The sequence below is a fragment of the Pagrus major genome, chromosome 11 (assembly GCF_040436345.1).
Source record: "Pagrus major chromosome 11, Pma_NU_1.0".
Lineage (NCBI taxonomy): Eukaryota > Metazoa > Chordata > Actinopteri > Spariformes > Sparidae > Pagrus > Pagrus major.
In genome coordinates, this window is record NC_133225.1 from 4,434,664 (window position 1) to 4,506,752 (window position 72,089).

General features: G+C 41.8%; 3 protein-coding genes across 3 annotated transcripts in view; 1 reads left to right on the forward strand and 2 right to left on the reverse strand.

The window, feature by feature from the left end:
• The first annotated feature begins 7,084 nt into the window (after positions 1-7,084).
• slc1a7b (solute carrier family 1 member 7b) lies at positions 7,085-37,241 on the forward strand. The gene is made up of 11 exons (XM_073476596.1): positions 7,085-7,225; positions 21,366-21,445; positions 25,526-25,741; positions 29,278-29,320; positions 29,433-29,658; positions 29,762-29,861; positions 30,860-31,093; positions 31,771-31,965; positions 36,281-36,415; positions 36,588-36,687; positions 36,981-37,241. The coding sequence occupies exons 1-11, from the start codon at positions 7,085-7,087 to the stop codon at positions 37,239-37,241; spliced, it is 1,731 nt and encodes a 576-aa protein (XP_073332697.1).
• A 3,187-nt stretch (positions 37,242-40,428) lies between these two features.
• On the reverse strand, positions 40,429-57,979 carry podn (podocan). Its single transcript, XM_073477223.1, has 12 exons — positions 57,902-57,979; positions 56,131-56,203; positions 52,588-52,869; positions 52,381-52,474; positions 50,144-50,208; positions 47,683-47,792; positions 47,432-47,588; positions 47,213-47,328; positions 46,668-46,881; positions 46,130-46,573; positions 44,484-44,632; positions 40,429-42,423 (listed from the first exon to the last, which is right to left on the reverse strand). Exons 3-12 carry the CDS (start codon positions 52,849-52,851, stop codon positions 42,267-42,269), a joined length of 1,770 nt encoding a protein of 589 aa, XP_073333324.1. The 5' UTR covers positions 52,852-52,869; positions 56,131-56,203; positions 57,902-57,979; the 3' UTR covers positions 40,429-42,266.
• Positions 57,980-62,848: 4,869 nt separating this feature from the next.
• scp2b (sterol carrier protein 2b) overlaps positions 62,849-72,089 on the reverse strand; it is a 9,410-nt gene continuing 169 nt past the window's right edge. The window contains exons 2-5 of the mRNA XM_073477135.1: positions 70,818-70,908; positions 68,573-68,702; positions 68,071-68,150; positions 62,849-63,521 (exon numbers count right to left, since the gene is read on the reverse strand). Of these exons, the coding sequence (XP_073333236.1) occupies positions 63,426-63,521; positions 68,071-68,150; positions 68,573-68,702; positions 70,818-70,908 (397 nt within the window). The 3' untranslated portion in view covers positions 62,849-63,425. The remainder of the gene's footprint in view (positions 63,522-68,070; positions 68,151-68,572; positions 68,703-70,817; positions 70,909-72,089) is intronic.

A 72,089-nucleotide genomic window follows, 5' to 3' on the forward strand; every position in this document is an offset into this window, starting at 1 on the left:
ACTGTCTAACAACACTTCTAAATAACAAAGAGGTTATGAGCTGTAACTATTGCTGGGCCACTGGCACCAGAATAGGGGCGACAACGGGACTTTTTGTGCATCTGTTTTCAGTTCAGTAACGTCTGATGGCATAAGTGGAGAGTACTTCTGCCATTAGGGAAGTCAATGGAGATGCCAATGTTTTTTAATCAACTGATCTGCTGCTGTCGGGCAATTCAGAAGTATCTGCTGCCGTACCACCAGACTACAGAGCGGCTTCTCTCCTCCGGCTGTAAAACCTCAATTTATTCTCGGACTCCACATTATTCAGATTTTAAGACTCATTTTGCAGGGACTCCAACACAGCGACAGGCATTTAAAAACACTTGAGTGCAGTGCCTAGATATGAAAACTGTAGAAAATTAAAATGATGTAGAAACTGGCACTTTGTGCGATTTTGGCAAAACAAGATAACAGCATTTCAGTTGTAGTTTCCGAATAAAAAACAAAACTACAAAACTAACGAATGAATATATAATCAAGTCACAAAGATATGTGTTCATAGTGAGGTGTTGTGGATGAGTTCAGGAGTCTGACAGCCCAAGAAGTGAAGCTGCTCGGTGGTTTGATACGGCAGCGGATACTCGTGTATCTTTTGCCAGACGGCAGCAGGGTGAACAGACTGCGGTACGATGTCGGAGGTTTAATCTAAATCAACAACAATGCATCCTGCCAGGGACCAAAAGTGGATGACAGCTGTCTCAACAAACAAGAGAAATTGTCATGGATCTCATGTGACGAGCCAGATCTGCAGTAAACTTATAACCGCCACTGTACATATAAATAAAGGCCCAGTCAAATGCATTTGTGCTAATCCCCCTGGCTATTCTCAAAAGGCATTTATACATACATTACTGAATGAAATCCATCTGAACTGTAAAGACCTCATGCACGCCACTTCCCTACCACGCAGCAGAGGAAGGTGATCTTTTAAATACAGCTTGTCATTGGACGCAGTCAGTTATCCTCGTTGGACACAGCTGCAGCACCTTGTTGATGAAGGTTCTCAGTCATCCAGGTCCTGGTAGTTCTGTGCTGTATCGTAGGTAACTGGACCTCTCATCCAAGAGGCTTCTTCAGTTCAAACCAACTGGAGGGGGAGTCGCAGGCTTTTAAAGCCAACAGCCCGGTCGGACTTTATCGCCGTACACTTCGCCAGTACCGGAAAGACTTCGACTGCGGAAACTGCTACAACTATGGGAAAGTGTAAATTTAGTGTGTTGGCTTGAACAACCAGAATTCAGTTGGTTAAAAGCTGCATAATAATGACTCTGAAGCGCAGTGTACGCTCTGCAAGAGGACCCTCAAATTGGGCACATTTGGTGTGAAAGTGCTGGAGTCACACACAAAATCGGATAAACACCAGTTAGCTTCTAAAAGTCTCCAGCGAAGTCACGCTATCACACGCTTTTGTACGCCTTTGTCACCAGTTCCCGGTCCAAGTTCATCCAGTTCTGCTCGACCCGAACTCTGCGCCGCCTCTGCCGTCTCGCAGTCGAGCAACATTCAAACCATCTTCGTTTCAACTCCGACGTTGAAAGCGGAGGTGCTTTGGATTTTGAACACCGTGTGTGTGCGTGTGCAGTTTTTAAAAAAAGTGTGGGTTATTAGAGTGAACTAAATGAGGTTAAATTCCTAAACTAAAACTATTAATCACTTCTTAAATTAATTCAAAAACTCAACTGGAATAAAAAGCAAACTGAAAAACCAAATAAAATAAAAACTAATGAAATTTAAAAACTATAATAACCCTGACACACACTCACTCCATTCTTCATTGTTTGAGTTGCTCTGTGAATGGCAATACATTTAGTTATTTTTGAAAGTAATTCTGGGACTTTATTTTTCCTTACTGTTTCGTACTTCGCGTAGGTCTTAAATTTAGTTCAAAAAGGTCTTAAAAAGTCTTAAATTTGACTTGTTCAAACCTGCAGAAACTCTGGTTAAGGTGTGAGCTCTGAGTTTCAGAGTCGTTAGGGCCACTTGTGATTCGTTGACCCAACCGGCCTTCATGTGGGTTGCTAGGGCTAGGTGAGCCCAGGTGTGAACGGTTGTTGAGCTGTCTGATGAGGGGACTCGTAATGTCGTAGGCCACCTCCTCTGTTCAAAGACGGTCGCTCCAGCTACAGTACCTTCTCAATAAACAGTAAATATACAGGAGCATCAGAGTAACTTACAACTTCAACATGTCACGTCACTGAGTCGATGGAGAGCTCCTGTGCTTTGTGGAAAGTTCAAGTAAATTAATTGCTTTCACTTCAGATCAATACAAATCAGCATTAACAGATTAGCTGTTGCCAATTTGTTGGACACTTGATTACTGGGAAATAGATTTAGCGAGGACTGCAGAGATTTACTTATTTTGTCGAAGTAGGTTTCAATCCTTTTTTTCCTCCAGGATTCTCAGTCTTCCTTCCTGACGTGTGCACTCTCTGTTCAAAGGCAGGTTTTGTTGAGATAATTCGTGGTTAGATAACCTTTTGTAACAGCTCTCTCAGGCAGAGAAGGCTGAAGGGAGATGAATGGTTTGAATCTGATGAACATGGCACGATTGCTGGCCTTTAATCTGTTTTGTCCGACGTGCATCGGTGCTCTGTATGCACTGATTTTACTACACTCTTCAATGTAATTTCAGCCACAACAAAATAATTTAATGAAGTATCTATAATTTACCATTAGCTCTGGCAGGGGCGCCAGGATGGGAGCATATTATTTATATAGCACTCATTACTGAAAAGCAAATATATTATGCATCATTTTTCTAATAACCCACTCCCAAGGTGACCACTGTGCAACAATTGCATTAGGGGGGCCTCAAGAGGTTCCTGTTATTGTGAATCTGATTCATATTCCCATGATTCATGCAATCAAATGGTCTCTGTGAAGGCGAGAGGCCAAGAAACTGACCGTCGACACAACGTTTCAAGATTTGTAAGTGTGGATCTGGATATAGGCTGGATGTGTTTCAATGTTTGTGAGCGTGTCACCACTGGATATTTTTAAGTCGACGTCCTGACAATTTCCAAACATGTTTGTCACGATAAAAACAGGTGTTTTTTATGAGACCTCAGGAGACGTCTCCCGCTGTGTTTTCAGCTTCCAAAACAGGTATTTGAAGCCAAAACATGATGTTTCTCTAACCCGGACCGAGTTGTTTTTGTGCCTGAACCAAACCAGAGCATAAACACAGTGTCACAAGATAAAATGGAAAATTGAGCATAAAGAAACGTAAAGCTGCCTCATAAGGAATTGTTTCAACATGTGTGGTTTGCAGAAATGATCACTGCCAACATTTATTCTTGGGATTGGGTTAAAGTGTCAGATGTCCCTTCAGTTGGACGACTCTTTTTGGGAGGTTGATCTGCATCTATTAGATAACTAACAAAGATAACTCCGGTTATATATTTTGTATCATGATGACTGTTTTTCAGAATCATTTTTACCTGGAAGAAAACAATAAGCTTGCTCGGATGGTGCTGAGACATCTCCCTGAACATCTCAGAAAATGTCAAATTGATAGGACAGGTTTGCAAAAGCTCTCAAAAGCCTTTGCAAAGCCAGAAATTGAAAATGAACAATACCTTGGCCTTGTACTTTTTATAGTCAAAGTGCTTTACAACACTTCACCCATTCACCCGTGCAAGGTGCTGAGCAATTTGGGTTTCAGTACCTTGCTCAATTATTATTTTGAAGGCCAGCCAGGGGAGCCCGGGAATCAAACCAGCATTACTGGATTACTGGCCATCCAAGGGCGGACGGCTCTAGTGGGGTTCAAATAACAATAACAACAAAGTATGATGCAAACTGTGGACATTTTATTTCCTCACTTGGAGAAAAAGAGGTAAAGGAGCGGCGATACACCTGCGTATACATACAATAAACTGACTTTGAGTTGGAAAGTTTGACTTAGAGTAGCTTACAAGGTGGACTTGTGCTGTTTTTTTTGTAAGCTTATGTTAACCTGCCACAGACCTTCTTCCAGGCATCTAACCAAATACCCATGAAATTAGGGAATCAGAAGTACAAATAATGCTAACTTATTTCAGGGTTTCAGGACTCATTCATGCAGCGATCTGTAAATAAAACATGACTGAAGTAGTGAATTATTATTAATGTGCCAGGAGGAAGAAAGAGAGAAAACTCCATGAGCAAAGTTCACACAGCGTCTGTTTAGTAGAGCAGCTAATTGACGGACACATTTCGGAAGAGGTGATTTATTTTAAACCAAAACTAGATTTTATTTCTGGGCTGCTGGTGGACCCAGAAGCAGAGACACGAAGATTGGAGTCGAGTTAAAAGGTTGGGATTTGTCGAGGACGAGGGCAGGCGGGCGAACGAGGTTGAGCCGGGAGCCGGAGTGGCGTGATTGCACTTGGGTTTCCAGGGAGAGGCAGGAATCACAGGTGAGCAGGGGAAGGCAGATGAGCTGATTGCAGAGCAGAGAGACGGCTGAGGCATCTCCATGTACAAAGACGAGGAAAAAGGGCCACTAGAGATCAGATGAGCTGGAGAGTCGCCGGATGAGACGGAACAATCTGGCCCCCGAAGAGAGGCGAGGACCCGGGTTATGTAGAGGCAGATGATGAGCTGATGAAAGACAGGTGCGTCTCTCTGCAGCAGCGATGAGCACGCAGATGGATCAGGGGAGGGAGAAAAACAACAGCAGATACAGAAACAGAACAAGCTGCCACGGTTCACACTGTGAGACTACATCTGACTGACGTTCACTAAAGCCTTCAGCTACCTTGAATCGGCACAATAGGCCGGCCTGGCTTCAGATCTTTCAGAGTTTGGAGTGTGATACTCTAAACTCTGTAAATGAGAAGCTTCAGTGTCGTCGTCTGGAATCAAGGATCCTTTGTTTCAGAGAATACTAAGAATCATGAGCGGTAAACCCGACAATGAAAACTTAAAGATCTCCTTTAAACACACATTTTTAAGATGTATAAAAAACACTCTGCTTCAAAAGATGATTTGATTGGCAGTCTGAGTCAGTCTGCTGCAAAATGAGTTGAAATTGTCAACATTTCAGCTTTTCCCTCATTAAATCCAGCATCTATGAATATGCAAATATAGTTCATTTAAAAAGTTCAAAGGGTTTTGTCTTGTTACCTATGCAGGGAGCTTGTTTTGAATTAAAACATCTGTAAACATACCCAAAGTTAGACTTCGACTCAGGATGATGGGAGACAATCACACAGGAACAAATCTATACGTTCCTAATCTATACACAGTAAATGTATCTTACATCTGAGATACTGAATTAATACATTTTGGCCCTTATACATAAGACCCACGAGTTCTTGTTCTCTTCGTCCTTAATCATGTCTGAGTTAGTTTCATTAAAGCGGAGGGTGGGCAGGCGACTCACAGCTGTCAGCCTCTGGATCAGATTAAATGAACTGCGGCAAATTGTCTTTCTTTGTCCTCCGCTAAGAGCCCAGAGGAACAATCAGCGCTGCCTCTCACTCACAAAGTGAAATTGCATTAATTTGGCATTTAGGTTTCATCAGCCTCCGACAGATTAGAGTAGAAGCTATTTTTTATCAAGTGATTGGACTATTGTGAGCTATAATACGATAATAATATGATGATTATAATAATTATAGTATTGTTATTCTAATTAGAATTGAGATGATAATAATGAAATTATTCATAATTATGTAACTGAATAATGAGGCCGTTCATGTTTATCTTCTAGATGTGGTCTGAAGAGGTGAACGATCTGCTGCTGTCTGCTGGTCCTTGTTTGAGTCCGGCCTATTTTTTAGTGTCTATACTCGCTTTTCAAAATCCGCATATACACTCTTATTTTGTTGTAAAAGTGGTATTAGCCGGCTTGCTAATGTTAGCCACAGCTAAGCCTAGATTCAGGGATCAGCTGTTCAGTAAATACGTCCAAACCAGAACCTGGCTGCTTGTTCAACCATAACGTCTGTATTTTTCTATTTCTATTCATGTGTTAAGCACAAAATGCTCCATGTGTGGAGGATTTGATGTTTTCATGTAGATATTGCCAAACTGGTTGTAAATCAAATTAAATGTACATTCACATTCATACATTTCTATGGGAACGTGTTAGCTTGCAAGCCTTTGCATGTCAAACGTCTGCACAATATTCACAGAGGGAAACATCTGGATCTGTAGCTGTGAAACACTCTGTCGCTAACTTTGTCTGCCTGACAGATGTTAGCAGTGGAGCTCTCTCCCTGAAAACAGCTTCATGCTGCTGCTGCTGGAAAAAACGCTGATGAGACGGCTGCGACTGAACCGAAACAGTAAAAGTTTTGGGCCTTTATGATCAAAACGAGGGAGGAGGATCGCTAACTGCATGAACCAATCACCAGACGTGGCAGCAAACATGAGGATCCTGCTGTCTGCAAGTTCTCCTCCGTCCTGATTGGATAAAGTGGGCAGGGATTACAGAAAACGTCTTTTATATACATATAGTAATGATTGATAAATCTCTTTTGGTGGCTTATCGCAGTATAACGCAGCTCAATGATGGACGAACTGCTCTAATCCATCGACAACAGGAAGTGTTTGTGTTTATTCTCTTTGAGACGTCATGATATCTGTGCAGGAGGCAGGTGAGGTGGCTCCACTCTGCTAACCTTTGTCAAACTGTCCATGGACCTTTAATCCTGCTTCAGACCTGTTTAATACAGCAGCAGCAGCACTAACAGGATTGCTGATGTTAACTCCCCGGGGACGCGGTTGCCAGCTGTTCCATCCCCCCTGGCGGTGGGTCAGCACACACAGGGCCCGGCCCGCTGATGGGTGGAGCAGGGTGGGAGGGGATGCCTGGAAAGTGAGAGGATCTTCTTAGCTTAGTGCAGATTGCCGCAGCGAGAGGACGAGAGGGATGCTGAGCCCGAAGGTGCTTTAAAAAAACATCACGGAGGATTGGATATTGGAGTTTTTTCTTCATCCTCACTTTTTTTTTTTGTTCCTTGTGGTTTCACCCTCACACCTGGATCGTAGGTTTTGGGAGTTGGGGAACATTTATGGGTTGCTGGTAGGACGCAGGACCGGGTGACTCAAGATGGCCGTGGCTTTGGACGCAGTGTGGGTGAGGGTGAAGAACGTCTGCAAACAGAATGGGCTCCTCATCATGTCGGTGCTGGCCGTGGTCATCGGGTGTCTTTTGGGATTCTTCCTGAGGACGCGGCGCCTCACGGAGCAGGTCAGTCGGTCTCCTCCCCCTTGACCCGGTGTGACGTCACGTTGGCAGGAGAAGGGCTTTGGGAGACAATCTTTGCATTAACCTCCACAGAGCTTCTCCTGCTTCACTGTAGTTTTTCACACTGATACCAAGCTGCAGAGCAGTGCTGACCGCTGTGGGTTTTGGTCATTATTTGCATGTTTTAGCAATTTGTTAGATTTCAAATTGTTCATTTTCTAAAAACAAATAATTGTTTATTATATTTTTTGCAGTGATGCAAAATAATAAATTATATTTCCTTTAATTTAATTTGACTAAATATACATTTTTAGGTATTGTAGCCTGCCTTGCTTGAGTTTTTTTTTCTATCTATGCGACTTTAAACTTCTACCGGCTACATTTCAGATGGAAATACTTTTTTATGACCCTGCAACATTTTACATGAAAGATGTTTAAGCTTGTCAAAATTTTATCCAGTTGGTTCCTCAGCTTTTTGGAAAACAGTTGCTGAATGAAACAAGTAGAGACGTTTCATTTCACTCAGGATCTGAGACCCAAACAGGTCGTATTCAAAGAAAAGTCCCAAAAATTGATATAAATTTGTCTTGCAGAACTTGTTTTCTCCCCATTTCCTATCTGATTCATGTTGTGACCATTTGAAGGGGCCTGACCCATATTTTGGAAAGCAAACGACTAAACTAGCTAACTGAGTATATAAAGTGGCTCCGACTGGAGCAGCTACAACAGTTAAATGCTGCTTACACATGGATGTGGATTAGTTTGATAATGTCATCATGATGACACATCAGTCCCAGTGGTCATTGGTCTGCAGAAGTGCTGATAATACTTCTTAATGCAGTATTTTACATGGATGTTTTAAGTAAAGAGTTTGGGTTTGTCTTTCACCAGTTTCAGACAACTATTGATTTCCATTCATTACGTGTGAAAATATGAAATCTGTCCTTGATCTTTAAAAGATACCATTATATTATTGTTGCTTTGTAACAGTGCAAACTGCCAGCTGACTTTCATACCAGTGATAAATATTTTTTAAAAATGCTGTCTGGATGTTCAGAAAACACGGTTAAAGTCTGAAAGTCGACAGCCTTTTTCAAACAATCAGTAAGTCATCGCAAACTTTGCCGCCAACATCGTTTAGATGTATTTCAAACTCTAGTGACGAACCAAAAGATAATGTGGACAACGTGTGTGCACAACATTTTATATGTTTACATTTGACGCATTTGTACAACTATCATAAAAATGAAATCTTAGGATTTGAATATTGTTTCATTTTTAAACTTTAAAAAATTCTTTGGTTCGAAACTGTACTTCAATTTACTGACCTACAGAAGTTAGACAGAAAGTTGGAAATGAAAGAAAAGTCATGATCAGCAGAAGTTAAGCAGAGACCAGTTGAAAGTTTCCTGGAAATGTATCAAAGAAATTACCAGCTATTTATTAGCAGTTTGTTGGAAAATGGCAGAAATTTGCGGACCTGAAGTGTGAAGTGTTACCGAAGTAAGAAAACAAAACAAGAAATAACCGATAAAATGTGAAGACTTGTTAATCACGTATAACTTAAAGAATTACCTTAATGTTTAACCGCTTTACACAAACATAATCATTGTGCTGGTGGCGAACATCATCACCGACACCAAGCATTAGAGTCCAGAGAGAAACAAGGCCGCTTCCTCATCACTACATCATATAGGAACTATTTGTTGTACATCTTTTTTAACTGATTTATATTTTTCAGTTTTCCAGGAAGTAAAACTCTGTCTCACTCCTGCATTGTTTACTCTCCTCACGGCTCTTATGTGACACCTCTACAGAGTCCTTCAGATACACAGTGAACGACACAACCTTTCACTATGAGCTAATATGATTTACCAGAACTGCGACGCTCCTTGACGACTTTGCATGCGCATGTAATCTGAGATTCCCGGCAGATCTGAGGCCTGTTAACACATCCGGAAATACAGTGAGTGTCTTTTTAGTACGAAGTTCCCGTTTTGTGCCCGTGTCCTTCCACATGTGAACACTGTCGTTGGAGGACAGTTAATGTGAAAACCTCTGTCACAACGACAAAACAGAGCTGAAACATGGTCAACATTAACAATATTTCACAAAGTACAAAGGCTTCAAAAAAGAGCAAAACACATTTAAACTGGCTGCAGCCTTCACTCTCCATTCACTGTGATTTCTGAAGGTTTGTTAAATGAAAAAATGTGCGAAGGTGAAACATTTCCTCTTGTTGGTGGCCACATTCAGCGAGCGACCTGACTGTAAATACACAAGCTTGACTCAAAAAAGGGTTTTTTGTTGGTGGTTTTGTTTTATTGAAGAACAAAAACATCAATGCAACAAAATCCAGGCTAAAGAATAAGCTCACAGTAAATACACCGAGTCCATGCACGTCGCTCTAAACCCCCAGCAAGCAGCTTTATTATGGAGGAGCGCCGCGAACAAACTGCAGCCTGTTTCTTTCCCATCACCCCTTCTGACTAAAGCTCTGTCATATTCTCAAATAGGCCTAAAAATAGACCCAGGCTCCTTTTTACTCTCACAATAGGGGATTACAATCCAATCAGACAAATGCTTCCTCTAATTGTACATCAAATAAGAGTGCCTGTCAGTGGGACAAAGGTACGCAGGAGGTACGGACCTTTATGTTCTCAGACAGTTTATAGAGAGCACTGTGTCGTGTGTGTGTGTGTGTGTGTGTGTGTGTGTGTGTGTGTGCCTGGCTGCCATTAATAAAGTGAGAAAAGATGCAAAGTTGACTCATTTCTGAGGAGAAACCACTCAGCAGTGGAAGAACGTTGTGGGATCAGCCCAAATGAAAATAATGTTCATTAAAAAAAATGTGGTTTATGTGTCTAATTATAGTGTTAGGAGGTTCTGCAGAATCTCACCGTCAGCTGCAGAAGGAGACAGAGTGTGACAGATAAGACGACATGTGAGTGATATTAGTATGTTTGAATGCTGAACTGTGAACGTACACATATATATTTAGCTGCCTTTAGCTTGTTTGTGTTTCACAGCTGACGCCCAGTAAGACTGAACTGTATCAGTGGAGCTCTGGTTGTTGAAGCAGTTCGGCCCATTTGAGAGTGATTACTGAACGCGGTTGGAAACAGAACCAGCTAATATCAGCTGTCTTTATTTACCAGTCTTGCCGCTTAGTCAAAAAGAGGACAGGGATTGATTTAACAGGCTGCGAGAGGATAAAATGACACAATAAAGCAGCTCTGCCATAAATATACAACCTTCACCAAGTTTCTGATGTTCTGTTTTAACGTCGCTGAAATGGTACCAGTTCACCCGGGTCTGGTTTTTGTATGTTGGTTTACACAAAAACTACTGAACGGATCTCCATGAAACTTGGATGGAGGATGGGTCTCGGCCCAGAATATAAAGAACCCATTAACATTTGGTGCGATCCAATAATTTTTTTTTTTTTTTTACATTTTCATTAATTTCTAAGGGAATAATTTTTGGATCTTGATGAATAAAATCTGATGTATTTAGGTGGCTGGAGTGAGGTGAGCACAGTTTGATGAGCTTAAATTATGGTTAAGCAGCTATGATGAGATTTAAAATTGAGAGTGATACAGGGCTATCGAGTTTGATATGGGCTTGATTCAATTCACGTTTACTGTTGTGCCTTGGCGGAGGTATGCGCTCTACTGAGTGCCATTCATCCATTACGACATTATTTAGTATGTTGAGGAAAAGCGAGACAGTATCGTGAAATCAAAATTTTGGATAGAAAGACAGAATTGTGTTTGTCAGAGGTGGAAACTGCCAAAACATGAAGACAAAATCAAAGTTATTGATTTCACATATTTATAATTGTAACTGGCAGACAAAGAAAAAAATTAAAATACAAAATAACCACAAAAACAAGTTGACAAAAAAAAAGTTGCTGTCGTTGTCGCGCTTTTCAGCTGTAAAAAGTATATTAAAAACACTGGAAACAATAGAAACACTATCAGTATAATGCAGTCCAGTACAATACATCGTTAACAATCAACGCTGAGACATTACAGGCGTCATAAAAGTAGATTTTCTATCAGAGCAGGTGTGTTGGATTTCATTACATCTCCTCATGAAGTGGGCACTTTGTGTGCGTCTATAAAAAAACATACTTTGTTGTAAAGTGCTGAAGCCAAACCGCAGAAACTTTCTCCAACCACTTAAAGACAACTCAACATGTCTGTATTTCTTTACCTCGGCGGCTACTTCACAGGAACACTCAATCACAGTGTCTGAAGACAGGTGTGATAAGTACAACCTATAGCTATATGTCATACTGTAAAAATAAACCTACATATAAAATAATCTGTCACTAACTTGTTAGACAGCTACTTCCTGCAAAGTTGAACAAAACAAGTCCAAACCAAAAAAAAAAAACGCCACAAAAGATGTTTTCCATCCAAACTTGTATTAACTTTGTCCTTCAGCAGCCTCAATAGACTCGAACTGAGGCTGAATGAGATGAACAGGCATTATCAAACCAGTACAACCACCACCGCACTGCTGCTCTGAGAGCTAATTGTGCATAATTGTGCTTGAGATTCTCCTCGTCTGATGTTTTTAAATTTATTTTAGTTCGTGTCCCAACGTCAAGAGTCAAGAGTGTTTGGTTCTTAGGTTAATTGCGTGAGTACGTCAACTTACGTAACATAAGTGACGTACTTACGTTGTCATTTTAACCCCAAACTATGATCTTTTCCTAAACCTAACCAAACCTCAACCTCTCGCAATGTTACTAACAGCCGTAAAATCATAATATGTCAGCAAGCTTTATTTTGAAAGTCTAACTGGACGTTGCATATTAAATATTATTGCTAACTTGACCGTTGAGGGGAAGGTAGAGCGTCGTAGTTTGAAGCTTTGGGCCGCTAACTGCTGCAGTTTTTGTGGAGCTGGGAGTGAGAACGTGTTGGTTCATGAGCTGACATTAATCTGAGAGGTGACGGTGGTGAACGAGCAGGCGAGAAGCCAGTGACCACAGTTCGAGACTGCGTTTCAACATTTGTACACATGAAACCATTTGTGGCAACAAAAAAACAGATATTTTTGACGGGAAGTCCGAACATCTCCAGTCGTGTTCGTGGCCACAAAACCAGATGTTTTAAAGCAATGTATGTAACTTTTTTTGCCTTGAAATAACAGCTTTAAAATCATGTTGAGTGTACAGTCACTTCGGCATTCAGCATGTTTTGCAGAAACTTACTTTGCCAACACTTCTCTGCCGTTTTTCAGACATTTTTTTGAGTTTTCCAGTGTCGACTTTGAGCATTTTTAAATCATCAGATATTGTTTACTATATGTCCGTAAACCTATAATATCAATAATCTCTGTGGTTTCCTCAGTCCTGGAACTGAAGTGCCAATATTTTGTCAAGTTGTTGGAAATAAATAACAAATAAATATTCATGCAGGATGGAAGTTTTGTTGGTCGCTGCAATTGCTGTTTTTCTTGGTGGCAAAAAGCCTTTTGAGATCAGAGGAAACTGCAGCTGTGTGATTATTTCTGTGCACGTCAGAACAGCGAGTCTTTCTGGAAGTTGTTTTGACTTCAAAGTAAACTGTAACATTCATCTCTCCTTGTGCTGCCGTACGGGAAGTCTGTCAGAGATTTAAAACACCGATTACATAAGCAGCAGCAGCGTCAGTATTAGTGGGCTGACTTACCGGTAAGCTAACCCACCACTGTCTCACTACTGAAACAAAGCAGAGTGTGCAATGTTTGAAAGAAGGAACACAACCAGAAATAATCCATTACAAGCAAAAAAAATGCAAATACTCTTTAGATATATATTGTTTTGTGACTGACATTATAGTGTCAGTGTGAGGCTACATCGGCTGCTGTTCAACTAAACGTACAAGCTCACTGAGGCGGACGTTTGTCAAATCTTACCTCAAACAGAAAAGATCCCTAAATCTAGTCGATGTGTCAAATCAGCTGCGTCTTTATTTTTTTACAGAGAGAAGAAAAATGTCAGCCTTCCTGAAAAAAATATTTTTCTGTTAATATTTTCTTAAATGCTGCAACGTTTATGTAACTAAGTGGTCACTGTGACCAGGCGGACGATTAAAGGAAAATATAGTGCATCCAAGTGGAGAAGAGTATGACAAGCCCAGTCCCAACCCAGGCATGTAATGGACCTGCAGATCCGGGCCGAGCGAGGATGTTTTGCCTCACCTAGACATGAAAGGTAACCATGGCGATGCAAGAAGTCCTTGTAGGCAGGTGGTCGGGCTGGATCGATGGGTCAAACACAGAACTTTCACCCAGAAGACCAGAGTATTGTATGTTTTGTGTTGTTGCACTTGCAAAATGTCCGCCCATCTTGACAGAGGTTTAGCCGGTAGCATGTTATAGCCAGCAGACGTTTTGGTTCACGTTACGTTAGCTTGGCGTGCTGTTTGTGTTTCTGAGTTGTGTGCAGCTTTGACTGCTGCATGCATGTTTACCTCAAGACATAATATTGTTGTGTTCTGTTTGTAGTTAGCACGTGTGTTGCATTATAACCTGGGATTTATCCGTTGCACAACGGTGGGGGTGCCAAATAAAAAAAAATAAGAATTATAATGTTGCTTTAATGTACTTTATGATCTTTTCCTAAACCTAACCAAGTAGCTTTGTTCCTAAACAAAGAGTTTGTCCGGTAACTTTACCTTGAGCCTGAGAACGTGATGAGAGCTAATGTGACTAAACACGTGGAAAAAGCACTTTGAGAGGAAGAGTGATGCGCTAAATGTCAAGGTAGCCAGGCAGACAGGCTAACGTTAGCTCTGACAAGCACCTGCTGGACAGCTCTCACAAATGAAAGCTAACTTCATAACTCCTGTAACCTGCAGTCCAGTGTGCTCCTTTCTCCAGCGCTTATTACACAGTGACAAAAACAATTATTGAAATAAGTGTAATTAAGTTAGCAACCCGACTTATTATTGCCAACTACACAACAAACTATACATCAAGTGCATTAACATTAGCACCACACGGTTAATGGTCAAACCACACAAGTACGCTGCAGCACCAGTGTCTATTGAATTGAGCAAGGGTTTAAAAGTTAGATTTTTATCATATTATTTCATCATTTGTACGAGGACGGATGTGCTTTCTGTTCTTGTGCAGGTCACAGAGTCTAAATTTAAGATGAGTATCCTGTCACCAGTCTGCAGGATAATACGAACAGCAAAACAAACTGCCTCATGAAGTTTGTATTTCTGAGGACTAACAGTCGTTTTATTTTGGACCCACCCTGCTGTTCTGTGTCACTCTGGTGCTTCATTTTGTGTCACACTTGGCTGGCAAAAACCTGTTAAACTGCAGCTGCCCTGTTGACTGGTCCTTTGAAAACAGATGCACTTGCCCAATGTACCACAAACAACACACACACACACACACACACACACACACACACACACACACACACACACGAGTGCAAGATGAGCAGAGCAGAGACAAACCTCTGCTGGCTGTATGTGAGTGCTGATCCTGCTCTTATACAGCAAACTAAGCTCTCTCTGCTTAATGCCCAACAGAAAAGCTCTTTAGCCGTCATTATGCAGCCGCCTCGCCCTGCAGCCCCTCAATCCACCGTCCTCCCATCTCCCCTGACATCCCTAACCTCACTCTCGCTCCCGTCAGCTCTTTACGATACGCAGCTTGTACGTGTTTATTATCAGCAGATAGACACGTTCTCACCGTCTCAGGCGATCAGCAGTTAGCGATCCCAATCACAAAGATTTCCTACTTTAGATGCAGACAGCCACGTGTTACTTAAAGGGTCAGTGTGTAAGAATTGACCACCTTATTCAAAACAAATAGGAGGAAGCAGTAGCCGCTAACTGCTGCTAACTGTAGCTGTTGTTAGCTTGTTAGCTCCGTTAGCCGATGCAGCTAGCAGTCCGGACTGGGAGAACCAGGGGAGTGTTGGTGTTTACGACGCTAGCACAGGAGCTTTAAACCAGAACAGGTCGGGGCTAGCAGGCTAGCATGCTAACGCCAGTATATATCTTTGCAACACGATACATAGAAGTCGTAATTTTTAATGTTTTCAATTAAAATTCTTACATATTGCACCTTTAAAAGAGGCAACATTGTATGATATGTCCAGAAATTTAGTTGGCTGTTGTGGCTGTTTATGGTTCTTCCACACGCTACAGAGGCTCCTGTTTGTTAAATTAATAAATTATTAAATTGCTAATATTTGTTTCTTCACACTTCAATCATCCAATCCACCAAACAAGAGTCAATAGCAGAATAAGCTGTTTGGCAGAGAAGATTTGGCAAATTTGTCATGGGCACAACCCAAATACTCAGCTCTGCTGCTCATCCCACAAATACATGTTCCTTACAAATGTGGCACCATTTAAAAGGGAAATAAACAGGCTTTCCAACGCTATAAGATTTATCGCCAAGAAGCATCGTTACAACAAAGAAATAATCTACCAAACACAAATTTCCTTACTTTTTATGCTATGTTTATACATTTTGTGAGAGACGGGGTTTGGTGGTGAGACGGCTGATCCGTGCTGTCAGCTCATTCACAGCGAGGTCGTACGATCACAAAAGCGATAATGGGGACGGGATATTCTTTGCGCTTTCATTCATGGTGAACCATCAACCGTCGCTGCCACTAAATCTTTTTCTAGGTCACAAAACATTGAAGTGCAGTTGAAGTATAGATAAACTGAAAATTCTTTTATTCATCAGAGAATGATGACGACCTCTTTGAACGCCCTTTATGTGGTTGAAATTGCTCCTGTATGATGCAGTTCATTGTGTTGAAGAATGCACCTTGCCTGATGTTATATCACTGATTATGAGGATATAACAACACCCACATCTCAGCCTTCTTCAATGGGGAGAGAGCAGGGACAAATTCATTCATTCCTTCGAAGAATTGGTACAATGTGTGTGAGCTTTTGTGTGGCACGTTCAGCAACTCAGAATGTAAACTATGAATCACCTTCTGCCCGTGAGCTTTAGCAACACACCTCACACCTCAACGACTGAATAGGTTCATCACCAGTGATCAATCAACATATGACGACTGTCCAACCAACTGCAGACTTTTTTATGTACAGTGACAGTTTAGTTTGGTTTAGGAAAAAAATCTTGGTTTGGGTTTAAACAACAAGTCCTGTGCTTGTACCTGACTTCCTCCTTTGCCGCAGTAATAATTACTACGGCTACTCGGGGAGACGTAATAAGCTGCTTTCACAGTCAACCTATGTGGTCGTTGTCCTGATGAGGACCGGCTGACTGTTGACAAGTGTGCGAAGGACACTCACACTTTAAAGTGCTGTATCACCAAACACTGATAATCTCGATCAGACGGTGATCACGGAGATGCTTCTCGAGGAAGGAAGCTCTTTTCTGTCCAGTTTATTTTGACGTGAGTGGAGATGTGAGGTCTGGCTGCAGGGGATGAAACAGTGCAGCTGATAGAGAACAGCTGTCCACTGCTGCTGTGGACGGAGGCCAGCGGTAAAGCCCAGTGGACACAGACACAAATACACGAAAAACTCTGCGAGATGTTCAGACTTCTGCCAAACTGTCACCCAAAAACTGTCGACCCTTGAAAAGGAGCTCACTGGAGATTTAACCTGTGATATGTTATGGCTGCTCTCCAAGATTTACCCAGCCTCTATCTTTAACCTTCTTCTTTTATCTGCTTTGATAAGTGTAAATTACCACTTGTCAAAAAAGCTTCGCTTCCACCAACACAAGTCGCGGGTGAAGCTATTGAGTCACAGAGGGCCGTGAAGTAAACACCAGGCTTGTTTTCACCACAGGAGTGTTGTTATCTCGCTGTGGCAGAGACTCAGAGTAGGTGGGAAGTGATTTCATGCCTGAAACAAAGCAGTGTTCAACTCATTAACGTGTCTGACTGTTGGGATTTTGTGCTTTGCAGTCATGAATATGTTTTTTATTCAGGGCTACACTTTTATTCCAACATGTCCTCACTCTAAAAACTGCAGCGAGTTCAGTGGCCCTAAGCTTCAAGCTATGACGTGCTTCCTACGTCTCCCTTGTCCATGAAGGTCCAAAAATAAGGTTTGCTGATAAACACTTCACATATTATGATATTTTGGGTTCTGGGTTCAGTCATTTTCTATTTTATTTATTTACTCAACATCCACATAGCCCGAGTTTGCCGACATGAACACAGATCACATCACAGCAGTACAGCAGCGCTCACAGTGAACAATTACTTTTTACCGCTTCATCACTTTTTACTTTATATAGTGTTTGTTAAAACGTGCAGTAAATATAATACGTAGTTGTCATTTTCACTTTTATTCAGTTGTTGAGAGTTTGTTAGGAGCCAACTCCTCCTGTCTTTTCTAAAGTGCCCTTAACTTAATCAGCTGCTGGAGTTGCTTGTGAAGTTTGAAGACTTGCCACTCAAACACTCGTTTGCAGCGAGCGTCCATGTTTTGTCTGAGCAGATGCACTTTTAGATTGAAAGACGGAAATACCGACTCGCAAATTCCAACTTGCAGTGGAAGTCTGTGTTTTTCCTTCACTCCTCGTTGGGTCGTCTTGTCTGTATTTGCTCCTCTTGAGTCCTCAGTGTTCCTGCTGTTGTTCCCCTTGATTTTCATGTCCTCAGTTCTTTAGTTTATGTATTTTAAAAGCTTAAAAGCAACTTTGTAAGTAGGGCTGCACGCTGACTGTGTTTTATTCTATAAAACTTTCACTTTTTTAGCAACTCAATCACAAACTTTACATAAAGTACATGAATAAATACATGAATTTGAGCAGGTTGACTGACTACAGGTCTGATTTCTGAATACATTGAAAAATAAACCTTTTCTCTGATTTACACAACTGTTATCGGCCTAAATATGGTTTGTTCATACTTACAGGAGTGTAAACGGTTGCACCTTAAACCAAACGGTTACACGGATATATTTTCAGACAAAGAATGACATTTAAATGGCATAAAGTGAACACTGTAGTGTGAAAGTATCTAACTGAAGGAGGCACATCTCCAAAACACATGAACAAGCACTGCCTGACTTCACGGACTGCCCCTGAGCTCTCAGGTCAGCTGGGTGACGGGTTAGCGGCTAGTTAGCTACGTTCAACACGCTCTCTTAGCTTTTAAGACCAATAAATACATGATTGATTTTACTGATAAAGCAGCTGTTTGATTGCTGTTTTCTACAGGAGTGAAGGAGGACTCATACTTCTGTCTCATAGTGAACAGTCCCTGCCGTAGTCTCACACATTGGTATCAGATTTGACCTGATGTTGGCTGTGTTTACTTCTGTCACTCACTTTGTAATATACAGCAATAATGGGAGCTTTGCCTACTTAAGTGCAATCAGTGAAACTAATCAGTATTTTCATATTGACACTGGATTAAATGACCATGTGTAATGTGAAGATGTGTCTGCCCCGGAGAAGAAACAGGTATTTTTTAGCACTTTTTGCCTCAGTGTTTTAGTTTTATTGGTCACTAAATAACATTTTTATAATTAACATGTTAACACGTTTCTAGCCACGTGCAGCTGTTTTCAGAAAGATATTTGTATTTTCCTCCCTGTCCAGCACAATGTGAGAAACTAGCAGGTGAACGTTGCAGCATTCAGCAGCAGAGGAGCCAGGTGTTTTCTGCAGGTGTCAGTGGAAGCTGAAGGTGAAGGAGTGATCGTGGCTTTTGTTACTCTCGGGGTCACACGCATTTTACACGTTTTACAAGCACTCACACAGCACTACTTGACGCACACTTGTTCCCATCCTCGCTTTTCTTCTTCTTTCTTTGTCTGTCGGTGCTTCGGCTTCCCCTTTTTGTGTTACACACTGAAAATTGAGAGAATAAACGCCGACATGGTCAGCGTTGACAGCAGGAGCAGCTGGAGAAACCCCGGTGTGACAGTTGCTCTGTGGGGCGTTCAAGCGTCCTCGTCCTTCCTGTCTTTCCAACCAATATTTGTCTTTTGATCGGCGTAAATGTATTTGTATTTTCTCTGGACATGCATTTTTTATTGTCGGTGTGGAAATGAAAGTTGCAAGAACAGAATGATATATTTCTTCTTTACTATTTTTGCTGGTTTGCGATACTAGTATTTGGTTTTGGGTGATGTTTGGATGATCTTTGGATGATCTGTATCAGCTGGTTGTTAATCACAGGGCCGCAGATGTCTCAGTCATGCTGAGGAAAGCCTAGGGCTGAAACCCATCTGTCACATCCTGCTGTCACAGTTTACAAAAACAGGACACTAATGCAGACATGGAGGCAGGTGAAGCAACAAAAAGTGAGTTTTAATCAGCTGAAGACCAAAATACAATAAAATGGCAGGTAACAAAAACTGCCAACAAAAAGTTAGAGCACAGGAAAATATAAGAATAACACAAAAACTAAAGACAAATCAGGAACACACGAGGCATGGACAAAAACAGGATGACACGAGGACGAGAAGAGACGAACAGACGATGAAGAGTGAGGGAACAACACAGCTGAAATACAAACTAAACTAACGAGGGGATGAGGTGCAGACGGAGAGACACGTGCTAACGAGGCTGGGTGAAATGTTCAACTAGTCACATCGGAGTTTACTCGTTTGAGTCATCTTACTCTGATTGCTGAAGCCGTGGGCTCAGCGTTTCTACAGCTTGTCACTTGCACTTCTGTGGCAAAGGAAATAAATATTCATGTATCTTCTGGAGAGTTTGTTTGCTCTCACTGGACAGGAATTTAAATCACGAGGCTCTGGTTAGTAACTGGAGGTACCTGACAGGTCTTTCATTTCCATGCAAATGCATCTTCTGCTTGTTTTAAAAACATAGAATAAACCACAGCTGCGGGCTTAATGTGATGTGCTGAAGGCGGTGAGGGACAAAGAAAGACAAATGAAACACAGGTGGACAGGAAAAGAGACGTCTACAGTCCCTGAAGGACAGTCGCTGCCCTGTGTTGTTTTGATTAACACATTTCACTCAGCATGTTCAACACTGACTTGACGAAAGGAAGAATCTTTATTGATCACGTATACAATGTGCAACACGGTGAAACTGTTTAACCCATCCTGAGGGTGCAGCATGATATTATTCACATCATCATATAAACACAGCAGTGATGTGGAAATTAGATGATGATCAATGTAGTATTAAAACATTTTTTGAATAATTGATAACAGCCCTGGCCCACGTAGAGAGAGGTGTAGGGTCAACCTTCTCTCTCAGCGCTGCTAGAAACCACTAATAAGGCGAAAATATTAGCTCCACATGCAGTTTTCTTTAATTAGATGAAGCTTCAGCCCTCAACTTGTGCTGATCTTGACCCTAAGGAGAATTTGAGGGTCAAAACATCATCTAATTAATAAAAACTGCAGTGTGTGCAACACTTTTTTCACTTTCTAGTCTGCTGTCAGTGATCGGCGCCTCATTAAAGCCCTCGGTGTGTGTTACCTTTCGATGACACTCCTCACGAGGCATCAGCTAATTTGAGTTTTTAAAGGTGTTATTGAAAACATTCAGTCAGTAAACGTCACATCCCGTCTCCCACCATCGGTTTAATTCACGTCACAACGCCGCTGTTGCTCGAATCATCTGCTCCCTCAGGTGGTTGCCTATTCGTTCGCTATCTGTCGTTGCAAACTAGCTAGCTAACGTTACGGAAGCATGGCTCGCTGGCTGTACAACGCAGCTGTTTTTTGACATTTTCTTCCACAAACTGGCAACGAACTTTTGACGCTGACGAAACACAGACAGTGCGTGATACCAACAGCAATTTACTTCTGGCTGACAAACCTTGTTAGAACCAACAAAGATTTTTGTTTTGCACCTTTCTACGAGCCCTGCAGATGTCTGGATTCGGCTTCTTAAGAAAGCTGCAAAGCAATCAGAACCGGCTCGTTCTGAAGAGGTACATTTTGAACTAACTAGTCAAACAAATTACAAAAAAAAAGTCCAGATGATTTAATGACCAGAAGATGAAGGAAAACATCCTGTTTTTCCTTCCGTTCTTGGAACGGACTGATTTCATTATAGACATCTTGACAAAACCCTGCAAATGTCCCTTTTCATTATTTTTCATTTAACATCAGGTTCCTCTTCACTAGCCATCTAATGGTCTTTCTAAAATTACCTGTGACTAACATTTCCTCTTCTCTCGTCTCCACAGGAGGTGAAGTACTTCCAGTTTCCAGGAGAGCTGCTGATGAGGATGTTGAAGATGCTGATTCTCCCGCTCGTCGTGTCCAGGTACTGACGTCCGTCTCCATCACATAATTATAACCCTCACAGTTTTAATCCATACACCATTTGGATTAACACAGCTCGAGTTTTCTAATGTATTCTGTGAACTATGATACTGTGAGGACCGTCTGAAGAGTAATTATGTGACTCAGCCAGGGTAAGATGGAAAAGTTCACCAGCCAAGGAAAAATGTCTGTATATTGGGTTCGACTTTAATATTGAATTATTTAAAAAATGCTCGAGCAAAACAAGATTCTTTTTCAAGAATTTTGGAAAAATGGAAGAAATTAATGGGATGTTGTTATGATTTTAGCACCTGATGCTTATAAATGCTGTAGTGAAAGAACAGGAAAGTACTGACGGAGTAGATCTACGTGTTTCGACAGAGAAAACAGAAACTTCTCTGTTTTAAACAACCTTTCTGGCCTTTTAAGTATAGATTTCTGATTTTTACGAGGTGTACGTACTTGAATGCACCTGAATCCAAGCTAAACGTTGTCTCACAGTTCAGCGTTTCAGAGTGCTGTATTAGGCTGGAGGCTCTTTGCAGCTGTGGGTACAACATCTTTGTTTGTTCATTTATTCCCAGGACCACAGCCACGAGACAGACAGGGGACCAGATTGACCTCTCACTTCGGAAATACTAATTTTCTATTATCCTTGCTTACATAACTGCAGCTGAGAAGGGGGGGAGCTGCTCATCTGTAGTCAGTGCAAGGACATTAATAATAAAGAGATAAAATGCTGAGTTTCTGCTTTTGCTGCTGCAGTTTATACTGACGAGGCTGCCCGGGATGCTTTCTGCCCGTTGTGCATGAGACCCTCACCTCTCAATTTCTGTTACGTGTTAACTGAAGACTGGTCCGAGATTGTTTACGACGCAGTTCGACTGAATGAAGCCAACGACAGAGAAGCTTAAACTAACCTAAAAGAACCACTGGCCATTTTTGTATCCATGGTTTTACCCATCCACGTGTCCTCGTGCAAGCTGAGAGGGAGAGTCCTTCAAGAAAATGCGTTTATCACATTTGTTAGACTTCAAGGATGCACAGCTCTCTTGATCTTGACTTTCTATTAAGGCCTGTTTGGACACACCGAAGAGCGACACAGGGTTACGCTCAGTCCATAATTGATGTATTAAGGTAAAAGCAGGCTGCAGCGTTCTTCGCAGGGACATGCTGATAATAAAGTGGCCACCGGGAGCTCGTGGGCCGACAGTTTCTTCATTGAAGTGCAAATTAAATGATGCTTTGCTGTGAAACCATCTTCATCAGCTTTGCTGCTCTGAAGAAATTTAATTTGCACCTTCAGAAATGTCTGTGTGCTCAACTTCTCAACCCTATAATCAACATGTTAAAGAAACATGTCTCTCCAACATGTTTTAAAAGTAGTCACAACAGCAGGCCTACTTATTAAGGTCTTAGCACTGGTTATAAAGGGTATTAACAAAAACACCAGGCGGATGTTCAACTGCTGGATATAAGATATTGATTTTCCTCCACTGCCAGGTTCACACTGGACAAAATCAGCCCGATAATAGCCTGACCAGGCGGACGCAGTGTGTCGGTAACTATATTGGTGTGACACAGGAATACCACCGGTTGCACGTACATTGCGGAACGGCTCAGCTACGGTTCTGATCCGTCGTCCGTCAACCCCCACCGGCTGCGTTTTGAGTGCAGCTGGAGTTGCGAGACCAAGGAGTTCCTGCGATAATTACAGGATCACGCGTGACCGCAGTTATACATACATGTTATAAACACAACAACAAACAGACAAAAGGTCAGTGTTCCCAACCGAAGGATTAGAAGAAGTGCTTGGATTTGTCTCTTTTTTGAGATTTTTGTGTTGGCGTCAACACTGATTGTTTTATTCTGAAAATTAACAGGATGTTGTGTTGTTGTTTCGGTGTGTGACTTCCTGTCTGCTCTGTGCTGAATTTGGCCGAATTGCTGCACCGTGCTCCGGCATCCGAAGCCTTGTGTATCTGCTACAGAAGGGTTTGGACTGCCGGAGCTGCAACAGAGTAGATACGCAACGCAGTGGATCAGTCACGGACCGAACACGGATCTGGTGGAATTTAGGGGTTAGGCATCACAATTCATTGTTTTATCCCATGTAGTGTGTAATCGCGGACAAAAACTGACACCACATCTTGAACGTCTCACCATGCGTCAGATTTTCAGTAACTTGTTACATTACAAGGTTACTGCCATTAAAAAGACACTTATATAATAGCATTATGGTGTTACCTACTGAGAAAAAAGTACTTTTGTCTTCCCAAAAATGAAAACACTTTTGTGATTCCTTGCCATGCTGCTGCTTATATAATTCAGAAAAGGGCTACCTTTAAATGTATTGACACTACCAACATAAGATAAGATAAAACTTTATAAATCTGAAAGAAAATAATTGTGCTAAATTCTTTAATAGCATCTTCTACAACCTATAATCTGTAACCCTGCAGGCTGACAATAACAGCATTTGCAAAGAAAAAGGTTGAATTATTGGAAGAACATGAAAGTAAAACAGAAGTCGAAGGTTTTTTTGGCCGGTACATCGTGTTTTAACATGCAACTAATGAACTAGTTAACTAGATTAATAAATATGTATGTTGTGTTGTTTCCCCTTATTCAACAGTACAGCTGCTTTATGTATATATCATCACTGTGTGTGTGTGTGTGTGTGTGTGTGTGTGTTGCATTATGTCCCTGAATGAAAGCAGTGGGGGGATTAAGGTTTGATCCTTGCATTCACAAGCGACGTCCAACAAACATCACTGACACTGATGTGATGTCAACTGCTGGCTGTGATTGAAATGCTGCAAGTGTCGATCCTCGATTGGTGACATGTGTTTCATGTATACACTTAAAACTCTTTCCCTGCAAGGTGAACATAATATAAAGGAATTCATTGATAAGAAGAAGCAGCAGTAAAGACCTCTGGTCAATACTGGCTGTACAAAACAAAAGCGATGCCCTGAAGAAACCAACAGTACTTTGAAACTTTGTCTTTCTGCAAAGAATCACGTTGTATTTAGTCTCAGATCTCCAACGGCTATATGACCTAACCCACATCGTCTGATGGTTATGTATTCTTTCTAATGCTTAATTCAGTAAGTTTCACTTCTACAAGATGAATTGTGTTTATATTTCAGCGTGTATTCAGATAACACTGCCATATGAACTTTGAACGTCCTCACAAAGAAAAGTGCAGCTATGAAAAGCAATTATGAACATAGAAGTTAATAAGGCAGCAGTTACTGCTCTCTTTGCCCAAAGGTAACGACACCGGCGAGTATATATAAATGGATTTGCTTGAGTTTCTTGAAGATGTTTCAGCTCTCATCCAAGAGGCTTCTCAGTTCTGAAATTGTTGAACTAAAACCCCAATTGCACCAAAATAACATACACCGATCAACCACGACATTAAAACCACCGACAGGGGAAGTGAATTCGTTGATCGTGTTGTTACACTGCAATGTTCTGCTGGGAAACTTTGGGTCCAGATATTCATGTGGAAGCCACTTGCCACTCAGCAGGTGAACATTGTTTACTTGTCATGTCATGTTACTATCAAACGTTGGCAAAACAATCTCATCACAAGGTTTTGGGGGCTTAAAGGTATTACATCTGCAATTCCATGAAAAATGGGCAAACTCCATTTTCAGAAAAGTGGATACTGTTGTAAGATTCTTTACTCAGGTTTTATATTTCAGGTTTTTACATAGATCGAAGGATTACATACTCCTGTACAACTTAAAGGTCACCTTTGTAAGAAGGTTGATTTTTGAGTCTCATTCCCAACTCGTCAGATACTTATGATTTGGGATGGCGGCCGACCTGACCTACAATCCCCAAGACTCAAAAATCAACTCTCTCACAAAGTTGACCTTTGAGAAAACTGTCCGAGGTCTTAGTCTTATAAAACCCTCCCCAGATACATCGGCTTCACCTACAAATCCATTGTTACCAAGCTGCTGAAGAAGTGACATTATGAATTGCACTGACGCATGATGAAAATGATGACGCCACCTGAATCGTCAAAGCACCAACTGTCAGTCTAACTGTGTGTTTCGTTTTCCAGTCTGATGTCAGGACTGGCAGCCCTCGACGCCAAGTGTTCCAGTCGGCTCGGTCTGATCACAGTGTCTTACTACCTGTGGACCACCTTTGTGGCGGTGATAGTGGGGATCATCATGGTCTCCATCATTCACCCGGGTGGTGCAGCCCAGAAAGAGGACTCTGAGGACAGCGGCAAGCCTATCATGAGTTCTGCTGATGCTCTGCTGGATCTCATCCGGTAAGAACAACGAGCGTCCGCCTGACCAACACGCCACGAGCGACCGATTCATAGTTAATGATTATAACTTAATGTGATGAACACTGAAATTACGGCAGTCACTGTGTCTGCGAGCTGGGCGAACAGAAAAGGCACAAGTGAAGCACATACTCCTCAATTATCTGGCATTAAAGAGCATTAGCAGAAGTCTGTATCCAACATGTCAAGTGTTACATTAATCACTCATCAAGTAATTTACATGTCGGAGAGGATAATTACGGAGGAAACAACCAGGGTTTGGGAGAGCTGCAGTGAGTCACTGTTCGCAGAAATGACATCTGCTGAGAGCTGCACACAGATTATACAGGACCTGTGCTGCAGATTTGTGTTGTCGGAGTTTAAAGCAGATGTATGGAGCTGAATTCTGCCTTTAATGACCAATATATATACAGTATGTGTTATAACTGCTGTAGTTCCTGTCGCCTTCACTCTGGTGTTACTTCTTGCAGCTTTCTCAAGAGCTACTCATCCAAACTACACTAATTTTAGTTAAAAAAAAAAAGTTAACCAAAATCATCAACAGAATGTGAAGAAAAAACTGTTTTTACATAATGACGTCTGTGTACTGTGTTGCAGAGACATCTACTGAAGTTAGCATGCTAACCAGTTAGCCTTGGTCCATGACGGATCGAAGTTCCTCTCCTAGCAGGGTTCACAGTTCACAGGAGTTAGATAACCCCTATTTTTTGGCCCTGTTCAGTGCACTTTCTGTGGTCCTCGGTGTGAAGTCGCTCCAATGAACGGTTGACCGGAAAAAAACACACCTGATCTGCCTGAGCTGCTGTATGTTGTACCTATGCATCTGTGTGGCCACCATGTTGGAGCGGTCAAGATCCAGTAAACGTTTTCTTTCTTCAACATTTCTCATCCAAACAACTTCACACTCCACAATTCACTTCCTGGAGTCACCAGGCCAAGTGTGAAGTCTATCGGACCATTGTGAAGGGCATACAAAAGGACAGACATCATAATAAATAAAGCCAATTACATAATTTATGAGAGGCATAAACAGGCTGGGAATAGAAATATTATGCTCATTTTCTGGCTCATCATTAAATTTTGGTTACTTCTAGCATAGGTTTACATGCTTTTGTGCTCAAAAAACTGCCAAAAATCAGTTTTCTCATGCTGTTTTCCGCCTCTGTCTGAAAGCTTTAAGATCTTTTACTTGCACAAGAACCTATATAACACTGAAGGAAAAGAAATAAACAAAAACGCATGATCGGTTTCCTTTAATGCAACTGGAAATGGATAATCAACATAAAACATTATGGTTGTTAAATTCTCAAAATAACATCTTCTCCAACTATTCTGTCTTTACATGATACTATGATTTTTTCATAGAGGTCCCAGTATCCTACATTTTTACAGCACAACCAACATGGAAGTAACATAAATGTATTATATATACTGCATGTTCCCATGGGGATATTTCCACCGTTGTCCTGACATCTGTGGCCTGCTGTCAACAGAAATATGTGAAAACATATAATAGCTCTGTATTTTTAATGAGACAAACCTCATGGGATTGAAGATGGAACAACAGCAGTGGTTAGCTTCAGGATTTTATTGTGATATGTTTTTCTTTTCTTTGAGTGCCGTCAGTGATGCAGTTTTTCCAGCTCTGCAGATAAACTGTCTCGGCCATCAAAACTGAACCTCGTCTGTGAGCTCTGGTGTTATAATATAAATGAATATGGAAATAACTTATTATAAAAATCAATTGTTTTGAAGTAATAACACCTTTCTGGAGCAGACGCCATCCTCACAGCATCCTACTTTGTTTTGGGTTTTTTGGGTTTTTTTCAGACTGATTTGCCCTCAAATCCTGAGACAGGATTAAAAACATTGTTTGTATTAAGCCTTTCAGTCCCCGTATTCTGGGATGACTTCATTGTTGACTAAAAAAACATTTAATCTTCTTTAATAGAAGATGTTACTCCGTTTCTAAAACCCAGCATCGGTAAACAGGACTATTAACGGTCACCTGTCATGCACTGTGCCACCGGAAAGTACTTGTTTGGTAGTCTGATCCGAGCTTTTTGTTTCGTTTTGTTGCTGCGGGGGGAGGCGGTGAGTGCGTCTAAATCGAGGCCATCCATCAGACGCACTGTGTGTGGGCAGGCTGAATGGATCAGCAGGTGTCCTTAAGAATGCAGTCGGTATGGTATCACAGAGGGACAGGTCGAAAATGTACATTTGCTGCAAGTGTGATTACAGCTGAGAACAAAGAAAGAAAATAAATCAGCGGCAGCGTTCATCACTTCACACAGTCATTTTATCCATTTTCGATATGAAAATAGTGCAGCTTTAAGTTTTGATTGTCATTTTCCTCTCGGTCTCTGGTGAGTCAAAGTTGAGTCATAAGGACGAACAGCTGGAAGTCTAAACAAACAACTCTTTTAAAGTGCAGGCGGGCAGGAAGGTACACAGTTAATGGATTTTATTTTTTTTTCATTTTTTTTTCCGGGCATTCTTTTTATCGATCACTGTCGGGATGTTCAGAGAATTTCTAAATGCATAACACAAATGCTTCTACAGACGGAGTTGTATAAAGTACCCTAAAAGTTACACTTGATATTGACTGTTTTTGTTAAAATTGACTCAAGTTAAAAGTATTTTTTGGTAATAAATGTACTTAAGTATGGAAAGCACAAGTAAAAGTACATTTTACATTTATGTGTACGTATATAATGTAAACAAAGGGTCGATAAACAGTCGTGAAGTAGGTAGAAAGTCTTCTACATAACTAGGAACATGATGTGGTCTGTATCAGATTACAGAGCAGGAGATCCACAATTAAATAATCTATTCATTTTATTTGTTGTTGGGTTTTTGGTATTGGTTTGAAGTAACAAGCTTTATTAACAACGCTGAATCCTGAAAACACAAACGGCAGGCGACTAAAACAAGAATCCAAGAGGAAAGAAACACCTGAGTACTAACCAGCAAGACACGAGGAACATGAGGAACATGAGGAACACTAGCACAAACAAAGGTCATGTTGCATTCACATGCTCCTCAGACGGCCCCATTTCCTGAGTCGGGCAAGTTGTTCTTCTGACTTCAGCGTGTTCACGTGTGTCATGTAGGAATGCCGGAGCAACATGTACGCCAAAAAAAAGGTCGTTTTGCATTTTATCGCTCTGGACGACACCCAAAAGAAACCAAACAATCACGACACAATACGTGACTTTGGTAAATGTTTCTTACGATCAACATCAAATGTTTACTTTCCTCTCCAATGTTTCAACATCATGTGACGGCAACTCAATCTTTCCGAGTTCTGGTTCCGACTTGAGATGGTCGGAAAAACCTTTTCCCAAAAATCCGACAGCAGGAGCTAAAACAGGACTTGGGAACAGATGTGAAGAAATAAATCAAACTCAAACCAAGCGTGGTGTAAAAGCACAGGGGGCGGACAGTATCTAAGAGCTTTCTGTTTGTTCAGACTTGACAGCAGAGTGTTTTAATACCTTTGTATCTTTGTCTTGCAGCAACATGTTCCCATCTAATCTGGTCCAGGCCACATTTCAGCAGGTGAGACCTTCTGACGTCACACAGCGCACCTTCAAACACAAAGGCTGCAGCTTTTAAAAGGAATTAATGCGTCTTTTATCGGATTCTGTTTTTGTTTTTTTATCCCCAACAGTATCGAACAAGTAGCCAGTACATTGTGAAGCCCAAACCGACAGTGAGTCAGTCGGAGTCCACCACGCGGCGAACGCTCATCTACGGTATCCAGGACGATAACGGGACCGACATCCAGAACTTCGCCCTTGATCTGACGCCGCCTCCGGATGTGCTCATACGCACTCGTGAAGGGACGAGCGACGGAATGAATGTCCTCGGGATTGTTATATTTTCCGCCACGATGGGTAAAAACCTGAGTTATTCCTCTCTGAATTTTAACCTTTTCACCGCAAAATATATCATTGCAAATGAGAATGCTTTTAAAGATTGTGCTGTAAACGTCCGCAGGTATTATGCTGGGAAGGATGGGGCCAAATGGCAGCGCGTTGGTGAACTTCTGCCAGAGCCTGAATGAGGCCGTCCTTCGAATTGTTGCCATTGTTATATGGTAATGATTTCCTTCAACATGATGTTTTGCTACTGGAACGCATACACGGGCTTCATCTTTACAGAAGTTATGAGCACTGAGGCGTCTTCATTCAGGATATGACTTCAAAATATGCCTGACACAGATGTATAGTTGTTGTAGGACCCAAAAGCAGCACCAGAAACTGAGAGATAGTAGAAAGGTATTTATTAAAGCACGATGAGGAGCTGGAGGTAGAGGAGGACTGATGTAGTGGGCTGGTGGCTCCGCTGGGGTCGGGTGAAGCGACTCAGGGTGGAGCAGGTAGAAAGCCCGGGTGAGCGTAACACTGGGAATCCAGGTGGAGCAGGCTGGTGGCAGAGGTGCCGGAGGCTGGGTCGTGGTGAGACCAGGAGTGGAGAGATGTATTAGCAGCTAGTTTGCTACGTTCAGCATGCTGTCTTAGCTTTTTAGACTTATACCAAAACAAACAACTTTGTTAAATGCCCAAATGCCACAATTATGTAAACACACAAAACAAGCAAAACACAACACAAGCAAATTATCTGTCACAAACGTACCTCAGGTGTGCGCTTTATGCTAACATTAACCGCAAATGGAGGCTGTTGCTGCACGACGCTGTGTGCTATATGGTAACGTTAGCCACTACAGGAGTTTGTTCCTGCCACAGCGGCTCGATCTTTTGGTCGGGGCCTGTGTGCTTTGTGGTACTGAGTTAGCTAGCTGCTGAGGAGCGGGGTCAGAGAACCAGACCAACTACCTCATGGCTCACTCACGTGTAACAATGAACATAAACAACAAAGATGGCTGCCGTTAGCACTCACCACTGTCAAGCTTGTATGTTAGCATTGGGAACTTTAGCGTGCACTTTCTCTGCCATTCTTGTGCCGCCTGCTCACTAATAGCTTTAGCAAAACATCCACCTCGCCTTTATAGTCAAATCTAATTATATTATCTATATTTGATATTAGGCTTTACAGCCACTGGTGCTGACTTTGTGCTCCTCCTCGTCCTGCCAGGTACTTCCCATTTGGCATCGTGTTCCTGGTGGCCGGTAAAATCCTGGAGATGAGCGATCCGTCGGCAATGGGAAAAAAGCTGGGCTTCTACGCCGTCACTGTGGTGTTCGGTCTGGTGTTGCACGGCTTGTTCATTCTACCTGCCATGTACTTCTTCATCACCAAGAAGAGCCCCATCGTTTACATACGGGGAATCCTGCAAGCCCTGCTCATCGCCCTGGCAACCTCTTCCAGGTAAAGAAGGAAATTAACGTTATTTAACTCATTTGTATTGAAAACCAGAGAGTGATTTTTATCTTCTCATATGTGGATCAGAATCAACAATATATCCACATTTCCTTTCCCTTTCCTGTCCATTCTCTGGAACATTACCATGGCGGGCCTCAAAGGGATGTTGGGAGATCAGAAAACATCTGGTGTGTGTGGGAAGAGATGGGAATGTAAAGGAGCATTTCACGCATTTGACTAGACTGGGATCTATCCATTTGTGTGTGTGTGTGAGTTCAGGTCTGCCTGCACATGTTTTTGAAGACACAGTTCAGTTTCGAACAATGTCAGTGCTTGTTTTTAGTTTGTTCACATTAGCAGACATTATATTCACTGTGGTGGAGCTCAGACTGGTTTCATTTTCAACCCATGTGGGAGTGAATGAAAACAACGTGGTTGCCTGGAAGGTAGTGAGGCCACGAAATGAACATCTAAAACACGACACTGTGCTCTGGAAAATGCTCCTCAGCAATGTAAAGTTATGGGATTTTTATTTGAATCGGTCAAAACACATAAAAACTTAGTGTGGTCTATTAAATTTTAGGATCCTTACATGTGAAATCAATCCTTGTTCTTCTCTGCTGCATGATTAAAAGGCCTGAACGAAAACCTATTAACATACTTGTTTCCTTTGACCTCCTCAGCTCCGCCACATTGCCTATAACCTTCAAGTGCCTCTTAGAGAACAACCACATCGACCGCCGCATCATCCGTTTTGTGCTCCCCGTGGGTGCCACCATCAACATGGACGGCACCGCTCTCTACGAGGCCGTGGCGGCAATATTCATCGCACAAGTTAATAATTACGAGCTGGACTTTGGCCAGATCATCACCATCAGGTCAGTGGAGCGTGCAGGCCACCATCTGTGCCTTTAAGCTCATTAACGTGCTAAACACATCATCTGGATTTTAAAGCAATGATATGCACAACAATTAATTCTTTAGGCTGAAGAGCAGATATGCATTACGCCATATATAAATCTCTGGTATTTATTTAAAATATCCACTCTCCTTTATTTGTGTGTTTTTATGTCGTTTTCTGACCTTATTAGTTGTTTTAACTTGACACATAAGCACAGTGAGGAAGCTGCCTCCATATTCACCAACCTTGAGACATCAAAAATGCAGAGAATTTGGAAACCAAGATGGTTTCTCCACCCAAAATATTTGAGTTTCTGAGACTTTGTTTCCTGCATCCTGTTTTCGTTTAACCTGTTCTTATTCCTGGACCGAAATTTATGTAAAATTATCCTAAAACACTTTCCTGTCTGGCCCAAATTATAAGTGATGTTGAAACATTTGGAGTACAGACAGGGTTTTGGATTATTTTGAATGGTTAGAAGCTGTTTTTTTTTTTCTTCAAGCAGTCAGAAGCTCTGTAAGTGCAACTGTCCATATTAGCTGGAAAACACGATGGGTCCACATTGTATAGTCTTACATAGTCCAAGTTCAAATTTAATAACAATATCACTGAAAATGGACACTTAACACTTGTTTTTCTGAGGAAATATCAAGGTGCCGGGCAAGAAAAGGCTTTATTCTGACCTCAAAATACCCCTGGCTGATATTAACAGGGGCAAAAAGTCATTATAGTTCTTTATTTGCTTATTTTCACTAACACTTTGCTAATAAAACTGTCAAAAACAAGTGCTAATGTAGAAAACAACAGCATATTCAAAGAGCAAAACACACAAAGCGAAATTAGCTTGCATAATTTCAAAGTTTAAGGCTTTGAAATTGATATAAACTATATATTACTAGATTTGAAATCTCATCAGCTACATAATGCGTCAGTCATCTGGAGGCTGGCATGACAGTGGCTCAGGAGAGAGGAGAAAGAAGAGAGAGTAGGTTTGTTTTAGGCTCTAGGACGGGCTTAGACGCTCATATCTGCTCAAACGGGCTGTCAATCAGTGGCTGTCTTCTCAGGATCTCTGGTGTAGAGGGATGATGACGTCTGCTGTGAGATGAGAGGAGTTTGTCATCATTTAATCGTGGAATATTGTGTTATTGACGTGGATCTAATGGACATTTTGGACTCAGAGAAGACCGTTTTGATGGAGTTTAACGAACTACTGAAACATCCTTCATGCTAGTTTGTTAGCTTGTTGATTGTACCTTGCTGATGTGGCGTTTGAGCAGTGTTTGTAAAGTTTAATACTTTTTTTGTTAAATACTTTTAATTGAACAAGACAATGCAGAATAATTCACCCCTCTGCCATGATCTTGTGTGAATCTTATATATTCATCAGTTTCATTTATTCATTTAATCATTTTCTGCCTCTGCACCGGGGTCTGCATGATGTCGGTGCAACAATAGATGCAGCAGATTGAACAAAACGCATGCCCCTGTCCTTTAAAACTTTAGGAAACATGATTTCTTCTCTGCAGGATTTGTGATATTTTCAGCTTTTCATTCTCTTCTCCGTTTCTTTGTCAGTCTTTCTTTCACTGAGGAAGGCAAAGCACAAAAGTTGAGCAGAGTACTCGCTGTGCAGAGCCAGAAACTGTGATAACTTTAAAAAATGTGAATAGTAATAAATCAGAAGTAATACAGGAGAAATGTGCCCACAGGAGGAAACCGAGAGAGGGCAATCCAATCAGGTGCAGAAGAGAAAAGTAACAGTAAATGTATCAAAGGTCACTGATGAGCAGCTGAATCCATTAGAATATTTCATGCCGGTGTATTGTAGCTGGAAAATGAAACCAAGGGTTGGATTTTGCAGCGGAGAAAGTTTCTTGACCAGGCTGCTCAGGTGATTCACAATGAGATCCAGAGGACGGCTGAGCGTACTGATCATCTCAGAGGTAGAGGCAGGAGGAATAATATATCAGAGTGTCTTCGGATGGAAATCACAACACGTTACAATTGAGAGCACGCTACGCTTCTGCAGCCGGGCCAGAAAGTCCTAATCCATCTCTGGAGTGGCCAAACTTTTATCATTAACTCTGATAATATTTTATATAGAGAGAGTTCGGATAGTTGGAATATCCAGGATGGTCCTGTTTGTAAGAAAAGTAGATTTTATGACTCTCATTACCAACTTGTCACATACTGATGTATGTTTTTGTTGTGAATGAGACTTAAAAATTCTGATTCTGTAAAATCACTGAATGAATCTTGAACTTCAGTGTCTCTTCTCTCGCTGAAGACTTGTTATTTTTTGCACTGGGAGGAATAACGCACTGCTACAGTGAAGCTCTGAGGCCTCCACAGTGTCGGGCTGCCATGAACAGCCTCCTTTTAGATTAGATGTTTCTTTATCGTCGCCGGGGGAAATTCATTCTGCTCAGGTCAGCATGAGACAAATAGACACAACAATAAATAACACAACCATAAATTTATTTTCTGACTCTGTGGGGTAAAATATTCGGTACTTATTAAGTACTGAGCAGGCCCGACCCTGCTGAGCTTCAGAGATTGAGCACCTTCAGGGCGGTGTGGTCGTGTTTGAGCACCTTCCAGAACATTTTTTACTGTTGCATTGTGACGTGTTTTGTCCACTTCTCCTTTATCTGCCACTGTGTGTCCGTCTATATAATTCCATACAGCAACTGTAGATTGAAACTATCCGCTTATCTAAGAGCCATGTGGCCTCGATAAACCACCACATATCCCTGTCACGCCACTTGTGGACCTCTGACCCACAACCCCCTCCTCACCATCTCTCAGCGGTGGGATGATCCTGTCGTCTGCTCTCCACACAGCCTCTACCGTTACACGCTCGACTCATTTAACATCGGAGAAGACGCCTCTGATCAGTACGTAGTTCAGACAGTTGCTATGGGGACATTGTTAGTTTATTCTATTATGAACTAACACTGGACTCATGAGACCGGGCCAACCTTCCCTTCAAATTCACATTATTAGTAATTGCTGCAAGTGTTCGTCAGAACAATCTGTCTGCTGTCCGCCCACCTGCCTGCCCAAATTATAATTTGAGACCAATTAAGAATCCCTTGCACTCGTCATACGACTAATTTGAGAACTTTATATGCGGTTATAATATCTTTTGTTTGTCTCTTCTGGACAAGAGGGTAAATATTCAACGATCCCACCATCCAACGACAACTATCTTCTAAGCTCCATGCTGATGTTTTTGAATGTTTTTCTTTTTAGACAGTTTAGCATGTAGCAATTATGGTAAACTATGGTTAGGTCTGGTTATGATTAGACAACACTTGAAATAAGTTCAGGAAAGATCTTGATCCTCTTTGCTCTCTTTGAGACGTTAGGCCCTCAATATGTCCATCCCAGTGCAACCTTTGGGATTTAATCTCCATTAAACACACATGCTCCAGACATGTCCAAGTCCAGATGTTAAGTTAGGCCTGCGCTGAGAAGACCGAGCGAAAAGAGGTCACGTTTAACCTCTTTATTTTGAATATAACTACTTTATCAAGGCACACCTTAAGTTTTCTTATATCTATCGACCCACCTATAGATGTTAATTAGCAATTAGCAAATTAGCTTTGGCTATAAATGCTGCCATGTGTAGCAGTTTGTGCTGCATACTTGTCCCTGTACGAATCAACCACTCAAAATATAAACATCACAGTCACCACCTTTTTCAGTGTTAGACCAAAAAAATGTAACATACCCTTCATTTTTACATCAGCTCAGGTCTCTGGCTGGCATCCACCGTACGGCAGGAAGGACTGGAGGCAGCTGTTGTATAGATGGATCGCTGATTATAGACGTCGCTTTGGTTTCCAGATGTTGATGAGTTGATAAAACACACCCAGCGTGTTTTCTAATCCTGCCTTGATGTCCGTCTGTGTCCGCTTGTCTTTGCTCATGAAACTGACTGTATAAGTGACGTTTTCCAAAAGTGGCTCACCGAGTTTTAAAAAGTGGTGTTCGAGGTGTCATTGACTGATTTCTATACGGCGGACCCTGCCACCTTTCTAGTTTCAAACAGTGTTCTGGGACCTTATTTTCCTCTGAGAACAGAGAGTAAAAACGATTGACCTTTAGTTGCACCTCTCGTGACATCCCACTAGAACAATTGTTGAAGGTCATCAACTGTTATTTCCCTTTAGTGATTATTTTAAATATATTATCATACATTAATAGTATTATTATTATTATTATACAGCTCCCAGTGTTTGTGTTCACTAACTGACCTTCTCTCTGACATCACGACCCTCCAGCATCACGGCCACGGCAGCCAGCATCGGAGCAGCAGGGATTCCTCAAGCCGGACTGGTCACCATGGTGATCGTGCTAACATCCGTCGGGTTGCCAACGGATGACATCACTCTCATCATCGCAGTCGATTGGGCATTGTAAGTGGCGTGTGTTCGCTCTCATCTCTTTTTTTGTCTAACGGATCCAAACTAATCACACCAGAGTTAAACAAAACAAAACAAAACGAGCCCTCGTCTTCTTCCGTCTCCTTTTCATTCGTCCAAAAAGTCGTCCAGGAAATAACTCTTAAATGTCTTCGTCTTCTGGCAGAGACAGATTTCGCACCATGGTGAATGTGATGGGGGACGCTTTGGCTACAGGCATCATGGCACACATATGCAGGAAAGACTTCATGAAAGAAGGAGACGGGGTGAGTTTGAAGTGTGGATTCAGTCCGAAGATATTTTTTTTTCTCCGTAGAAAGCAATTAAAGTAAGCAAAAGAGGACGATCGATCAAGAAGTAGTGATCGAGCTGCTACAATCAAAGGTTGATCTGACAGAGTGCTGTCAATACGACTTCCTGACAGTGAAGTTTCTTCTTTACTTCTTTACTTTACTTGTTTCTTTAAATGTCAGTGTGTTCGCTGTACTGTAAAAAGATTCCTGCTACATGCTTTTATTTTTCCTCCACTTCCTGTGACCCCGTACTGCCCCCCCCCCAGGTGCCTTTGATCTGTGAGCCCAACCCTCCGCTGACCAGCCCGCCTCTGATGAACTGTCACAACAACAACGGCAACTACCGGCCGCCTTCTTCAGGGGTCAAACACGAGCTCATCCCTTCGGACGTGGCCCGGCTGATGCAGCTGGAGGAGGGCATCAGGCTGCAGGCGGAGAGGAAGAAGCCTCCGATTCCACCGAGACACATGAAGAAGAGCAAAGAACACTGCGCCATCGACATGAACGGCCTCGAGACCAACGTATAGCCTCCGTTTTGGAGTTTGATGGAGCGTCGGTGTCGCCACAACCTGGACGCAGGTGCAGGTCGGAGGACAGCACGGCCCCGGGGAGCAAAACTCATCGGTGACAAGATGTCCTGAAAACTAAGAGGAGGGCCTCCTTGTGGTAAAACTGTTGGTTTGTGGTCATTATAGACGTGCATCGCTTTCTGCCAGACTGGACAAGTATCACACTTACAGAGGAAATTAGGACACCAGAAGGACGACAGCACGATTTAATTCATAAAACCTGTAGCGTGAACTCACACCTGAACTCCCAGACTCTGAATCTCAGGTGTGAGCAGCTGAGCAGATGTTGATGAACTCATTTCTATCCGACTAACATTTTATATGATTTTATTTTCTTTGTCCGTCTACTTGGACATGTTGTTGTTAATTATATTTTATACTACTGAAAGCAGTCCGTGTCATATAAGAGACAAAGACAGGATCAATGAGGAGGCAAAGCGAAAAATGCCATAATAGTTTAATTTTTGCCTTAACAAAGCTGGTGGTGCTCGGCTGAGACGGTGACGACGGGGCAGAGAGAACGTTATTTGATTTGAACAGCCTCGGGGGGCGCTTGATTGAATTTAACTTGAAAACAACCACTGGTACTTCAATATAAACCCCGTGGTCCGTGGTGGTTGGTTGGTTGAGTGGAGTATTTTGCTACTTTTTGCAATCTATCAAAGAAAATCTAAAAAAATCTGTATTTACGACACATAAACTTACTCTGAAAAAGATTCTGCTGCATTAGTTGACATAACTTTTCTTTAATCAGTATACACTGAAGGCATTCAAATAAAAAGTTAGGGCTTGGAACTTTTCAGGTCTGTTTTAATACAATACTCATATGCCCGTTTTATAAGTCACTGCAATCATTCATCCGGTCCCACTGGCCATTAACTCAGCGTGTCCTTTGCAAAACTCTGATGAAAGAAAAAATCTGAAAGAAAAATAAATCAACTTCTTTCATCCTTCACTCACTGCTCATTCATATAATTGAATATTTTTGCTTTAAAGTGCGCAGAACATCGCAAACTCTTAATAATTATGAATAATCGTTGTGCGTCATCACCAGTGGGGGTAGTTTTTAAAGTACCATGACCAATGTACCATTTTTGAGCTGAAAATAAGGAGCCCGCTGACTTGAAAAATAAATTGCTCACCGAGTGAATAAGCCTAAAAGGTTTTTGTAGCCTCCAGGGTTACTTCCATGCTGTATGGCTTTGGGAAAATTTCAAAAAATATGAAACCTCCATGGATTAAGACTTCATAACACAAAGAGTGACAACTGACCCTGTTTGCAGGTCGAGTTGACCGCCACAGTAACGTCACCGTCACCCTTCTTAGTATCCGCACTGTGTCTCATCCTCAAGTTGTTTACTTCACTTTTTACATTTAGCTTTGCACGTATTAACATTTTTGTTATAGTGTTTTAATCACCTTAATAGCGAAGTCAGCCAGTCTTTTGAGGTTAGAAAGCTCGCTTGTCAGTTAGTCACTTTAATTTTTGGCAGCTCTTCAAATCACAGAGTAACAAAGAGTCATAGCGATCTGATGTTAGCAAAAGCTCTGAAAATCGGGCTTTACAGTTGGTGCAGCACTGAGTTGCTAATAGTTATCCACGACACTGAGGTAATTATCAAAATGATGTTGCTAACGGAGGTGATTAACTAAATGAACACTACATATAAAAGCGTACAGTAAATACTATTAACAATATGCCCAATGCTAACTGAGAAAAGTGAAGTTTTGAGAGGTGACCCTGTAACGCTACCTTAGCTGCTAACTCTAGTAGTCTAGTAGACCTTCTGAGCTTTTCATCCTAAGTACGCTAGTTACTACACATAAGTTAGCTTTGCACATATTACATCAACCATTCGTTTTTGTGTATTTCTTTTTCATTTTTGATAATTACCTCAATGTCATGAATATCTGTTAGCAATGTTGGCTAGTCACGCAGTGTTGCAGCAACTTTGCGAACGTTAAACCGCTATGGCTCTTGTTAAAGGCTCAGTGTTTGTGTTTGAGCTGACTGACATACACTGTCTGACCTCACTCCTCATGAACATAACGGGGCTTTTCTTAATTATAATAGCCAGCTGTGCTAGCTGACTGGCTACCGCGCTACTGATGTGAAAATGATCAAAAATGCTAAAAACACCATGCAAAAACAAAGTCAAATAGGCCTTTTGTCAATATGTGCAAAGCTAACTGTAAAAAGGAGAGCAACTAGGAAAAAGCAGTGTGGTCCAACGGTTGGAGGCGAGGGTAAACGTATACGTTGAACTACATTGTTCAAACATGGCCTCAATCCACGCAGAACTGCTGTTTAACATCAAGCCAAAGCTAATTCAAGGCTTCCGAGTACACAGAGGTTTGCGCCGAGTACAATCTGCTGCTACGGGACACGTTCTGGTACAAATGTTGTTGTTCGCATGTATTTGACGACTAGTTTCTGGACAACAGTAGCACACACATTGCTCAGACTAGCTGGATAACAACACGCTTCAACACATTTGAAGGCTGACTTGTCTAGCTCAGACTGCTTAAGCCTCGAATTAGTGTTGGCTTAATTTTAGAAAACAGTTTTGCGTGAATGAGCACTGAGGCTAAACAAAGCTAACTGTCGCCTGCCATCGTTTGCGTAAATTTGAGCACCAGACGGTTCGTGTAGCCTCTGAGTATTGACCTCAAACAGTTAAGTGCCAGTTATACAAACTGTTCTGACTCAACACACTATTTTGAGTTTTGTCACATTAGCGAGGCATCTCCGATCGGGAGGAAATATTACAGCATGTGAGTATTATATTAGGATAATCTTCAAAAATCCTTTAAACCTGAATGTTCATATGCAATTTCTTCATGGTACATTTCACTCTCGTCACATAAAGGCTCCAATTTACTCCGTTCATATTCTGGGTTTCATGTATTTTGTCATTTTGTCAACCACGTCAGAGTGCTTCTCGCTGGAAAAACAGACAGGCTGCCAACATTTTTCTCATGGGAAGATAACAGATTGAAGTCTTGAGATGTGTTTTTTTTCTTTCTAAGGTATTTGGCTTTCTGACAGTGAACACCTGCAACGGCTGCGTAATGAGTAATGAGCACTGCCCTGTGTTGGAGAAACCTGCTGAATTATCGAGTGAATGTTAGGAAACGCACAGTCTTCTTCAGCCTTTTTTCAAATAATTTATTGCTGTGTTCAATGACTGTATATGTGACAATATTGTACGTGAAAGTGACACTGTATTCATAGTAATATAGTGAGTTGTAATAGGACGAGTATTTTTAATGTCATATAAAAATATTTGCTATCTTTTTTTATAAAACAGGAGTGGACTGAAGCAGCAGCAGCAGCAGCAGCAGCAGCGTGGATCGAAGCTTCAGATATGTTTGAAATCGCTGTCATGTTTGGAATATTTCATTCACAAGCACATAGCAACATAATAACATAAAAATGATGCTGATATCCACAATCATCCAGGAATATTACTGCTTTCTAAGATTGTTACTTTCATTCTGACACCTAATTGAAGTCATCGAAGATCAATTTGATTTTTTAAACAGAGTTACAATCCTTAAGATGTGGTTACTGGTAGTAACAGCAAGTGTGATTTAATAACACAAATTCAGGAGTTGTGTTCGATATGACACATATGGACCACGAGGGGCAGCAAACACGCTCTTTAGTGGACCCCGTCACTGTATTCAGAACCAACCAGCTCCGACACCTCACTGACGAATGCAGTAGCCTGTGCTTTTTTTTTTATAGCAGTATGAAAAAAAGTTAAATCGCAACCGTGCACTACCAAAACAGGAAGTGGCATTGTTTTTCCTGGTCATTAGCCACAGGTAACGTTGGAACAACAGGACAAACTCGACACTGCAAATGAAAAACAGCCCCGCTGACAGAGGAGGTGAAGAAGGAGAGCGATGGAAGCCGAAGTAAAACAGGAGTGAAAGGACGGGCATGAACTCGAGAGCGCTCCGGTGTTGTGTCAAAGTCTGTTACCCCGTTGATATGTGTTTCCTCCTCTTACCACTGCGACTTGAGACGCTTCAAAACCAACATTTTTTGTACTAAATCAGTAAGAAACAAAACCTGCCTACATAAACAAAACAACCAGGTGTTTTTCGCTGCCTTTTCAGAGCGCTGAGCTCAGGTTTTTTAGGTCAAATTGGGATTCTTATGGTTGTTTTGTTTTGCTGATAACGCCGTCTTTGCGGTGGTAAAAACAGTAATACCACAGGTAAACACTGGGAGGGAGGGAGGGAGGGAAAGTTGAAATGTCCGGCAGTAACACTGAAAACTGCTGCAGTTCGTAACACAATTACAGAATGTAAATACAGTGAATGACTGACTTGTAGGGGACATTTTAAGGATTGTAACTTCAAAGCATTTCAAACATGAAGGGTTTCTCTTTATTATTCTCTCTTTTCTCAATTAAATGCTTGAAGGTTTTTGGATGTTGAATGGACAAAATAAGCAATTTGAAAAGCCACTTCAGGCTTGTGATGAGCATCTGTCATTCTTGATGTTTCAAGGTAAGTTAAGTGACCCACTTATTTAAATTGTTTAACGGTATTTCTACTTTTTTTTTGAGCCAGAGAAAGGACGCACGGTGTGAACAACATCAGCCATTTTTCACTCTGCTTAAAATTTTTTGGTATTCTCAAACATTTACAGGGAAAAAATTCACAGTGAATTTTTGTGAATGCATTTTTTTTTTTTCAGAATAAAGCACAAAAAAAAACAGATCAGATGTTGGATAGACAGTCAAAATCAAATATTAGCTCAGATATAAAGATATGTAATACTAACCAGCCCAAAAAAAGGAAACTAAAGAAACATCCGGTATCCTGCACCAGAAATATGTAACTCTGTCACTCAGCACAACGTAAGTAATGGACCTGGGAAATGACATTCACAGGTTCATTCCCATTTTGAAAGCCCTTTTCTGTCCTTGACACAATGCAGTCCAATGTCAGTTTAATCGAGCCGTCTTATGTTTCCTGCTCCTTGTCCATCATCGTATCATCCTCCGTCCCGTCTCTTTTAAAGGAGAGGTCGGTGTTTCCCGCGCTGATGTCCAGCACTTGCAAGCTGGACAGGTGTGCGAAGGAGCTCTCGTCCACGGAGTCCACGGACAGGCGGTTAAAACTAAAAAAAAACAAAACAAAGGGAAACAAAAGAGAGGCAGGTTTGTGATGGCTGGGGGATGCAGCAGAGGTTAACAGACAGCAGGTGACATTTACAAATCACATCTGTCAGGAGGATCAAGCATCTGACAGCTTCACTCCACTCAGGGATCAGTACAGTGGGATCCATTTGTTGAGCATTAAACTGCGCCCACGCTCACGTTATGACTCGATCAGACCCCGTCACAGGTGTCTCACTCACTTTACATCAACACGCATTTAAAATCAACTGCATCTATTCTTATCCATCTGTGAAATTGCACGCATATGTTGCTCGTGATTTTTTTAACATGCAGTTCACATGCAGTCATTAACACACATAAACCCTCCCCCCACCGATGCAAGCATTTCCAGCGGCTCTAAATTGGCTCAGGCCAAAGGCTTCCCATCTGTAGGGGGGGATTTTGGTGAAAGAAAAAAAAAAAAAAAAAAGTGGCAGCAGCTGATACGAACAACACGAAGAGCACAACATCCTGGAAGGGGTCAAGGCCCCGTAAACATGAGCCATAAAGCAGCTAGGTGGAGGTCAGGCTGACAACCAAACAGAACAAAAGCCTTGAAAGCCCTCGTCCGAAACCTCTTTACTCTGCTGTCTCACCGCTGCTTTCAGCCAAGCTGTTTGTCGGTATAAGCCTGCACTATGTGGAATAAACCAAAGTGGAAAATTTGCTGAATGCACACAAGTTAGAGGAGATGGAGAGATTAGATACCACAGCGCAGTACTCTGCAAAATGAAGCTCGGTTGGGACTATCCAAAACACAGCAAATTTAGTTGATTAGTAACAGACGAGAACACAAAAGGATATTTTATAAAAGTTTGGGCCCGCTTTTGTGAAGTAAGACCTCAGGCGCACAACACTCAGGCTGTAATTTGTCAGACTGAAAGTATGTTTTGACATTTGTGAAAAGTTAATAGCAGGGTTTGGAAGTTAAAACTAACATTTCACCATCTGTAATATCAGGTTTGTGCTCATTCCCAGTGTTACTAAATCTGCAAATGAATAGTTTGGCGTTGTGAAATACACAATTATTCACTTTTTTAGCAAGAGTTTACATAATAAGATCGATGCCACTCTCATGCAGTTGCTAGTTGTTGGTTAGGAAGTTACACATCTGGACAAGAAATAGTCCGGCACATAACTTGTGTCCTTTTAACTCGTCAGTTTTTGTATAGATTGAACAAAAAAGACAATGAGTGAGCTTCAGGGGTGATGGTTGACCCTTTTTGCTACTTTTGGACCGAGCCAGGCTGGTTGTTTCCCTGTTTTCAGTCTTTGTGCTAAGCTAAGCTAACCAGCTTCTGGCTGTAGCTTCATATAAATGTCTCAAAATGTCAAATTAATTCATTAAATTTTGAGTTTCTGAATACAACTTGCACTTTTTGACGCTTACATTCGTACTTTAAAGCAACATTGTGTAGAAATTGGCATTTTGTGCAATTTCATTACATCATAACAATGTTATACTGTATGTTGAAAACTTGCATGTTGAAGTAAACATGTATGTCAGGCTGTGATCCTCCCCTCTCACTGAAGTTACAAGAGCAGAAACGAGACAGAGACCCCATTCGCCCTGTTACAAGACACTGTAGCATCAAACTGACTATGAAGATGTTATTTTAGGGTTAAAAAGTTACATAACGTTGCTTCAACAAGAGTGAAATGTGCAGAAATCGAAACATTCCTACCTAAACTCACTCCGGTGTATATTTACAGGATTGCTCTTGCAGAGCGGTATAAACTAAAGCAACAATTTCCTCACAGCCAGTTCTTCGGCCGCACTTGCATAATCATTTCCTGAGCGGAGATCAATCTGACGGGGAAAAGAAACTTATGTAAGGAGCCGCCGACCAGATTTCCACGAAGCCTCGAGGACAATAAAGAGTGTCAGTTTGATATCCCCCTGTTACGTGTCACGCTGCTACTGTGAAGCAACGCAGCGTGTGCAAACAGTCATGGAGGAAAAAATAAAAAAAGTTTCTGAGTTTCTTGTCCTAGTTTGTAAGAAATGTGCGTTCCTTACCGAAGGAAGATGCCTTTGATGTTCGGAGTGCCTTCAAATGCCGAGGCAGGAACGCTGGAGATGCGGTTACTCTGCAGGTAAAGGTACTCCAGAGACTCGGGCAGGTCAGAGGGGATGTGTGACAGCTGGTTGCTGGACAGGTCTAGTGTCTAAAAATTATAAATGGCACGATGAAACATTTTACTCTCCTACACGATGTGACAATTCATGTAAATTGAGAAGATTCATAAAGAAATATGCTTTGTGTGTAACTAATATCCCTTTTTCCGCTGCAGGAACCAAACAAATCAAACGTGTATATTAGTCCGACCTGACTCGACTCGGCTGCTTGTGAATCCAGCCCCTGTACTTACTTTCTGCTATTAGCACTTCCTGTACACGGTGAATATACTGAGGAAGGATAGTGTGACCTTTAATCTTGCTGCCTAAAAGATGCCAAATGCGTAATACTAAATATTTCAAACTCTAAAGTTTGAAATATTCAGAGCAAAGCAATAAATCCAGAGGCGAGATAACACCTCCTGGAACTAAAATGCACATCTATGGCAAGCACAGCCAGACGGTTCTGGGAAAGAATTTGAAAGATGACACATGATTACGGAAATATACGGATCACACTGGAGCAAATGGAAAAATGACAAAGAGTTCAATACACTGGAGGTTGTTCAGGGCCACCAACCAGCTTGTGCCAGCACCAGCGGTTCCCTGGATTCTGTGTCGGTAGGTTTTGTATCTTCTGCTCACGTACAACGTAGAAAATGAGTAAAATATTTACCAATATCAGTATCACTGTTCCTACTCTCCTTCTTTTGTCCTTTTGGTGGTCTAGAGAGATACAGGTATGACGTATTCTTGTAGGCTAACCTGGAAGTTTGCATCACCCTGGTTCTCTTGGGTGCCTAGGGGATTTTCAACTGGATTTTGGATTATTACAGAAAATAAGCTCTGTGGCATACACAAGTTTATGATACTTAGATGTTTAGTTCAGCAAGGTAGTCTTCAAAAATGAACACAGGTTTCATGCTTTTAGAAGCATAAATGCGACCACCAGAATTAGAAAGATAACGTTTACGGCTATAAACAACTTGCAACGCGGTCGTCTGACTTCAATGTCACCACCACTTATCTTCCTTCTGCTCTATACTCTACACATCGATCTACAAGTGTGTGAAGTTTTAGTTAGAATAGTTGGCAACTAAAGTCCGCCTGAAAAGACGGACTAGTGAGTCTTCGGCATGATGACATTTAATGTTCCCAACAACTTCCGTAGTCTCATTTAGCCAGTTGTTAGCAGCCGCCTTTTCCGAGAAACGTAAACGCTTTAAAACTCAAGCACTGACGTATTTCATGTCATAGAACAAAACATGAAAATCTCTTAATGCTTTTATTTCAGGCATTTAACTGAAAACTCACTAACTTCGAGACGAGGGAACCCGAAGTGCAAAAATGCTGACTTATTTGGGGGTTTTGGTCTCATTCCTGCTGCACACTAAACTTATGAAATTGCCCAGTTTAGAATGGAGTGAAAGTGCGAAGTTTTAATCTTTGAATTTTAAAAGAGAATCTTAAGTTCCTGCAGTGGACAAGTGCTCAAAAACATTTTGAACTACTATCTGATCTGTGTCCTCCTTCCCCAGCCCACTCACTGTGAGTGCACTCAGCTCCATCCAGGCTCCCTGATAGATAGAATTCAGTTTCAGCTGGTTGTTGCTCAGGACGAGCTTTCCGAGCTTATCCATGCCCGTCAGCGCACCGTCCGGTATGGAGTTCAGCTGGTTGTTTTTGATCTCGAGCTGCCGCAGGCTGCGAGGAAGACCCAGGGGAACCGAGTGAAGGCTGTTCCCCGACAGATCCAGGGTTTCCAGCAAACGCAGCTTCCTGAAGGCCTCGCGGTGCATCCTGGGGCTGGTCAGCTTGTTGTAACTGAGGTTGAGCTCCGTCAGGGTGTAAAGCACAGACAGGTCATTGCGGCCGATTTCGCCAATGAAGTTGTGGAGTAACATTAGGGTCTTGGCTCGCCGAGGCAAGCCCCTGGGAACCCGCTCGAGTAAGTTGTTGTACATGTGGAGCGTGTGCAGCTTTTTCAAGCCCTGGTGAAAATGGAAATGTAAGATTCAAAAGGTGATACAAGGGCCAGTCATCCTGTGAAAGATATAAAGGAATGCAAAATGAAAAACAACATACCATGAAGGCAGCCGGGTGGATGGAACGTGAGCGGAGCTTGTTATTGTGGAGGAGCAGGTACTCGAGGTTTCGGACAGATGTAAGAGAGTCTCCGGGGATGCTGCGGATGGAGTTCTTCTCCAGATGTAGCAGCACTAGATTGCGAGGCAAGCCCTTTGGGACGACACTCAGGTTGTTATTTGACAAGTCCAGACACTCCAGGCTGCTCAGCTGGCTGCCAGGAGAAAAAAGGAGAAGGAGTCATCAGTCAGTTCTTTGATTCTTTACTGTGTGCTTTCTCTCTGAGGCTGCAACGTGAGAATTCACATCGTCTTTGTCGAGTGGATGCACTTGTCTGGTACACACTCGTAAAAACATACTTGTAATCAACGCTTTTCTTTCACTACGCTTGCAATGAACATCACATATCTTGTCTTTGTATTGTGTTCAGTTGAAAAAGGATTTGGAAGCTACTGCATTCTGTTTTTATTTCCGTTTTACACGCCGGCCAAACAGTTATGGAAGCAGGGTTGTAATATTTCAACGAGTGAGGATTTCTCTCCCACCTGAAAGTCTCGTTGTCAATGCCTTCGTTGCTGAGGTGGTTGTTCTGGAGATACAGCTCTCTGAGGTTTGGCAAGTTGTCAAAGGCCCCCGCTGGGATTTTCTCCAGCTTGTTACTCTGTGTAAAAAAAAAAAATAGGTGCAATCCTTGTGTTATCATCTTTTTACTATATTCATGAATGAAAAGAAACATTTGAATGCAAACTTAACAGGCGGCGGACCTTAAAATGAAGACGGTAAAGGGTGCGGGGCAGATTCTTCGGGACAACCCGCAGGAAGTTGCTGGACATGGTGATGATCTCCAGGTTGTCAGAACCGTTGAACATATGATCAGGAAGGCCAGCGTCTGTCAGCTTGTTGTTATGGAGGTACACAGACCTGGAAGACCGATGATCAACGGACAATCTCCATGAGTAATCGGACATAATTCCAGGAACAAGGAGTAGATTTACACAAACACACACATTCTTACTTCAGTTTTGGTTTATAGCCAAACGTATAGGGGTAGATCCTTGTAAGCTGATTAGCAGCAAAATCAGCGCTAACCAACGAGGGTGGTAAGCTTTTTGGTGCTGAGGTGAGCTGCAAGAAGAAGAAGAAGAAAAGATGCATGACACGACATTGTTAGAAAAATTGGATTTTCTTGATTATCATGAGACTTCATCAGAAAAATGACAGCATCAAAATGAGGTATAATCAGCAAGTAAAAACTATGGGTGGGGTGGATGGTGATCGTACAATACCAGCCAGTGTTTGTGTCTTTAAACCGTGACGACCATCTTTCTCCAAATTTAAACTTATAGAAGTATTGGTAGACATGCTCGCAGCAGGACTGTAGAGATGGCAATGTCATGAATGAATTCTCTTAACCAAAAATCGGATGAATAGCCTTGAAATGTTGTAATTTTTGTGCAATCTTTATAAATTCATGCTCCCCAGATGGTGCATCATAATAACTTTGGTGCTCCCCCAACTTTCCATCTAGAGCCACTAGCAGGTCAATAATTGTGGAGTTAATTATCCAGTGAAACACACGGGATAAATGACAGTACTGGATGGATTAGCATACAATGTCATTGACATTCATGGTTCCCTTCACATGATCTCGCAAACCCAACTCACCAGGCTTTAAACTATGGGCTTGTGGCCGAACACACAGAGGTAGAACCAATCAGCGTCCTTTGGGGAACAACTGGCAGCTACATGTGGTTTTGGTGTGAAAACCAGTCAAAGAAGCAAATGTTTGTTTGAAAACACCAATGGTGGCTCCTCAAGAGGTTAGCATAGTTGCTATAGCATCAGTTATATCAAAGCTAGAGAGTGTATTTCATTGAAAGAAGGGCAAAGGACCACACTGAAGGCTTTTCTCAGTGGAAAACATGTTTTCTTTCTTCTCCCGACTGACTTTGGTGAGAGTTTGAGTTATTAACTGGCTATACTGGTGATAGCCCATTCCTACTGTTGATCTGAATGGTTAGATTTAGCCCAATCATCCACCAAGTATTTTTTTGAAAGTTTTTTAGCTGCACCTGTCATTCTGTGTAACAAACCATCTGGTTATCATGTCAAATGTTAGCATGCTAACAATGGAAACTAAGATGGGGACCATGTGTCACGTCTGGCAAAAAAAGTAGGTTAACAAAAAATGAGCTTTTAATGATCCAGCAGAAATCCAAAAATCATTGAATCCAAAAAAAAAAAACAAGTGCAAAATTACCAAAGATACAAGGCCCAAAAAAAAAGCTGAACAAAGTACAGCCAAAAGCAAAGTTCAAATCAGTAATGACGTGAGCGACAGGAACGAAAAGCCAAGAACAAACACCAGAAACGTACCACAGGGAACAAAACAGACGAACTGACAAAGACAGCAGGCAGCACAGACTATATACATTTAAGGGCTGATTGACAAACAAGACACAGGTGAGCAGAGAAAAAGGCGGGAAATCACACAATAGGAGGAAATGAAAAGCAACACGACACATGAGGGCAAAACTTCAAAATAAAACAGGAAATAAGAGAATCACAAATTGAAACATGACACCACGGTTAACAGTATACCATTAAACATTCAGCATGTTAACATTGTCATTGTAAGCATGTCAGCGTGCTAAAGTTACAAGTGCATAATTAGCATCTAGCTCTAGCTATGCCTAAATAGGCTGTAGCTCTGCAGACTCGCAGTCTTGTCTTTAACAATGCATGATCACATTGTTAGTTTTAGTTGCCAAAACTGAAACAAAACCGGCATGTGGGTTGTTTTGAAAGGAAACGTTTGCACAGTGACTAACTTTATTTGTGGTTTGAAATATTTACAGCCTGTCTGACTTCTCCAAAGAAGAGTATTTAACTTGCTACAAACCAGAAATGCGGCTGTGCACCTTAGTAAAAGCAAGCATTTTCCTCACGTTTCGTCACTCGGACCAGGACCAACGCTACATTGTACCAAATAGCAGTGAATATAGAAAAATTCTGAGCAGCACTGGTGAGATTAGATGTTCATTTAGAGCGCTTCCTTTATAACGTGGTTCATGGATTAAAGCAGCATGGGTGTCTTTGAGGCTTAGCGAGCACTTAAAAATCCCCTATTCTTCCTGTATCCCATTTGCCTATTCATCCCTGCGAAGGCACAAACAAATCTGTCCCATCCTTTTCTCTCGCTGTGTGTCCAAAAGGGTCAGTAACATTTTAGCTCTGACCAGCTGGCACCGCCATACTGGAAGTGATTACAAGCATAAGCTCGCTCAGAGTGTACGAGAGGAGACTGCCACCCCTCACTGCCAGCTGGCACTGTGTCAACGTACCAGAATAGATGTAGAATACAGTAAAATTATACAGATGGACACCAAAAAAGATAAACTCGCCATCGGATCGTGTAGGCAGATTTGAGGTCAGCATTGAGAGTAAACATCTTGAAGGTCTGGTGTATGACTCACCTTGTTGTTTGCCAAGTATAAATAAGCCAGCTGTTCAAGCATCTCAAAACCCTCATCTTCAAGGCCTATAAAGAGAAAAACACACCATCAAAAGCCAATAAACAAGGAGACAGTGAAAGTTGTTTTCATCAAACAAATGGTACATCTGACAATAATCACCTTCAGTAATATTACTCTGTGATATCTGTCTGACTTGACACAGGCGTAGGAGCCCACCGCACTTGCTGTGCAGAGGTGGAGATTACGTATCACGTTGCTAATTAAACAATGACTCTTTGTCAGTGAACGGAGCCAAGCAATGGTTTCACCGTCCAAACACACATCAGTGAGAGATCGTATCACCTTTCATAACACACTGATGTTAGTGCACTGCTTCTGAATGTCTACGGTGCGACGTAAGTGCGATGCGTCAGTTCAAGACAATTCTAGGTCCATACAAGCTCTGTTTGTAAGCAATCACATATTTGCATTCGCATGTACAATACATCACTGCTGAGGAACAACAACGAGGAACAAATCAGGAACACAGGGAACACAAGAGGACCGGAGAACAGGCACAGGAGCACATGAGATATGTGGACTAAAAACAGAATGACAACAGGACCGACGTGAGGACGAGAACGGACAAACCACTAAAGAGTGAGGGAACAACAGAGGGTGAAATACAAACTACACTAACGAGGGGATGAGGTGCAGGTGGAGACACACTGGGAACGTGTCGGGGGGGTAATCAGGCTGAGGAGGAGCACAGGAACACAAGAGGGAAACAGAATTTATTATAGTTCTTCTGAAAATGAGACCAAATCTGCTGCGTCAAAAAATATACATACAGCAACTTGAACGATCAATTTGGGTGATTATGATCAACTGTACAAACTGTTTGTAAGTATAAAGTGCAGTACAGTTGTGTCACTGCCATGAAAACACAAACTATCACCTGCTGCTGAGGTCAGGATGGTCAAGAGTCAACCAAAAACCACTGAAAAGAGCGTCTGCAATGAATTGGAAGCTGATGGAAGACAGGTGTCAGTGTCCACAGTCAAGTATGTTTTGCATCAACAAGAAAGAAGCCCTCGCTCCAGACGAGGCACCTTAAAGCTCGACTGAAGTTTGCTGCTGATCACATGGACAAAGAAAAAACCTTGTGGAGGAAAACTCTGTGGTCAGATGAAGCAAAGTAATAATATAATGCTGTGGGGCTGTTATGCTGCTCTCAAGAAAGTAAATGGAGGATTATCTCCAAATCCTTCAGGAAAACCTAAAATCATCAGCAGAAGATTTGTCCTTGGGTGCAGTTGGGCGTTTGTAATGGTCTTCCCAAAGTCCTGACTTGAACCCCATCGAGAACATGTGCTGAAGAAACAAGTCTGTGACAGGAAGCTGACAAATCTGGTTGAACTTCACGGATTCTGCCAGCAGCTTGTTTATTCAAGTTTATTGGTATACTCGTAAAGTTTGAATCAGATCAGAAAAAGAAGTCTCATCATATGAAGATATCTCACTTAAATCTTTTCCCATGGATGATAATACCCTTGTGTTGGTCTCTTACCGGTATCATCATAACAAAATTCTTAATTCACAGTGATTTGGGAAAAATGCAGTTAGATCTTGAGAAACACAAGCCACAGCTGGCCAGGAAGACAAACATCCAGCAAGCTTTTTGTTCATCTTGGCAGCACCGTTCGCCAAAATGATAATGACTAACTGGCATTTACCCAACACCTCTAACAGAAACAACGCAGGCATAGCCAGCAGGAGCAAACAGTCGTTATAAAAGCTTTGACCTTGGTTTTTGCCATTTAATATTTATTTTGGATGCGTGGCAGAATGTCAGACCCACAACTGGGGCTTGACATTTTCTTTAAAGACAAAAAAGGAATGAACCGACAGCAGTAGGAACAGAAGGGCAGATTAATTTGCAGAACTTGACCTGGATCAACAAAACATTTAAAACTTTACAATCCTTTGAAAGAAAGTCTGATGCCGAACATTTCCTGGATGTGAGTACTGGCTCGGCGTAAAAGGTGTAATAGGAATAATTGAATTTGGCAACCGCTGGGAGTAAACAAAAGTGCATTTACTTTGTTTCTGTTGGCTGGATTTGAAAAGATTCTGCTTCAATAAAATAAAAAGTCAACTCAATAGTTGCACACACCAAACAACAGCTCTCCAAAAGCGATCAGAGCGGCATATCTTTAATCTTCTGCCCCAGAGTACAACAACGTCAGATTGTTTACCGTCTGTGGTGAGCCAGTTGTTTTGAAGGTTCAGAGTCTCGAGCTGATGCAGATGAGAAATGTGCTCCACTGTTATCTCCTCGATTTTGTTGTTCTGGCATCAGGGGACCAAAATACAGACAGTAAATACGAGGACAGAATCACAAAATATAGATGTGTGTATCACTGGTAATGTTTATGTGTGTGTGTGCAGCTGTGTGAAAAGACCTGTAGGGAGAGCTGGCGGGTTGTGTCAGACAGCTCGGCGGGGAACTCTATGAGGTCGACTCCGGCGCAGTCCACTGCCCCCTCTGCCGTACAGCTGCACTCTGGCGGACATTCAATTGGGTCGGGTTTCGTCCCCATTGTTACGATGTTTGTCTCTTCCTCCTCCTCTTCCTCTGGTTCTAGAGGGGCCTGGCAGCGCACCAACACCCAGGCCAAGAGCAGCACGCTCAGGGCCTGCAGGATGGAATGCTTGGGAAAGGCCATGTCCACTGCTGGGCTCTCCTGTTGCACAAGAACATGGACAGTAAAGTTAAAAGCATCAGGTCAGGGGATGTTTTGTTAAAGCTCTCTCATTTTCAGGTTCATACTTTTGTTTCGGGTGCCTGCAAGAAAATGTTTACATGCTTTATTTTTCTCATACTCGCCATTTAGTGCCTGTCTCTTTAAGACCCCGCCCCCACCTGTAAAACCAACTTTTGCTCTGATTGGTTAGCTCTCACAGGACTGAGCAGGCACCTCCCACCCCGCTTCCACATCTGCTCTGCCAGTGTTTTTATAATCACAGCTGTGCTGGGGAGCGTGGCTGAGGGAGGTGACTGTATAGTTGTGCCATCACAACCTTACGGATGTCCAGACGGCTCGTTTAAGGGCACAATAGTACAATCTGTGTCAACTTCTCCACTGATTGAATGTTTTTGATACCTGGATCTGCTTTGGAAACAAAAAGACGTGTAAATTCTCACCTTTAAAGCTACTTTCTGCTACTTTTCAGCCAATGAAACAGTAATATGTTTACAGTCTTATTAATTCACAGTGTGTAATTGTTATGTTGGATTAGGGAGATGGACCGTGCACCACTGAAGAGCTTTGGCAAAAGTTTGTGAGGATTATGTTGGTCATCATTATGCAACCGCTCCACAGCTCCTACAGTGTGAGGAGGTGTGCCTATTACCTGACAAGCCGGAGGCCTCTGGTCAAAACTTCAGCCCCTTCAAACATGCGCTGTAACTCTGGAGTTTACCCAGAGGAGCTGTATGTGTGAGCACAAATGTCTGCATTAAACCGGACATGCGAAAATGGCGTTTAAACCGCTCATTGTCAAAGTTCTGCAAAACATCTGCAGAATATTTCCCCGCTTGGTCTCTCATGCCTTCATGTTCAGGCTGCTGCTGGACACAGATCTTTCTACGGTGAGATCTTCGGGTGGAGCTGCTTCGTACTCTTGATATTTCAGATACGTCAAAATACATGTAGTATCGATATGAACACAAAAGCATTTCATTCGAGAAGTCATACCCTCCTACCCGGGCGCTGCCCCCTCGCCCAAATAATACAGAGTATTACCAACATGTGTGAACACATCTGACAAGGACAGATGTGGACGATATCCTGATCTGATTCTCAGGATATTGTGTGGAGTTCATATGTGAAAGCAGCTATAGTGTCAACATTTGTAAGCTTCAAACCACTGGATATTTTTAAGAAGATGTGAACATTTCCAGCCACGTTTGTGATGATAGAACCAGGTTAGACAAAAGATTATTTTTTCCGAACCCTAACCAAGTGGGTTCTGTGCCTAAACCCAACCAAACCACAAGTAAAGCACTTCCCACAAAATGAAATCATATTTTATTTACTGCAAAGCGCAGAGATAGAACTATTATAGTTGTGTATCTGAGGCTAGTTTTCCTCCCAGCTCACTGTGAACATTTTCACAACTCCAGCAGCAAGCTAAAGAGACCAGGGACACTGTGTGAGCAGCAGGAAGGACATTTCTCAAACAGAGCTGAACATATCGCTTTTCATACAGTATATTCCCCGTGTTCACCACCTGTTGGAGCAATTAACTCAGCCTTGAACTACAAGCAGTTTCAGAGTAAACAGCACATCATGAGAGGGAAGTGTTTTGGCGGGAGGCTGACTGATCCTTAAATGACAGACTGGAGGCTGAGAAAACAAATCCTGCTTCAAGGCAAAAAAGCTGCATGCGGTAACTTTAAAGGGGCACTGCAGCAATTTTACATGTCAAAATCAATTTATGAGTCACAGGGAGAACTACTCTGTCTGTGAAAACAGCTGTGTGATGTCTCCTGTGGCTCTGAGGGGATACAGAGCCCACCAGGACTGAAACCTAGGTAGAAGAAATATTGGCATGGAGGTCTGTGTGCATGGATTGTAGTTTGGGTAAAAACAACTAAAGAAGTTTGCAATGCGATATTTAATTGTCGTACCATCGAAATGAAAGCAAAGACTATCAACTGCAGTCTGAAAAATAGTTAAAAACTTAACTTTATCGCATATGAAGTGGCTGATTTTCATTTAATAGGTCTAATAGGAGGTCATACTACGATAAGACAAGATGTCTGCCGGGAGAAAGATGTATTTATGCAGCATACAGGAGAGGAGAGGTTTTACAGTGTTTTTTTTCCATCTAACCCCGAACCTCTTTAGCCATGCTTAGCAGCCTGCCTCGAGGGATGGTAAGGGGTGTGACACTGACTTTTCATCGCGCACCACCATGAGGTTGACATTTGTGGTTTTGAATGAAATGTCTCAGAAACGATTGGATGGATTGCCGTGAAATTTGACATTCATATTCCCCTCAGGATGTCTTGTAATCATTTTTATGATCCCCAGACTTTTCTTCTAGTGCGATCGTCTGACACTTAGTACTTGATACTTTGGTTGACAACAAAATATATGCAGAACTAATAGCAGTAAGCCTGTGTTAGAAACTGGGTGCATGGAGTATGAAAGATGAGGACATTTACTGACTTTTGGACTTAACGTTGTCAAATGTCATGGTTTGGTCAGGTTGAAGCACCAAAACTATTTGGTTAGGTTTAGGAAAAGATCAGACTTTGGGTTAAAATAACCGTTGTCAATCTTGTAACCTTCGTACCTCACGTCACATAAGTTTTGTCATTTATATACGTTAACTTTCTAGATAAAGCCTGCTGACAAAGTTCACATATTATGACTTTTGGACTGTTATTAACATTGTCAAACGGTCACAGTATGGTTAGGTTTAGGCCCCAAAACTACTTGATTAGGTTTAAGAACCAAAACTACTAAACAGGAGCCCCAGTCTCCGGAGGGAAAGTCCAGTGTATGACCCATCTGACCACCCCAACAAACCCCAACCAACCCCCAGACTTTTCTCACTCTTTTTATTACTGCATTAGAGTTCTGGCACTAGATGGGTAAATACAGCTTCAGTGTTAGATGGCTGCTGTATTTGACGCATTGGGACTGACAACAGGTTTGCAGGACCCAGGGTTTCTGGAACTTGACCCATACTAGGGACAAAAATGTAGGATATTTCACCCCTGCTTCCTCAATTTTGACCTTTTTTTAATTTATGACCTTTTCTCCCTGTAGTGCCTTCAACCTGCAGCAAGCAAAGTACACATGTATCTGCCTCCTGCAATTTAATGTACAGCATGATAATGTAGTGCACTGGTCTATCACTGCAGGGCCATGTCTGTATCGTTACGTCTCATAATGTATTGAACGGATGGATTGTTTGCATTGTTTACGCACCAGGTGAACAACAGAAGACGTCGGGCTCTCTGCGTCCTCTCTCAGCTGAGTCTGAAGCTTCAGTCGGCACCAACTGCAAGAGGCAAATCACAAAACAAAGAATATAAGCATCACCTGTAACAGCCCAACCTCTGTGCTTCACACACAAACATTCATGATAACTGAGTGAGAGTCAAGTCTTCAGGTATAGATTCACTGAACCATCATCCCACCAGGTGCAAAACATTGGTACCCACTGCCATCACACTGACCTGATCTGAGCTTGACTCCAACACTCCTCAACTAGACTAAATAAGAAATAGACTCCAGACAGTTTGTATTGGCGGTTGCACCTCCACTACTGTAGCGCTCAACGCCGGAGCCCCCCAGGGCTCTATGCTCAGCCCCCTCCTGTTCTCACTGTACACCTATGATTGCACTCCCAGACATCAAGAGAGACACCACCATCTTCGGCTATAAACAACGGTAAGAGTCCATATCGGCGGGAAATCACCAATCATGTAGAGTGGTGCACAGAGAGCAATAAACTGCTCAACATCAGCAAAACCAAGGAGCTGATTGTTGATTTTAGAAAAAAAGGAGGCAAAGACACACAATCATGTCTCCATCAGTGGAGCTGAGGTGGAGCAGGTGAGCTGTTCCTGGGAATTAACATCATAGACATCCTGTCATCGTCATTGCACATTACCTTCCTGGTAAAGATAAATAAAGTACCTAAAAGGCTCCAAGTCTTAGGAGAGGAGACTAGATCCCAGGGCCAAATCCTTACAGAGGATTAAAAGAAAGCATCCTGACTGGAAAACATCACAAACTAGCATGGTTGGTGCACGGCCCAGGACAGGAATGCTCTTCAGCAGGTGATTGAAATCGACCAGAACATCACTGGTACCATTTACAGAGCCTCAGTGACATTGGCCAGGTGAGATGCATCTGCTGCCATACCACCAGACGACAGAGCAGCTTCTTCTCTTGTAACCCTTTTGTATAGTTTCTATTTTATTCTATTCTGTACAGTTTTGAGTATTTATTTTGTAAGTTTCTCTATTTGTTTGTAGTTTTTCTGTCTTCGTGCTGCTCAAACTCCTGAATTAACTAACTAATTAACTAACTAACTCCCCTCTCGCCCTCTCAATAAATGATGATCTGATGATCTTAATATGAACCTAGCTTCTTGAGACAGCAGTCTCTGTGAGGACAGTGTTTTTAGTGAAGCCAGCAAAAAAAAAAACCCTCCAATCATCTCTTCCCAATGTTGATTGAAAAATTCCACATGGGCACTCATGGCAGCTCAACAACCCTGTAAAAAGTCATCCGTGAGAGCCTTCTCTGCCCGAGAGGCTGTGGCAAACATGGGCACACACAACTGCACACACACACAGTGGAAATGGAAAAATAAAAGCCTGTGCACTCTCCTGCATTTATTATATGATGTTGACACCAAGCTCAATTGAAAAATATTTATTATTATCAGAGAGGAGTGTGAAGTCAACAGCACTCTCATGTGACCCTGTGATTATTAAATTAAAGTCATCATGTTGTCAGTCTCTGTCGCTCTTTCTCAGCCGAGCGGAGGCTGTGAAGTGTTTTTTTCTGCACTGTTAAGAAGTTTGGATCGTCTGAAAATACACATGCCAGAGTTGTCGTGCACGGATGGATGACGCTGACACTTAAAGCTCAACTTTAAGCTCCATATAACATGACAGCCACACATAAAACATGCAGCAGGAAAAAGTCTGCAAAAGCAAATGTTTCTCTGCCTTTACTACTTTACCTCTTCGACCGACGCTTGCTGAAACGCACTGAAGTCTGACGTCCAGTCCCAACGCAGGCTGTCCCATAGCAAGTGAGGAGTCACACCAGCCACAGCAGATACCCTCCAGATGTGTGAGAGAGAGAGAGTGGGAGTGGGACAGGGAAAGTTAAAGGAAGGGGAACAGGCAAGAGTGAAGAGGAAGGGAGTGAGTAAGGGAGACAGCTCTGACCTGAACGGGAGCCAAAAACACAAATTCTTTCCTTTTTTCTCATATTTTTTTTTTCCCCCTCCTAAATGTAGCAGGTCTTTCCAGTTTTAGTGTTATAAGTTTGACTTGAGTTTGGTAAACATAGCTTTGGATTCAAGAATTTTATAATCACACAGTCTGGATAAGAAGCCTGATCGCTTCTTCATAGATATAGTTGATAAAACTGCTAAAAAAAAATAGTCTTGTTGTTCGACACTGAATCTAAAACCACTGAAGATCAGGACATTATACATAAAATGTGTTATTAAACACAATCTGCATCTCTGTTTGTGAACATGTTGTGATATAACTTTCATCTGGGGAAGAGGCAGAGGAGTTGTCCTAAATATCCCAGTAATAATAAGAGGAAGAGTAGCCTGCCAAAAAGGGCCGACAGGATAATGATCTAATGTCCCACGTGTTTCGGGATTAGGCCTCTTTTTTCAACAAGCCCACCTCTCGCTAGACCCAGTGTGTGAACATCTGCTACCATTACGGTGCATTAGCACAGTTCACTGAACTTCAGATTTACATGCACAAGAGTTCTGGGATGATGCATTAGAGCCCAACATGCCTCAACAACAATGTTTTGTCTGGGTTTCTTTTTTTGTTTTGTGTAGTTTTTTTTGTTTCTACATACACACCTCATCTCTGACCTTCTGCTTCTCATTTTCATTAATCTGTGTGTGAGCAAGCATGAAAGTCTTCTCATCTCCACCACCATGCTGATACAGCCTATAAAAACAAATGACATCCACACTGATCAAGTGTTTTCTTTCTAATGTCTGTACCACATCATCATAATGATTTTTGTAGAAAGATAAAAGAATCAACACCATTTTTATATCTGTACACTAAAACATTAGGCTCGGCAGGAGACCATTAGCGTAGCTTAGCATTAGGAGTGGAAACAGACCGAGACAGTTAGCCTCGCTCTGTCCAAAGTTAGTGGGTTATGTGATGCTATTTTTTGGCAGTGACATCCTTGAATCTCTGCCTCGCTACCCCACGGTTATTAGCTACATGCTAGCTGTTCCCCTTTGATTCCAGTCTTTAAGCTAAGCTAAGCTAAGCTGGCCATCTGCTGTATTTTATGTGTAAGAGATGAGAGTGGTAGGCTATAAATCTTTTTTAGCTTAGTCTCAGCAAGAACACAAATAAAATGCAATATTTCTTTAATCAACCTATTGCTTTAATTTTCATGAAAACAGCAAGTAAAAACTGCAGGAACTTCTACACGTACGTATTGACCTGTGCTACAATCAACGACACAGCTAACGTAAAGCAAGGGAGCTAAAGCCTAGCTTGCGTACGCTAGCTGGTGAACTGACCATGGCTAGCCTTAGCAAAAGTTGAAAACCACTTCATACTTCTCTAGTTTTTATCTGTAAATGAAACATTTCTATTTAGATGAAGTGAAATCTTGTTAATTACAAATAACTATAGCAGAGCCAGAACCTCTGGAGGAATAAACAGCCACAGTCACATTGGATTCTGCTCTGACCCAGAGCTATTTAAAGACAGGAGATGAGCTCAGACATACTTTTAAACTTTTGGAATCTTCACTCCTGTTTATCAACCTGACTGCAGCAGCGATCTGCTGAGGGGACCTCCATTGTCGGGTGTTTATGTTGTGTAGTGTTGACTGCTGACTGGAGCTGGAGGGGAAATGTATTTTACTTCATGAATGCAGCATTACAGAGAGGAGAGGAGGAAAAAAGAGGAGAGAGAACCGGAGTCTCTGGTGAGTGCTGAGGTCATTAAGAGTTTGACCTGAATTCAACACACACCCTCGGTATTAACTGTTACTAGCTGAGATTTTTCTAGGAAAAAGGCTATGTGACATAATACTAATTATGAAAGTAATGCTAACAGTGTTCAATACAATCAAGTTGAGAAAAGAGGAGAAACCTCTGGATGCTCTCTGAAAGTTGATGTGGTCACTTCAGGGACATCTGCACAGTCTGTTTATTCCCCAGTGATTCCTTTAGTTATCCATCTAGTGTGTTTTTTAAATTTGAAACTGTTTTTATTAAGTGCATCTGGACTTTCTCGACACAGAAATCACAGTGAATCTCCCAGAAGTGACTTGTAGTATTTTTTTTTCCTGGAATATAAATCTTCCTCTTTAAGCTATTTGCGCAGGAACTGCAGCCACCGTAAAGCATACGAGTGATGAATGTCTGGACCGGGGTGGAAGATTCTGGGTCGCTTGCAGTTAGTGAGTCTGAAGGAGTTTTAGGAGTTTCACTACCAATCCCATGCCTGCTGAGCTGCTGTTTTCAAGCTGAGAAAGAGCGAAACAGACCTTGAATCCCCCTCCTGAAACAGGAGAAAACACACTCCGATTCATGCTGGCATTATTACTCATCATAGTTTTTGGCAGGCTGTTTTCCCCTCAGAGGGGCTCCGGTCACTGCTACATGTTTTCAATAAGTTTCCACTGTTTCAGTGGAACATGTTCAGGCAGCTCTCTCAGAGCAATGGTCCTTACAGTAGATTCATTTCTTACAACAGCTTTGAACAGGTTGCAGATTGTCCAGGACACTGTGCAGAACAACAGGGAGCATGTGAGCTATTGTGAATGAAAGCGGGGTAATCTTGAATCTCAGAGAAAATGAGTCGTACCTGCACTCCTGCCCTGCTGTGACACAGTCAAACAGCTCGAGAAAGATTTTCTGTTCACAGTTTCTATCAGTTACAGCCTCCTCTCTTTCCACACAGCTGTCTCTGTTTTTATAAACTAATACTTTTCATCTCTTACTCGAACACTTTTCCACTGAGCGCTGCACTTTAAAGATAAGCTCTCTTGTCGTATGTGAAAAAAACAGGCCATGAAACAAGGCTCCAAGTTCCACCGAGAGTGTTTGTGATATAAAATGTGTCAAATTAAGCTTCTCAGCTGCTGCTGCTCTCACTCGTCACCGTTTCACCAAGTTGACGTTTACATAAGTGTGACATTTATGACATCATGTGGCGTTTACAGCCTCGGTTTATAGTTTCTACAGGTTTGTCTGACATTTTGTAAGCTGGAACATCCTGTTTTCTTTCCTGCTTTGTTGTATCAATGGAGAGATGTTTATTCGGTGGCTACTGCTGCGCCAAACCGCCCAGTTCATCTTCTGCTTGTACCAAAAGAAACCCCTGGGAATTTTGGAAGCGTACAACACAGCATGTTCTGCACCAGATAATTATTTCCCAGGATAGTAAAGACCTGTGCACAAGCTGAATCCCTGCTGTGGAAGGCAGCAAACACTTTATGTGGGTCTGGGTCATGGTGACACCAGAGCAAGCAGGGGCATATTACAAAAACACAGTATTTATTATAATGCAATTGACTGTGACAGCATAATAACATTGAGAGAGATGAAGTGGAGGGACTTCGCATCTCTCTTTTGCTAGCGCCTTTCTTCCTGGTTAACATCCAAATCTAACTATGTAGCAAGGAATCTCTGTCTGTCTGTCTGTGATTCAAATATCTTGAGAAACCGTCATCCATTCTACTTCACACTTGGCAGGTTTGTTGCTGAGGACCGACAGAAGTGCAGTGTCGAAGTTGGTGCAATTTGGACACACCACACATTTAATATTAATACATTTTGAATAAGCAGCAAACAATGGCGCGATCAAAACGGCTTTTCTATTCTTCAGTGAGAACTGGAGGTGAGATTTTAAGTTTCTGTCGACAGTAGTATGCTTGCTAACATTAGCCTCAAGGGCTAGAATGTTTATAGTTGCTTGTCAGCACCGTCAGCTTACGATCTAAAACTAAGGCTTAAGACTGGATCTGTAAACATCTCAAGTTACCAGATAAGCTGTGTTGAATAGCATGAACGGGCACTAAACTAATATTTAAAAGTTTTAATTTCTCGTCTCCAAGCTCAAAGTTGTGGAGTACCCTTTAAGTAGATCAAGATGGAGAAAAGAGATTTTGAGAAGAAATTGAATTAAATGGATGCATTTGACATTAGGATCCGAGCTTGTGTGTCATGTTTCTACCTCTCTGCTTCATGTATAAGATGTTAAACTTGTGAAATGTCTCACATACATAAAAAGCAGTCACTTAGTGACCGCTGAAATAACCCCACGGCGCCTCCAGAGTAAGACCCAGAAAACTACAAGAGCCGAGCCAAAGCTGCAGTGGAATCTGGGTCAGAGCTAGTTAACAGATTTGTCTTTTAGCCACGCTCCTCCATTTACAAAAGGAAAAACTACAGCGTGGCAGTCTGGAATCAGGTCGCTGCAGTGCTGGAAAAGCGTAAGGTCCTCCAAAAGGGGGGAACATACGCCTACACAGCCTGACAGTGGCATCCAAGTATTGTGGTGTTTGAACAGAGGGCCATTCTTGTGGAAGGTCGCACTATTATAACCTCCAGCAGAACCCTGAAAAGCTGCAGGAGTTGTGTGTGAGTTAATATCTTGTGGAGCCAGGAGGAGTGTGATCATACCCCTCACACTGAATAAACACTGCAGCTTATGTTAGTACATCTGGCCGATATTTCCATTTTAACATCCATAAACTCACCATTACCGTGTGATCATAAAAGCTGAGAGGCCTTCATCTATAAAAACAAAACAGCACCGGCACGTTGTTACGTCTAGATTTATGTGCCGTTTCACAGATAAACTCTTCTGGCTTTTTTTTGTTTTGTTTACGTCTTCAAAATGATTTTGTCAGTAGAATTAGACAAAAGACCACCCAAGAGACCACCCGAACGGACGTTGCAGCAAAGACAGATTTATTTAGTAGAAATCTTCGTACAGTAATGGTAACACTGCTGGGAAATGACAACTCCCTCCGTTGAAACATCGGGCGGCCACAGTGAAAAACATTTCTATTTTGTTGGCTAAAAACCTTTGAGCAAACTGCAAATCTGAGACGAGGAGGCACTTAGACTGTTGTGTCCATGATTGTGGAAAATTACATCAATCTGCTCTACTCAAAACATTTCCAGACATGATACACTCAAAGAAAGATTTCATTAGCAACAGACTCGGGAAGATTATTAAAAAAACTGGACATGAGGTGAATTAGCAGGGAGTACCTGTCTCGACTCCAGTGTACTGACAGTATTATCATGAGAGGGACTTGATTAGAGAATTAATTATCTGTCCGTCTATTCTTATTCTCCAGTTAGATTAGCAGGGAGGGCTGACCCCTGGTCAGTCAGTGAGGCTGCTAGTAGGAAAAGTGGTTCAGTCCAGCGGTTTCACATTTATCTGAAACCAGACTTGGTGTTAAATTCTTCTATTCAGCGCTCAGAGGCGAAGTTAGAGCGAGCTCCGACGTCTCGTCTACAGCTTGGCCTTTCCCGGCTGCAGCTGCAGGCTCTGAAGCTTCATGGCGAGGCCCATGTTCCCTGTGATCTTCAGTTTGCCTTGGAAAAACGCCTGTGGATCAGAGAGGGTGAAGAAAAAAAGTCAACCAGACAGTCCTGAATCTGAAGTACGGCTCTGGGGAAGAGAACTACATGCTGCTGGTTTTAAGAGTTACCGTGAGAGATTAACTCAACCCAGGGGAAAGTGGGGCAACGGCAACAACGGCTTATAAACTGTCAGGAAACTGCGTGGCACAGAGACGCAGAGGGAGGTAGAGTTACAGATATATGACCGTTTGTGGAGAAAAACAAGAGAAATGAATCAGCAGGTAACAATTTGAGCACTCTGTGTGAGCAGGAGTTCTTATTTTATTAACTGAGTTCCCAGAAGGAAAACGTCTTAAACGTCTTTCATGTGGGTTTATGACATGATCTAGTCTAAAAGATGATCTAGTCAGGTCCAATTGTCTAACTGATGGGGGGGTAAAGCAGTGGAAAAAACTCCTGAGTTGTAGCCGGCTCAGCTATCCATCATGGCACCAGCGCAGCACAGTGACAGCTTCTCTGGGGACTCATGAAACATGTGATCACTGTGAACGGTCGTGGACTGATGGGCTGAGAGGTGTGTCATCGCAGCACTCTGCCAGCACACAACACAAACGACCTTGGTGGCCTTGTGATTCACTGCTTTTGTCCGTAATCACTCAAAGTTGGAAAACATGATGTGAAAAACAAGATCAGCCTTGAGTGTTGAATCATGAGAAACTCTAATGCTGAACCTGAAGAAGTTTGTTTCCACATACGGTGATTCATTTTTTATAATTCTGTGTGCCATATGACTATTTACATTTTATATATTTATCTTTTAAATATATTTGCTGCTATCCATCCATCCATTGTTATTAATACAGTTTGAGTCCGGTGGGCCTACCTGCCGCTGCCAGCGCTGGCCGGTTGCCAGGCCATTTGGCAGAAACTGCAGTTGCATTTTTTAATTTCAAGGTTAAAAAAATTATATTATGTACAGGCGGGAGAAAATATCGATACAGCACTCTATCATATTGCTTCCTCTTGTAATGTGAGTATCAGTACGCCGGCTCCATACATTGATATTTTCAGTCTCGCCAGAGTTCCTACTTCATAACTCGTTGTGGTGTATTCCTTTAAACGTTTTAACAACAGTGTCTTATCTCAATTCACGTAAAAGTCTGAGAACATTCAACAGATATTGTGATGTTTCATTAGATGATTGTCTGGTTATGTATTTCCCGTTAATGTTAGTGGATTCCCACACCTTATATCAAGCAATAGTGCAACCAGCGCCAAAAGGCAAAACATCCATTAAAGTCCAATGACGTTGAATAAATTGCTCACTTCCTAACCCTGTGTTGCCATCTTCCCTGGTGAGTATTCTCTCTCTGGTCCACTCTCAGAACAAACCTAGCCTTAGCTCCGCTGGCTCGTTGCGTGAGGAGGGGAATGAGGGATGTGACGGCCACGTAGGTCGATGTGTTTACCGGGGAAACTAGTGCTAGTAATGCGCTGTATCAGCACCGCAGCCGACTGTCTATTTATGTAACAACCTCAACAAAATCACAGATGCACTTTTTCAGAATTATCGTTTCCCATTACTCGTCATTATGCTAAGCAAGGCTGATCTGTTGTGCTGGCTCTCTGGAAAAGTACACTTATCTTGTAATGCTTGAATTAATCAAAACATGGGGATGAATTAAATAAACAAAACTCTGCACTTGCAGATAAGTGTGGGCAAAAAACCAACATGTTCCAGCTGGAGGGCCTCATCAGTGTCAGCGCAGTTTTGTTTATATTTAATCTTCCTGACGGTGCACCCAATATGTTTTTTTATATTTGGAAGCAGTGCTGACTTATTAATTTTTTTAATTAATTAATCAAAATATGGGAACGATTTGTATCTCCTGCTCACACAGTTGCATTTCGAGCGCTCAATGTGAACATTATGTACTTACTCACCACAGCAAGATGGTGTTTGTGGGGTTGAGTCAACTTAAACTACATCGTGTGTGTGTGTTCATGGAAATGAAGGAAAATATCACCCAGTACAACAGTGTGGCTCACTGATGTGTGTCAGAGTAATTAAATATACAGCATACATGAAAAATAGGTCTTGCCATCCTAACTTACGTTTCTACTGACATGTTTGAGAATATCTGACGCTGACTGGAGCTTTATGTTCTGAACTGAAAATGGAATGAACCTCTGTCATGTTTCTATGCTGTTAAAGCTTCATGCAGGAGAACTGAATTATGATTTCATCCAACATAGCAACGGCTTTATGGCCTCTGGTCTAAGGGCGGTAAATTGGCACAATCAGCAAATAATGATGCAGCACAGTGTTTCCTCTTCGTTTCACCCAGGCGCTGACAAAACATCGTGTTCGTACAACATCCAACTGGCGAGCAAATCTGTTCCACTTTTTTTTTAGGAGAACCTCTGGAACGAACACACCGGCTGAGGCGGAGGTGAAAGCAAGAAGCCAGGAGGACGTGCCACGAGAGAAGGCCTCGGCATGTTAGTCAGTACCTGATTTGGAGTGCACCTTATTTTCTTCTTCATTATTATTTTGTTTCTTCCTCTCTTTTAGAATAAATAGGATGATTTATCAATATTTATGAAGGGTATTTCTCACTATTCTTGGTCTTACTGTCACCTCTACTCTTTTTTTTAGATAATGAAGTCAGACTCCCTCTGTGTGGGTGTTGTAACTCGGGTTTCTCTGTTTTGACAGCTGAGCTGGCTCAGGTGCTTTTTAGCGCCTGTGAATGAGAGTCAGTATTTGACGACCTTGGAATGAGACTGAACAATCAACTCTCTCTTGAATGGCTCACTGCACGGTTAACATTTCTTACTGTCCTAAAAATTGGCTGTGAAGAGGTCCCTTCCTAATATGATTCATTACAGGTGATGGACAAAGTCTTCTTTCAGTGTTCGACTCACCACTTTAGGCCGAACTCGAAGTGGAACGACTTCTGTATTTTCATTTTTCATGTACTACTGATCCTCTTCTTGGATTCTTAACTACAGAAACACTTAAATTAACTACTGATTTATCATCTTTCTTACAGTTCAGCTGACACTAATATGAGGGCTGTTTGAGTCAAACTAAACATCAATCCATCAACACTGCCGCTCACTCCACACTCACCAACCGCCTCACTGAAATCAAATCCTGGATGCAATCTAACTTCCTCCAACTAAACTGCGACAAATCGGACATGGTCATCATCGGCCCCAAACCCCTCATCAAAACCACTCACAACTTCTGCCTCACTGTAGACAACTCCACCCTCTCTCCCTCCCCACACAGTCGCAACCTCCGAGTCATCTTTGACAACAACCTCTCCTTTCAACAACACATAAATCAAATCACCAGAACTGCCTTCTTCCACCTCAAAAACATAGCCCGTCTCCGCCCATCACAATCAGAATCAGAAATACTTTAATGATCCCAGAGGGGAAATTGCTTGTGTTACAGATGCTCCCATTCAAAAGTCTTAGAAAACAAGCAGAAAAATAATAACTATAAACTATAAATAAGCAAGAACACTCTCCTTCTCTGCTGCAGAAACCCTGATCCACGCCTTCATCACTTCCAGACTTGACTACTGCAACAGCATCCTCTACGGCACCTCATCCAAACTCCTAAATAAACTCCAATACGTCCAGAACTCTGCTGCTCGCCTGCTCACCCTCACCGCTGACCACATCACCCCCGTCCTCCAGAAACTCCACAGGCTCCCTGTCGCACAATTCAAAATCCTCCTCCTCGCTCACAAAGCCCTCCACAACTAGGCCCCCCCTCCCACCTCGCCGACCTGCTCCACCGCCACAACCCATCCCGTACCCTCCGCTCCTCCGACGCAAACCTCCTCACTCCACCACACAGGACCACGCAACCGAACCTGGGGCGACAGAGCCTGCTCAGTAGCTGCCCCCCTCCCCCTGAACCAAAACTCACCTTTTCAAAACTGCTTTTAATGTGTAACTTGTCTCTTTTTGTATTTTTAGTGTGTTGTTTTTATTATTCTTAAAAGTGTCTTTGTGTACCTCAATATATAAAATGTATTATTATCATACAAAGTTTTGTATTCCCTCATTGTGTTACCGTCCTTCCACAGCAGCTCAGCAGGGAAACAGACAGAGGGGGAACTTCATACTTCTTCATACCGGCTGAACTTTAGAGTCGATGTTTGCACAGAGAACAGAGATCCCTTGAGTATTTCTGAAATACTGATCTCGAGGTAATTGGTTGTAAAAATATAGTGGTTTTGAATTTTTTCACCCGGTTCTAGCATTTATGAAGTGCTTTTAAAATATTCAAAAAATCAACATGGAATTATTATTTTAAGGCCATATCGCTGTGCCCTATCCAAAAGTACATATTCGCATGTGAGTGTTCCTTAATGACAAAAAATTTATCAATATTAACCCCAACTCACTTAATTATTGATATTTATAAACTGTACATTCATTATTGAGTTTCTTGCTTCAGAAAGACTGATGTTGCTCTTGAAAAAAGAGATCTGGTGCGTGATGATAAGGGGAAAATAGTCCTCAAACTCCCACCGAGATTAAATACTCACAGTCTGTGGGTTCATCTTCCCCGTCATCAAGGCCAACAAGTCTGTATCCGACATGGCAATGGTGCAATCTGCTTTCTTATCTTCAGGGCAGAGACACAGAAGCAACGCTTAATTACTAAAACAGAAACATACATCTCAGGGATATTTATTCAATGACTTGCAGGCAGGGCACAAAATTAGTAACCAGCCATCTGCCAAATGCTGGAAGCTTCATTCAGCAGCCGACAAAACAAAATGGTAATCTATTGAGTTGCTGTTAAATCTGAACATTCATTTCACCGTTTGCCTGGTGGACAAATATGTTAATTTTGCACCCTGCATCGAGGCAATAGATGAAGCCAATATCTATATGACAAAAACAGTGTGTGCAGGCCTTGAACTTTAAACTGCATTTCCATCCATAGTAGAATATTAACATAATGACATGTCACTGGAGGTTACCACCGCCGGACGAGACAGCAGAGAGCACTGATACTGCTCTCTAGGCAGCTAATGTTCTCACCCGTGTCGTTGTGAACACAGCCGCTGCCGTTCTTCACGTCCACAAACCACGTTGCCTCCTGTCCATTCGGGCCGTCCTTCACCTTGAAGGCAAACACTCCCCCGATCTTTTTCACAAACTGCTCTCCTTCCTGCGCAAAGTACACAAAGGTTTGACACACAGTTGATTAAACACCACAGCATCTATATTACATTTAAATTAAGTTTCAGGATGCCATATATATATATTTTTATATGCTATTTTTAAGTTATGCTACAGAAATACCACCCTCTCATATGTGACTAACACTATACATGTTGTAGGAGACTTTTAGACTTTTTATGAACAACATTTTAAATTCAAAATGTGAAGCTGTTTCAGGGTTTTCTCCATAAATCCAGAGATATTCAACACACAGTAAAGATGTGTTTAGGGGTTCATAGATACAAGAACCACATTAATGTGTTATTCTGTGCCTAAATAATGGCAGAAAATGTGCAAACAGTAAAAAATTAAATAGAATTAAGGCTATTTCATTGTTTCTTTGTATGTTAGTATGTTAAATTCTCCCTGCAGAAGGTATAATGTGGCCAAAGAGTTAGTAAATCAGCTGTGGGCTTCATAAAACTTGTTTTTTTTTTAATCGATATCATGTATGAAAATGCATGAAATGATGATTGTGAGTTTCAGAAGTGAGTTTTTCATATAATTTCTGAACAGATTTATGAATTTTAATCCCTGATTACCATTGAAGCTACTGGAATAGTAAATTGTGCTAATTTGTGTGATTTGTTTCTACAAAACATGAGTGAACGTGGACCTATAATGAGAGCTGGAGACACGTCGGAGGGAGAGCCACGTTCATTCCTATGAAAGCTTCTCGGTGGTGCATGAAGCCAAAAAAGATCAACTTCCAGGATAAGATTACTCAGATCTTCCGTTTTGTCCAGCTCATAGATCGTTTGAACTTGAGACTTCTGCTGGCAACGGCGGCTAACGTCAGGTTTGTCTCTGGCTACCTTGAAAGGGCATAACATCATTTAATTGCGCAGCTCTTTCATACTTTCCAAATGTTATCAGACTGAATGGATCAAATAATTACCTTGAAATAAATGACTTCACAGGGGTTGTGACACAGTTTATCCACCATTTTACAGCACTTCGTTTACAATATAAGCTCATGGGAAGAAATCTTTATGGGCCCCAGTGCATCATGGACGTTGTAATCACACGGTGTTGGCCACTATGTCATCCTAGCTTCAAAGCCTGGTGCTCATCCTGGGGGCTAATGGTTAATGTGTTTTCAGGTATTTAGATTTTAATTTTTTATTTTCCAACTCTGTAATTCTTAATCCCCACTTTAACTATCTCTAAAGGCCACCATATGTTAGTAATAGGAGGTCGTGTGAATGCAGAACTAAATGTTATAACTTCACAAAAGTTCACAAGGGTGCAAATAAAAGATCTTAAAGATACCAAAGGTACTCGGTAGAGATTTTGACCCCTAGTGATGCTTAGGAGCAATGTTTTTAATCAGTGTACCCCCCTTTGCAATGGTTTATGAACTGTTTGTTAGACGTTGGGGTCACACACTATGTGTTTTGTCGAGAAACAGTGAATTTAAAGAGAAGCTTTGTTTACCACAGCTTTGTGCAGACTACAGAGGCAACATGTTTAAAGCTAAAGCTCTTCCTCAGGCTACACTAACTTATTGGCTTAAGTGTTTATGGAGATCACACCGCAGCTGAACATGCATCAATCGACAAAGAGTTACAGAGTCCAACCCTGATTCTGCCAAACAAATTAGGATCTAAATAGAAACAGAAAAATCCACTTCCCTCTCCACATTTAAATAATATGGAAATAAAAACAGACTCTCTCGCTGAAGATGAGCTCCACATCGAAAACTTTGAAACAGTTGCATGAGATATTACTCTAAACCATGTGACCCCCCGCTGCCATTTTCTCACTGATGACAAATCCCATTCATTACACAGACAGCACAGCCTGCGAGCTTGAGATGAGTCTGATATGAATGAGGTCACGCAAAGTCAACTGCTTAAAAAAAAAAACCCAACATTTGGAGGAAACCATTTGTCTGATTGGGTCAACATAAGCTCGAAATGTGCAATAAAATGAATGTTTGGAAATTGATCCCAGTGTGCCACCGTGAGGCTCGTCGACCCAGAAACACTGTGTGTGTCAGCGTAAGTCACACAGGCCCGCGACTGACAACACTGCCTCCTGTTGTAAGTTATGTAATCACCTCCTGGAGCTTCTTGTTGATTTCCTGGAACACAGCATGAGCCTTGAACCCCTCCAGTCCGTCACTGGCACTGGTGTTCATGGCTTGAATCCTTGACATGGAGAAAACAGGAGAAAGTAAGGTCAGCTGTCAAAGAGATGTCTTATATTGTATATTTCTGTAAGCTATATTTGTCGGCACACTTATTGTTTTGTAAAGATCTCGCCACTAGAGCTCAGTGTGCAGTCAGCCTTATCTGTGTCATATTCTCACGTGTGAACTGGGGTAGACTGTCTCAGTATCTGCGATCTTTCTATCTGATCGCTGATAAAATAAGCTACTCTGGCTCCGATGCAGCATCCTCTCACACAATGTCGCGCCCACAACACTATCTGACTGGTAACACGTCACAACTAGACGCCTGTAAACACTGAATCGTCTGAATCTGCAAAGTAAATAGTAACTAAAGACGGAGAGGACGTGCAATGTCGCCAAAAATCAAAAATACTCGAGTAAAGTACCTGAAAGTTGTGCTAAAGAACAGTTCTTGAGTTAATTCTGTCACTGGTTGTTTGAAGTTTTGACACAAAGATTTTTCATTTTTACTGCAAATGAATATCAATCCCAAATATTGTTTTTCAGCCTCCTTGATTTCTAATAATCAATATCGCTGCATCGGTCGACCCCTAATGTGAAAACCACCGAATATTAACTACAGCTGCAATGATTAATCAAATAATCAGTTAGTTATCAATGTATTGAACTAATCGGTAGCTATTTTGATAATTTGACAATTCCACCATCTTAAATGTGATTATTTTCCGATGTCTTCACTCCTGTGTGACAGTAAACTGAATATCTTTTTAATCGTGGACATCAGATTGATATTTTTCACCTTTTTTTAATGAACCAAACAATATAAAATAATCCACAAATTAGCTGCCAATGAAAACACTGGTTAGCTGCAGCTCTTCCAGTCAGCTAATCTGAGATGACACACATATTATTAAACATAATCTTTGTGTCTTCACATGAAAACTTCCAGCTGAATCCAGGACGTCTCCATCTTTGAGCACCTGTGAGCTGAGGAGCAGCTGAACACACACAAACCTGTTGAGGAGGATGATGGCACCTCTTCATGCTGCTATAACTACACAATTACACGCTAATTGTGTTGTAAACAACGCAGGGTTAGCATGCTAGCAGCTAATTTTACAGGGGCTTTGACATTTCTTAGCTAACTGGGTGAAATGTGAAACGACGGTCACCTCTATGAATTATTAAAAAACACGT

Coding starts and splice junctions, on each gene's coding strand:
- podn (XM_073477223.1), bottom strand. CDS start 52,851: ATGGCCTTTCCCAAGCATTCCATCCTGCAGGCCCTGAGCGTGCTGCTC. Junction 52,475..52,587: donor CCCGCCAGCTCTCCCTACAG/GTCTTTTCACAC, acceptor CCCTGATGCCAG/AACAACAAAATCGAGGAGAT. Junction 47,589..47,682: donor GGCTATAAACCAAAACTGAA/GTAAGAATGTGT, acceptor TCGGTCTTCCAG/GTCTGTGTACCTCCATAACA.
- slc1a7b (XM_073476596.1), top strand. CDS start 7,085: ATGGCCGTGGCTTTGGACGCAGTGTGGGTGAGGGTGAAGAACGTCTGC. Junction 21,446..25,525: donor CTCCCGCTCGTCGTGTCCAG/GTACTGACGTCC, acceptor TTCGTTTTCCAG/TCTGATGTCAGGACTGGCAG. Junction 25,742..29,277: donor GCTCTGCTGGATCTCATCCG/GTAAGAACAACG, acceptor TTTGTCTTGCAG/CAACATGTTCCCATCTAATC.